Raw genomic sequence first — 68,782 nt, 5'->3', positions numbered from 1 at the left:
TTGCTTTTCTCCCAAGAAGCAGGCGTCTTCTAATTTCGTGACTGCTGTCACCATCTGCAGTGATCATGGAACCCAAGAAAGTGAAATCCCTCACTGCCTCCATTTCTTCCCCTTCTATTTGCCAGGAGGTGATGGGACCAGTGGCCATGATCTTACTTTTTATGTTATTATATACCCATAATTACCATTAAAACAATTCCACATTATAAGTCTTTACATCCCTGCCAAATATTTTAACTGTTTACAGTGGTCTTTTAAATAAGTTACAAATTTACTCCAGTCTTTAGAAAATACTTGATCTTCCTGGTTTCGGATCTTCCCCATAAGTTTCGCCATTTCCGCATATTTCATCAATTTCATCTGCCATTCTTCTTTTGTTGGTATTTCTCCTTCCTTCCATCTCTGGGCTAGTAGCATTCTCGCTGCTGTTGTTGCATACATAAGAAGGCTTTTATCTTCTCTTGGAAACTCTTCATCTATAATACCTAGTAAAAAGGCTTCTGGTTTGTTAACAAATGTATTTTTAAACATTTTCTTTAGCTCATTATATATCATTTCCCAGAAAGCCTTTACCAATGTACATGTCCACAACATAGGATAAAAAGTTCCCCCTTTCTCTTTACATTTCCAACACAGTTTAGAACTTGTTTTGTACATTTTAGCAATTTTATTCTGTGTTACATACCAACGATACATCATTTTCAGTAATGGCTCTTACTCTCAGTAAGTTCTTACTAATGTTTAGTTTACTAATGTTTAGTCCTGTCCATTATGGATCTTATCCAGGAGACCAAACTTCCATACATTTGAAAACTGTCCTTCCTTCCTTCCAGATTTCACAAATACACCAAATACACCTTGTGTGCCAGGAATTCCTGTGGCTAGCTTGCAAGGGATGTTAGCAGAGAGCGTCTTGCACAGCAGCAGTTGTTGAACCTTACCTCCTTCCTCCTCAGAGGCTGCCCTCTGAAGCAGCCCCCTGTTTATGCCCATTTTACAGACAGATCAACTGAGGCGGAAAGAGAGAAAGAGGGTCGGACTGGTGAACGCTACCCACCAGAGAGTTTGCATGGCCAGCGCTGGGAATCATTGGCTCTTGTGCCTTTTGGATAAAACTAAATGTGGCAGCTGCCTTCCAGAAGGCACAGAATCATAGAATTGTAGAATTGGAAGGGTTCCAAAGGGTCATCTAGCCCAACCCCCTGCAATGTCACACAGCTGCTAAGGAAGGGCAGGTGGGTGCGGGGCTATGTCAAAACTAATACTAAGCCACTCAGTAGAGTAGGAGACTCTTAATCTCAGGGTTGTCGGTTCGAGCCCCATGTTAGGCAGAAATATTCCTACATTGCAGGGGGTTGGACTAGATGACCCTCGCGGTCCCTTCCAGCTCTAGAATTCTATGATCCTGGTCCCCTCCATGTGCTTCCCCACATCCGTGGTACTGCCCCCTAGCAGGGGGGATTTAGCTCTGTGCTAAAAGGCAGAAGGACAATAGAGGTGTCAACGACATCAGAATTTGGAAAGCTGCTATCACTGGATCAAGCCCACCAATTTTGTTGAATTAATTAAACTAAATAGTTTTAATTAGATTTTGAATAAAGGTGCACTTAATTATTAATGTTTCGAATTCTATTGTGTTTTATTCCTTAGTGGCTTGTGGAAACCACTGTTCTGGATGTTGCCTTTTTACATTGTTGGGTTTATGGAACCAAGGGGGTGTTGGCCCGAAAAACTTTGGGAGCCACTGATCTAGACTACAACGCTCCTTAGCCCCAACCGGCCACGGCAACCCAAAACATCTGGAGGGCACCCGGTTGGGGAAGGCACCCACCAGAGCAAGCCCAGGGGTGTGGCCGATTGCGTTGGGTGATGACTCTTTGGGAAAGTATTTGAGAAATGCTGCTCCAGCAACACCCTCGCCACCACCAAGCTGTGGCTGATTGGCTGGGAAAGACCCACACCACTAGGCACCGCTGCCCACGCAGGCCTGCCCTCAACCTCATGGGATTGGCAGAAAAGTAGGCTAGCCTAAAGGGCACATCCGAGGGGGTTGTTGGGATTCCAGGGGGGTAGAGGGAAAAGGCTGAAGTAACCTCTGCCAACCTGAGAAGGTGGAACAGAGCTTTATGTGCTTGGAACTACAACTCCCATTCATCCCTGACCATTGGCCATGCTGGGAACTGGATCCACAGAACACATGAAGCTGCCTCCTTCTTAGCCTAAGCTGCTTTTCTGCATTCTGCTGCTGATCTGGGTTGGTGTGGTTGTTTTTTTTTTTAACAATATAAAGCAAGAACACAACTCAAAATACATCACTGGACTAACAACAACAACACGTCGGGCTGGTACAATAAAAATAGAAATCTGAGTATACTTTTAAACCTAGAATAAAACCCATTGCTGTCATGGGTGGGATGAATCTTAAAGAGGAATAATGTCATATATTATTGAATCAACCAAATCCATTGATAAGCAGAGGGTGGTGACAGGCCACGTTCTTCCTTACTGACAGAGGCAATAAAATCAAAAGCAAACCTCTGCAAATCTAGCCTTTTTACAACGTCTCTTGTAAACACGTAGGTGACTTGGAAACTACAACTAATCCAGAATGAGGCAGGGAGACTGGTGACTGGGAGCAGCCGCTGGGACTATATAACACCAGTCCCGAAAGATCCTACACGGGCTCCCAGTACGTTTCTGAGCACAATTCAAAGTTCCCTCAATGCGAGAATTGAAGTTACAGGGAACCGGGCAGAGGGCCTTCTTGGCAGTGGCACCCACCCTCTCCCATCAGATGTCAAGGAGATAAATAAATATACAACAGTAGAGTTAGAAGACATCTGAAAGCATCGGGAAGTTTTTAATGTTCGATGTTTTGTTTTGTTTTTTATGTGTGTTGAGAGCTGCCCGGAGTGGCTGGGGAAACCCAGCCAGATGAGTGGGGTATAAATATTATTCTTTATTTTAAGAAAACTGCATCCCATGCCTCCATCATTTTGCAGAGAGGCAAAAAGGCAGAAAGAGGAAGAAAATGGCGTTTAAAAAGGGGACATCTCTGGTTGTGGTGCAGTTAGGAGAAGTTTGGACTCTGGTCTTTTTAATGACTTGGCTTGTTTCAAAAGCCAAGTGGTGAGCCAGCCCCTGTTGCACTGTGGGGAGGGGGGGCACCTCCTTGCCATTCTTCTGAGTGGGGCCACCCACCCTCCAACATTCCTCAGAAAACAGGGGCATTTTACTGATGTGGGATAGAATGTCCCAATTTTCTGAGGAATGCCAGACATCTGCCCCAAAGTCCCCAGCTGAACAGCGCCACCAGCAGTGTGTGCTAAGTAGTGGCAGCTGGAGAAAGCAGATGCAGTGGGGTGGGGGTGGGGGGCTGGAGAAATGTTATGGTTCCCCTTTGGACAGCCAGAGCAGAGCTAAGCTCCGCATTGCTGCTACACTGGAGCAGGCAGGCAGGGGCAGGAATCTGCTAAGAGGCTCCTGAATGCGAGAGGGATCACATTGCTGTAGCAACACAGTGCCCCGATCTACTCCAGATGTGGCTCCACTGGTGAAATCATGCGAGGCCGGAAATGCCTCACCCCCTGGCTTTTCAGCAGCTCATGTCCGGCAAGGGCTTCCCTCTCCTTTCCAGTGTGCGCAGCTTGGAGGGAGTGGGGGGGGGGAGAGAGAAGGTGTGGCGGGTGGGTGAGCCATAGCTAGCCAGAAGTTCAGCGACAAATGGATTGTCCCCATTTTGCCCCCTGCCCTCAAACGCAGCAGCAGTACAGCAACCAAGTGGTGGATGACAGAGAAGGTTCCGAGGGTCTTTGGGTCATATTAGGAAATCCACAAGCAGAGGAAAACTGGAAGCAAACAGGCAAACAGTCTGCTTAGGGAAGTCTGGACTCTGGGCTTCATGGTCTCAGCGGGGAGGGGCCTCCCCAGTTCTGCCAGCTGCTTCTGCCGGATGCTGACCTAGGGACATAGGAGGCTGCTTTAGACAAAGCCAGACCACCAGTCCACCTAGCCCAGTATTGTCTACACTGACTGGCAGCGAGTCCCCAGGGTTTCAGGCCGGGAGTCTTTTTCCCTGGACCTGCCCTGAATATGCTGCTGGTGATTGAAGCAGGGACCTTCTGCATGCAGCACAGTTGCCCTACCGCTGATTCTCTGGGCCATTGTTCTGGTGCGGCAGCAGGTTTTTCGCTGGCCTACCTTACAGGGACGTTGTAAGGATTAATGAGCTAATATATATGAGGCACTCTAAGCACTTTAAAGCACTTTTACAGAGGCTCTATATTATCAATTATTGTCAACAGAGTTTGGGGGTGTTAGAGGAGGGGTAGTGCCTCTGGTGAGGGACACATCATGTTCCTTCTGGGGCAGTTTGGTCCCCACTCTGCACTCATCTCTCACCTGTGGCTCCTAGAAGCTGTCCTCATGCAACTGAGGCCACACCTTGGGAATGGCTTAGACTGGCCGGCTAAGCCAGGTGGGTCTCAAACCCTCAGTGAGTTAGGGACTTCCCCTGCATGCAATCCAGTGGATTACAGCAGACGAGACCCAACAGTGGGTCCAGCAGTGAAGCAGGTGGTTTCTGCATGTGCTGAAGTAGAGGGAAGTGAGGTGAGGGGCAGGTGGGACTCATCAACTTGGGAAGGTGACCCATCTAGGAGAAGGAAAACTCTGACCCTAAACCTCTGCTGCCATGCAGGCAGGGCCAGATTTAAGTTTCATGAGGCCCTAAGCTACTGAAGGTAATGGGGCCCTTTATACAGGTATGTCCAGCTGTCCTTTGTCAACAACACATTGTTGCCGTTTTTTTGTGTTGAATATATGCTATATGGTAATTTATGGACCTAATAAGTATCTAAAGCTTCCAGAACGGAATACGTTTGAGAACCAAGGTACCACTGTATATAGAAATGAGCAAACCAGTGATATTTTAGGGAGCAGGCTAGCAGGCGGGGCCCATTACAGTGGTACCTCAGGTTACAAACACTTTGGGTTACAGACTCCGCTAACCCGGAAGTAGTAACTTGGGTTAAGAACTTTACCTCATGATGAGAACAGAAATTGCGTGGCGGCAGCGGGAGGCCCCATTAGCAAAAGTGGTACCTCAGGTTAAGAACAGTTTGAGGTTAAGAACGGACCTCCGGAACGAATTAAGTTCGTAACCAGAGGTACTACTGTATATACATTAAAGTGACTGACAAAGGAGAAAAAGTACAGCTCCCAGCAAGCATGGCCAATGGGCAGGGATGATGGGAGTTGTAGTTCAGCCACTTCTGGAGACCCCCAGGGGTTCCCATCCACACACCTGGTCTAGGCACCGCTTAGAGGAACTCTGTGAAAGTGAGGGGGTCCACGGGCTGTTAAGAAAGGGAAACATTCACAGCATCGTTTTACCTGGGGATGACGCCATAGACTGAACTGTTTCGGCTGAAGTGTTGCTTCCAGTTCTCATAGACTGTACTTACATTATAGGAGCCTACACAACACAAAACACTGTGTATTTAAACTGTATTTAATTTTTTTATCTTATATTTTGGAAATGCACATCCAGTTTTCCTTTAATTTTTGGGGGGGGCCCCAAAGAGAGTGGGGCCCTAAGATATAGCTTGTTTAGCTTATACGTAAATCCGGCACTGCATGCAGGATATCTTCGGGAGAAGAAAAGGCTAAAAAAAGTAAACCCTACACAAATTCGGATTGCAGTCTCTTGAGACAGGTGGATGGTGCTTTGAACGCCTTCTTGCGGCAACTCCTGCAGCCAAGCTGGTACCAAAAGCATTGCTCTGCTTTCCTTTGGACCACATCTGCGAGGCCGGCGGTGTGTGTGTGTGTGTGTGTGCAGCCCAGGACCTCCATCCACACTGCCCCGGCTTGTGCCCCAGGGAGGTCACTTTGGTGCTGCTAAGCCTAAGGCAATGGTTTGAATTCACCCAACTCCATTGGCTCATGAGGCAAACAGATGCCAACAATTAATTAATAGAGTGGGATCTCATTACTTTACTATCAGGCTTATATCAGGGGTTCTTGGCATAGCTGTCAACTTTTCCTTTTTTTAAAAGGGAAATTCCCTTATTTTATTTTATTTTTTAACACAAGATTGGTTTATTTTTTGTTTATTTGGAGAATTTGTACCCTGCTCCTCAGCCAAAAACAAAAGCTCCCAACCTGGCTTACATACAGTCCATTAAAACAAGACAGTCCTTGCCTGCAGGTTTACAATCTCAAAGTACATGACACACAAGGAAAAATAGACATGGGTGAACAAGGAAAGCATCAAACTCAGAGACGAATTCTTACGCTAGCACTGCTTAGGGGTAGGAGATGCCTGATGGAGTTGATCTTTTGGTAAAGCTGATGGAAATCGGCACCCTCTTTAATCCTTTTTGTGGGGAAATGCATTTTCTTTCTAACCAAGAAAATCTTTAATTCCCTTATTCTGAATAGGATTCCTCGCAAGAAAAGGGAAAAGTTGACAGCTATGGGAACTTCTTGGCAGGGGGCCCATGGATGGATTTAAGAGGGAGGGGGGTCTGCAGTTTTCATCAAACAGCCCGTGCCCCCCCCCAAAGGCAAAGAACCACAGGGCTTTATTCGTCAAAGGCTGAGTCCTGTAGATGTCGGTCCCCAGTGACTGTTTCACGCGTGGTCTGTTGCCCCAGCAACCAAAGCGTAACATTTTGGAGGAAGCCCGAAAGGGGAAGCCATGAGTAAGACCCGTTTGCTTTTCAGAACATGGCAACCCCAGCAGGCGCACGGGGTGGGGGGGTATTTGCAGAGCTGGCTTCCGCAACATCCTTCCTAGCGAGTTCCGTTGCCGTGGCAACGGAAGACAAAGAATCCAGATATAATAGCAATGATGTGCCCAGGCAGGCGGTGCGGCCTCCGTGACTCACTGTTGTTCCGGATGCGAGCCCTGCAGAGTCACCAGCTTCATCAGCCGTTCCCCGTTGCGGCAGCAAAAGCTCTGAGCCATACATCCTAAGGCACAGGCTCAGGAATTCCCACCGTAACGTTGCCTAATATTTTTTTCGTTTCTGGAGAGAGAGAGAGAGAGAGATGCGTCAGGCTTCAGACTCGTACGGAATGCATGCCCTCTGCTCTCAGACATATGGGAACTGCCTGGGGTGACTCAGAGAGGAGCACATGCTCAGAGGCACTGTTTTTTTCTAAGTGCATCAAGGCGAGGAAGAGACGACACAACTGAAGTTGATAAAACCATGCACGGCTCTCTCATGGACATTCCACGATGCTGAATGTTGGAAGAACCAGGACAGATTTTTAAAATGTCCTTCTTCATGCAGAGCAGAGTTAAACTATGGAACTCACTGCCACAGGAGGCAGTGATGGCCAGGAGCTTGGACGGCTTTAAAAGAAGATGAGATAAATTCATGCAAGAGATGGGTGGTCAATGGCTACTAGCCAGGATTGGCTCTGCCCTGCCTCCACAGTCACAGGCAGAAATGTTCCCAAGTACCAGTTACCGGAAGCCACAGGACGGGATAGGGCTCTTGTGCTTGGATCCTGCTTGCCAGTTTCCCATTGGGGCATCTGGCTGGCCACTGTGAGAACAGGATGCCGGACTAGATGGGCCACGGGCCTGATCCCGCAGGGCTCTTCTTATGTTCTTGCTAAAATTCCAGCCTGCCCATGTCTCAAGTGCCTTGCATGTGCTACATGTCAATGAATCATAGAATTGTAGAGCTGTATGGGACCCACAGGGTCATCTAGTCCAGCCCCCTGCCATGCAAGAATCACGGGAATCAGGGGAGGAACTTTGTGATCTTTTCAGTGCCAGGACAAAATGTTTCTTCTCTTTGGGCAGTCAAGTCATGCGTTCTGCCCTTGTGTGTTTCACAACTTCAATTAAAAGTTGTTTTGACTGCATTTCCTTGTTTTTAATCATTGCATTGCTATTTCGCTTGTATCTTGTGCATCATCGCCATGTTATCTAACAAACAGTTTTAACATATTTGTAATCTGAAGAAGTGTGCGTGCACACGAAAGCTCATACCAAGAACGAACTTAGTTGGTCTCTATGGCAGACCAACACGGCTACCTACCTGTAACTGTAATAAATAGTACATTTCCTATGAGCCCAGTTTTTCAATGCTGTGGAAGCAGGGGCATAAATTAGACAGATCTCCCCCTGAGGGTGATGCAAAATAAGTTACCATATTATAAAAGAGTGCCTCTGAGCATAGAGCGTATCTTTGCGCCATTTTGGAGAGAGCAGCCGGGTGCAGTTTCCCTTTTCCAACGTGTGAGGCTGCAACTTCAGGCTGCGGGAATCTCTCAAAGATTTTGCCAGGCGGAACCCAGAGGCTCGAAAGGGCCACCTGAAAAGATGAAAAGATCCTTCATGCATTAAACCACTTCCTGACCCAAAAATATCACAAGTGTCAGGCCAGGCACTGAGCTATCTTGCTTTTTCAGCCTCTAAACAAGTTCTTAAAAAAAAAAGAGAGCGTCACTTCTTGGTATGTGAAACACTGAACTGTGGCAGATGCAAGGCTCGCCTGGTTGCATGTTTTGTGGGCTCTGTAAATTCTATTCCACCTGCAAGTAACATCTTGCACAGCTTACTTCATCACAAGGAAACCTGCAGAGCGGCTCTTGCCAGGAGCACCGGTTGCCCAAAGGGATCCAGATCTCGCCCAATGAACACCCTGCTTCAGCTTCCAGAGCTTGCCTGCCTGCAAAGAACAGCCTTCCTCTTGCAAAGCTCTTCTGCATAGCCCAATTGCCCCCACCTGCAATCTGCAAAGCTGCTTGTAACATTAGGAGCGGGGACGGGGGGGGGGGGGGGGGCAAACCACTAAATGCGGCAGAAAGGGTCCCAAAGTGGTAGGGAGGCCCTTTATCCCTTGTTAGAGGCAAGACCACCAACCAAAGCGGCTAAGTTGCCAAACCCTTGCTCCTCTCAAGGGCTGACGGATGCCCAGCCCACTTCCCTAACTGGAAGATCTTCTCCTTCCATAAAAACAATCCTGTGGCAGGGAGTGACTCACCCGCAGCGTGTCCAACGGTTTTATTTAGACACCGCAATAACTAGTTCTGCTTTTTGGAGTGGGGGGGGGGAGAGAGTTTTGTGGGTAGTGGCAGCAGGGACGTCTTGTGGGTGGTGTTCAAGGCGGAATCGTTTCTGCAAGAAAATCAGGCCCGTTTGAACATTTGTCCAAGCCTGAGCTACGAAGTCCTCCTGGGGCGGCTGTTCCATCCAGAGGGTCGCTTTGACTTCCTTTCCTTTGCCCTTTTCAGATCTAGATTAGGAACTCCAAGCAGGTGGCAATCGCTGTTTGCAGCCAGACCCTATTGAACTGCTAGCCTGCAACAAGTCTCCCAAGTTCCAGAGCGACATTTGGGGACTTGGGACGTCTTTGTCAAAATCACAGGTGCTATCAGAACACTCAATTTGCAGGGGACGCTTTGGGAAGCGAGTGTCCCAAATTCTTCTCTTGGCCTACCAACACTTGCCTCCGCACGGGACATAATGCCAAGAGATCCATTTTCTTTAATTTATTGATTCTTAATTAAAATGCAAAATCAAGAATAGAACAAAATCACAGAAAACAGGTATGAGGCAAAAGAGGGAGAGGGTCCAGAAGGGGTTATTGGGTTGGTGTTTTTATTTTGATTACGTATTTTGTGATTTTATATTTTGATTTCATTCTGTGAACCACCTTGACACCTCTGGGTATAGGGCGGTATATAAATTCTAATAATAATAATAATAATAATAATAATAATAATAATAATAATAATTCTGTTACATCATGCCACCCCAATTTCTGAGCGGCGAGACACTCCAGGAGTTCCAGGGCTCGGTTTCCTTGGAATGAGGGTCAGCGGAGATTGTGGTGTCTTTAGGATATATGGCTTTATTTACACATCGCTACAGCCTGAGCATAGGACAGAGGGGCTCACAGCGTCAACACCCCAACAGATCTTGCTTCTCCTTCAGTCGCAGCTTTGGATCCAGCACAGAGCAAACAGGTCTCTGTGTCTCCAGCTTCCAGCCTGCTTTTCCAGCTCGGCTCACATTCACCGCACCGACTTTTGTTCTCCTCCCTAGCAGCTAGATGGGTTGGGTGGGTGGAGGAGACCCACAGACAGGCTTGGAGGGCACCATTACAAAGCTGCATCTCTGCTCATTCTTATGGGATGCTGATGAGGACACTTAAGTGGCCAGCTAATGTCACCGTCTTCCTAAGAAACTTGTCTGACTTGGTTCAGCATATCTCCTCTATCAGATTCGAACCCTCCCTGTGCACAGGACCCTGGGATTTGGAAGGCACTCAGGGCATCATCCAAACTGACTCCACAAATGCACAACAATACATTTCAGCCTTTGGGTGCAGTAGAGAATATAATTCTATAAAACTGAAAACACCATTAACATGGATAAGCCCTTATTATCGAAGGGGGGTGTGTGTGAGCTGCATTTCCAGCAAACCTTAATTTGTGAAGCTCTGCATGTGTCCCTATTTTATTGTATTATCCACAACCATTTATGGGTTGCGGGGAGACTGATTATGTTCTGCATTATTAACGTAAACAATAAAACCACACCAAGACAGAAGGAAATTTGTCCTTATTTTTTTGAGCTCCAGAGGTTCTAAGTTTATACGGTCATTTTTTTTCCTAGCAGGGCTGATTTTCAGGCCTTCATGTGTCAGTAAGAAATACCTTCTCCGGTGAGAACCATTTTCCAGTGGATAAATGCTGCCAGGCTAAAATTAGCAGCTGGGGGAGTTTCCTACACCCCCCTCCTGCACCTGGCCACCTGCTCCGCTGTCTCTTCCCAGCTCCACCTACCTCTCAGAGCTTTTACAGGTGAGCCAAGTCAGGTGTGCAGCTCGCTTGGCTGAGCAGCCCAGTCCTGCAGGATGAGGTAGCCTTCACTGGGGGCGGTGAGGCCAATGAGATCCCAACAGGAGAGTGGCGTGGGTGGAGAAAGATATACCAACCCTGTCATTAGGCAGAGAGGATGGCCACATGGGGAGAGAGAGAGAGAGAGAGAGAGAGAGAGAGAGAGAGAGAGAGAGATAGCGCGACAAAAACAGCCTCTGGGTCTTCACCCACGGAAGAGATCGCCATGAGAGATTTGGAGTTGGTGGAGCTCCAGGTGTCTCATTTTCCACCTCCTGGTTGCCAGCTCTCTCTCTTTCCTTTACTCATTCTGCTCCTGCGCTTTTAGCAGCCTGTAGCAGCAGGGTTAAGCGGGTGAATTCCCTGTGCTTGCAAAAGCTGCACCGATTCCTTTCCCGTCTGCCAGGCTGCTGGTAAACAATTTGGCGTCTTCATGAAAGGACACATGAATTCGATGGTCACAAGAGCTGAGAGGGGATGGTCCCCGCTCTCATTGCCCAGATGGGAAGAGATATTAAGCAGTTAAGAGGAGGGGGCTGGAAAGGAAGGCATTTTGGGGGGGGGAGCAGGCTGAAACAGGCAGAAACCAACAGGTGCAGTTCCCCTCACTACCATTACAGGCAGATCTCCACAGAAAGAAGCTACATTTCTACATTAGAAAGCACAGGAGCTTTGTCAAGGGGACAAATTGGCAACCGCAGTTCTGAGCTGTTGCAGGGAGGGATTAGGGTGATGCCTGGGTGCATAGATCAGATCAGGTTTAATATGCTCATTCCAGTGTAAATCCAGGAGTAGTCAAAGTGTTGCTCTCCAGAAATTCTTGCCCTACAACTTCCTTCATTCCTGACGGCAGGTTCCCACTTCTGGTATATAAAGTCACTAAAGGAGGCCATGAAAATGACACTCTTTCCCTGTTCCCAGCATCTATTATTGAGGGGTAGACTGCCTTTGAAGATGGAGGTTCTGTTTAGTTAACAAGAATGCAAACACTTGTTTCCAACTGTTTTTACTTTATTGTTGATTAAAAAAAAAGTTTTAGATAGTTATTGTTAACTGGTTTTTTTTATTATCTTTTCTCTTCGTAACTTCACGTTGAGATGTCGTGTCTTTGTTTTTACAATCGAGCAACGTATAAATTTCTTGAACTAAACGAACTTCCCTATGAAGAGTCCAAATGCAGCTCACCCCTGTTGCTTATCCTCAGAATGTGCTGCTTGAGAACCGTAGTGACAAATTCAGGGTCCCTTCATGACAGTCGCTGCCATGCCCCCTCACAGACACACCCCCTCCTAAGATTACACAACCTCCTAAGATTACACAACCATCTTATTATACAATAATAATATAATTGGGGATGCATTGCAACAACGTTACGTGTTGCCGATCTGCTAGATCTGCTGTTTTTCTGTGCATGCGGATGGGGAAATGATTTGGAGTGCTCCGAGATCTTCTTCCGGAGTGACTTAAGTTGTGTCCTGCTTCAAGCTCCATTGTCCGCAACAGAACTAATGCACACCCTTTCGTTGAAAATGAAGTGTCTTGTGTTTGCAATGTTCCTAAATGCTTAGCTTTGGAGCAGACAGAACAGGGTTCTTCCCAGGCACCTTCTCCAGAGTCTATCCTCTAGGAGTCTATCCTCTGTGGACAACTCACCTCGGTGATGGGCTCCTCTCAGCACGAAGGGAGAGGAGACAGACGTCTCAGGGGCTGAAAAGCTCCTCTTCATTCCTGCAATGGGTCTTTGACTTCCTGTGACCCTGGACAGCCACACCGCTCCTCAAGAGGAACATGGATGCGCAACCTCTTAGCTGTTATGGCCAATGCCCCTCTCTCCTTCACCTTCAACTCCTTGAAGCATTTGGACAAGGCCATATTTAAGAAGCTGCAGCAGCTATCGCAGAAGTCAATTTGCTGGAGGATCTGGGAGACAGAGCATAGTTAAACTATGGAACTACCTGCCACTGGAGGCAGTGCTGGCCATTAACTGGGGTGGCTTTAAAAGAGGATCAGACATATTCATGGAGGGAGGATAAGGCTAAAGTCAGTAGAGCATGAGACTTTTAATCTCAGGGTCATGGATTCGAGCCCCACGTTGGGCAAAAGATTCCTGCATTGCAGGGGGTTGGACTAGAGGACCCTCATGGTCCCTTCCAACTCTACAACTCTATGATTCTGTGGTTCTATGGCTCTGCTCTGTCTCCACGGTTGGAGGCAGCAATGCTTCTGAATACCAGTTTCTGGAAACCTCAGGTTCTGTTTGCAGGTTTCCCATGATGGAGGAATCTGGCCGGCCACTGTGAGGAGAACAGGACGCTGGACTAGATGGGCCACTGGCCGGATCCAGCAGACCCTTCTTACAACCTTATCTTCTTCTGTTCGCAGGCAGAGAAAAGGGAGAACCAGCATGGGCCAGACGGGCACCGCTCCATCCAGCTTGCGACAGGCGCAAGGGGAGGGGAAAGCAAACATGCAGCTTTCCTATTGCACATGCCACACAGGGCACAACAGCAGGAAGCAGAGTGTGGCAACTGCAAATGAAATTCGCTTTTCAGATGGGCAGAGATGAGCCACAGAGCCCTGACTACTGCCTTCTGGGGGCCGGCCCCTTCCTCACTGCCACTGCTAAGCTGGCTGGCTTGAACTGGGTGCTTCTCATCAAGCGGGGAAATAAAGGCAGCCTTCTAAGCAGGCATGACCTGCCAATGGTGCCAAGACTGGGGGCGGGCAGAGAGGGGGGAAAGAGAGAAGTTTGCAAGGGAGGAGGCACCATGGGAGATGGAAGCAGCAGCTTGTAACTGCCTAGCAAAGATGCCCATTAAAACACGGGCATTGCTGTTAAACAAAAGGCTTGGGCGAGGCTGGGAGGTGCCCTGGGGAGGTGCCATAAGCTGCCTCTTTCCCAGAGGTCAGGGAGCTTTTGTCCCTCTCTCGTAACACACTCTTATAACTCAGGCGCATCCAATAAAATGGAAGGTTGGAACGTTCAGGGAAGTCCTTCTCCAGGCAGCGCATAATTAAGCTTGTGGAACTCCCTCCCACAAGATGCATGAAGAAAGGTTGTGCATTTGGGACCGGTTTGTTTAGAGGAAAGCGGAGGAAGAGCAGGCATGATAGAAGTTTATAAAATTATGCCTGGCCTGGAGACAGTGGGCAGATAAAAGGTTTTCTCCTCTTGTATTCTTTCCCACCACACAGTGCACAGTTAAACTATGGAACTCACACCCTCAGGAGGCAGAGGTGGCCACCAGCTTGGATGGCTTTAAAAGGTTAGGCAAATTCATGGAGGAGCGGGCTATCAAAGCCTATTAGTCACTGTGGCTCTGCTCTTCCTCCACAGTTAGAAGCTTCTGAATACCACAGGTATCTGGTTGGCCACTGAGGACAGGATGCTGGACTTGAGGGGCCACTGGCCTGATCCCTCAGAGTTCTTCTGATGTTGTTAAGAACTTCCTTTTGTCTTTCCTGAGGCTTCTGCCCAATCAATGTGCTCGGATGACCCCTGATTTACAAGAGAGGGAAACATCTCTCCAGCCCAGGGATGGGGAACCTTTCCTTTCTGAGCAGCGGAGAGCCTTCCAGGGGCCACCACCGAGGAGGCTACGTTCCAGCAAAGAACAGGGGAGTTAGACACATAGCAACTTCTAAGTGGAATAAGGGTCCTGTACAAACTGGCACTTCAGCTGCGAAGTGACATTTCACCCGTCCCCTTCTCCATTCACCTTCTGCCTTGCCAACTTTCCAGTTTAGGCAAGATTTTAAGCTGTCAAAGTGACATCTTTTCTGCCGCTATTTTCAATCTGATGTTCTTGTTTTTCATCTGCACTTGTTCTTAGTTGTTTGCTGTTGTTTATAATCATGATTTTTTTAAATTAAAAAAAAAAGGTTTTGCAATGCTGTCGTTTATACGATTGTGCTGTTAGCAGCCTTGGGCCTCCAGAGCATGGAGAAGAGTAAAGGTAAAAAAAATCTGACTTCGCGAAGAAATTAAAGCATTGCAGGGGGTCCTTTGCAAAGGGTGGGTCTTATTTTCACCCACAGTCTTTGCTGTCCTTTGAGCTATTTTGGTTCCCATTTCACAGGAGGATAACTGAGGCTGAGAAAAAGACGCTCAAGGCCTTCATACAGAATCACAGGATTGCAGAGGTGGAAGGGGTCCCCAAGGGCCATGTAGTCCAACCCCCTGCAATGCAGGAATCACAGCTAAGGAAGCCCTGGCAGGTGACACCCCCAAACCTCTGCTGGAAAACCTCCAAGAAAGGAGAGCCAATGCACCTGTGACCGCCACCAAACCACAACAGTTTTCAGTTTAGGGACTTGCATGGTTTCTCACCATGAGAATTCTCTGAGCTGGAGAGGGTTGGGTCAAGCAGAAGGGGCCCCGAGTGCCTAGGAGCAGATTCAAAGCTGCGCTTTCTCTTCCTCTCCTCTGGCTGCCCTTTGTCCAAGCTCTCTGGCCGGAGCCTTCGCCACTTCCCAAGGAAAACACACACACTCAGCAGGGCTTGTATTCCAGGCCTGCATTCCTCCCCTGCTGCTCAAAGCCAGATGCCTGTAGGAATCTATGCCAGACCCCAGCCTTCGCTCCCCATAAACTGAACTCAGCCTCCCTCCTCCCGGGTGCTGCCTTCCACCCCCCCTTCCAATAGGGAAGGAGATGTAAATAATAATCTTATTTAAAAGCCCTGGCAGAGCTAAAAAATCTTCCCCTGCTCCGGGGTTGAGAGAGCAAGTTGCTAGCGGAGGTTTGGATTACTGTGAGGGAAAGAGAAGGATGGAATCTGGTAGTGGGTGAAGCTTTTCCAGGCACGATGGGGAAGCCTCTCCCCTGGCTTAACATTAGTTAAAAAGGCAGAGGGGTCTGAGCCAGAAAGAGAGGTGGCAACCCTGGATTGTGACAGGACACAGGACGTACTACTTTATGGGATGTGCCATTTAACTTATTTATTTATAAAATGATTTGTATACCACTATATATATATATATATATATATATATATATATATATATATATATATATATATATATATATATATATATATATATATATATTAAAAAAACCCAAAGTGGTTAATTGGAATAAAAACCTTGGGAACTCACCGCCACAAGATGTGGCTTAGGATTGATTGGGCAGATTCAAGGAGGGGAGAGTCTTCCAAAGCATATTAGCCGACGGGAGCCTCCACTTCCAGGTGCAGTATACCTTTGAGTCTTACACTGCTGGCAGCAAACAGGAGGGGAGGGGCGGTCACTTCCGTTCTCTGCTTCGTAAGCTCTTTGGTTGAACACGCAGTGAAACTTGATGGACCCTAGACGTTGGGAGGGAGCAGGGCAATTTGCTCCATGATGCTGGGAACTCTGCACATGCTCAGAACTCCTTCAAATACCGGAGGGCCTGAAGCCTCCACACAGCTCTGGGCAGCTGGGAGCTGCAAATTGGCTGGATCCGACCCGAGGAAGAGCAGACTTTGAGAATTGCAGAGTTACAGCCACCCAGCATCCAGGCCCTTGCGAGGAAGCAAGCGGGGTGGAGCTGGGGGGGGGGGCGGAGAGAGAGAGAGCAGCTCACATGCTCTGCCCTTCTCCAAAAATCTTGTGCCTGGATGAGTCACTGCCGAGAGAGAGCCTGATCTCTCACACACAAGAACGGCGCTTGGGTGGGGCTGCGGTTCAGCAGAGGAAAAATGGATGCCAGATGTCCTGGCCGGAGGCCAAGGCTCCCTCCCCTTCCCCACAGCTGGGGTCCATCTTGAAGCGCCCCGCTGGCTGTCCGATCAGCGCAAAGAAATGGAAGGGAGGAGAGGGCTTGGGCTCTAACTCCACCATCCCTGGATTTTAGGGGTTGTTGGGTTTTTTTTTTTTTTACACACACTCTTTTTTTTACACACATTGAACTTCCCTCAACAGCCCTATCAAAGAACTCTGGACCCAGGCCCAGATTCCAGAAGCAGCCACAGAATTTATTGCAGCAAGTTGTTAAAAAACGAGAGAAGGGAATTGTTGATCCAGCCATGCCCCGGCCCTCCCCCACCCCCAAAATATTTGCTGCTGCTGCTGCTCTCTCTCTCTCTCTCCCCCCCCCCCCGCACTCCACCACCCCATAATTTTCCATTCCCTCCCCCACCAGAGGATAATTTCGCAGTTAAGCCAACAAACAAAACTTGGAACATAAAATTACGCAGTTTCGCTTGCTCTTAGCCCCAAGTCCACATTTCTTATTTTTGTTGTTAAAATATGTGTGGTTCATACAGAAAGATGTTTATATATATATAAAAAAAGAACCCAAGAGGAAATGTGTTTAAAAAACAAACAAACCCAAAATTTGTTTCTATGGCAGCCGAAAAGCAACAAGATTAAATGAGGTGGCAGGGACATCCGGTTCAGATCTCATCTCTGATATGAGCTGACGTGGGTGGTTTTTCGGAGCCCATTCTCTCCCTGCACCTCAGTCATTCCATCTGCAAAATGGGCGTGACATTGCAGAGGATTGGGAGGGCTCTGATTGGCGGGACAAGGGTCAAGTGCTGTGTTGTCAGTGGCGCTGTCAGGATAGGGTTTGGGAGCAGACGCCCAGGGCCCCACTAAGCGGAACGAGGAGAAACCCCACCCCTCAAAAATGTACCAAGGCCGACATGCCACATTTTGACTTCCGAAAAGTAAGTCATCTTAAGGGGGAGGGGCTCTCATTAAATCACTACGCCCAGTCTTTTAATTACCTAACTGTGCCACTACTGTGTGTCGTATAATTAAATAGCCCAAATCTACCCTCAAATCTGGAACTGTAGAAATAAAAACTCTCAGGTCTGCAGGGAAAATTAAACCCAGAGCAATTTTAAACTTTATTGATTACCTTTCTACCCAGCGGTTCCTTCCTCCCCAGGGAATGGAAACCGGTACAGCATGTTTTCTTTGGCGGGGTGGGCTAAGGTGCGGGGATTGGGAGACTCATCTGACGCAGGACAAACAGTTCACGATGGGCGGCGGCGGCAGCAGCCTTCAAACTTTGGGGAAAGAGGCACTCTTTATATGCTCATGAGCTCTTGCCCCGTCCTTCCTTAGTTAGGCAAGCATGTTGAAAGCCAGGCAGTGGCCTGAAGCACAGCAAGAAAGGCAGTGTGGCGCAGTGGTTAGCCATCTCACCCACCTTCCCAATTAATGCGTTTTAACTCTGTGCTCACACCCACAACCTTGCGAGGTAGACCCTTCTGCACTAGCAGATGATGGAATGAGTTCCACAATGCCTCAACAGCCCCCAGCTGCATGCTAAGGAGCCAAGAAGCGGGACCATTGGGGGTGGACAGCAGGCACCACTGCCCTCCTTGAAGAGAGGTCCCAATCTGGCCACTGAGCTCCATTGCAGGGCCCTTCTGGCTCCCTCCTTCCTCCCACTGTTGCATTTGGCCCCGAACGATAAATACCGAGCCGCCAGCGGCCAGGCCCCACCCGCCTAGCAGGATACGTGCATGATTCACTCTTCCTGAGGGCCCCCAAGAAGCCAGATGGAGGCGATTAACTTAAGCCCTTTCCCTACCCAAAACAAGCCAGAAAAGCAAATGGCCAAGCACATTCAGGAGGGACCAAGTTGCGGAAGAGGTAGCCAGGGGGACAGAGGACGCCAGGTGGGGAGGGGGCAGAGGGCAGGAGGTTGCCAGAGGTGGCTTTGTGGCCCAAGGCTCAGAAGAGATGTCTCTGCCTAGGATGGATATGGACCCAGAGGACTGCCCTCCTGGAGCAGAAGCGAATTCATGCCCGCCATTTCTTTTATTTGTTTACTGTGTTTCTATTCCAGCTTTTTCTCAAGGTGGCCTGCACAGTTCTCCTCCTCCCCAGTCTATCCTTCACAGCAACCCTGTGAGGTAGGTTCAGCCGAGACTGAGCTCAAGGTCACACAGTGAGCTATGTGATGGCCAAGAGGGGATTTGAACCCTGCTCTCTCCCAGTCCCAGGGTTCCCCAAACTTGGGTTGCCAACAGTTTTTGGACTACAGATCCCATCATCCCTGACTGCTGGTCCTGCTAGGTAGGGATGATGGGAGGAGTCAAAAAACTGCTGGAAACCCAAGTTTGGGGAACCCTGTATCTAACCCAACAACTGCCCGGGCAGATGGTTGCCCCGGGGAGGCTCTTAAGTCCAACTGTGGCAGTTTTGAGGGCTCTGCTGTCCCTGAATGTTGTGGCCTCAACCAGCCTTTGTGGCCAACAGTGGAGTTTTAAAGCCACAAACCGGGAGGGCGGACGAGATTTGATGCTACAGAACGGCAGAATTCCAAGGGGAACTCCTCTGGGCCAAGGCACGAACCCGACTTTGCACCCATCGAGTTCCAGGAGAATAAAAGCCAAGCCCTGAGAGGCATGGGGGCCAAATCGAATTCAAAACACTGAAAACGCCAAGAGAGCCCCTTGCCTGCATAGAATCGGAGAATTGGGCCATCTAGCCCACCCCTGCAATGCAGGAATCGCAGTTAAAGAATCCCTGACACATGACCATCCAATCTCCGCTTTAAAATCCCCAGTGAAGTCCAGCACCTTCAAGAACACACTTGATAGTTTTGTGCCAGCCTAAATGGCTGCAAAGTCCCTGGTGCACAAAGCCATGAGGAACAGCAGCTTGTTTTCTGATTAGCTCAACCCCTGGCTTTGCATGTAGAAGGTCCCAGGGTCAACTCCCACTGATGTCTCCTCACCAGAGATCCTGGCGAGTTGCTGACAGTGAGTGTAGGCAGGCTGAGCTAGGCAGGTCAAGGGTTTGAGAGCATCCTCTGTTCCCGCGCCCAGCCCTCGGCCGTCCCTTCTCTGCTTCCTCCGCTTGTCCCAGCTGGGCCTCAGAAATGGAAGGACATCAGTTGCCGGTTGCCAACACTGCCATGCACTGACTCTGCTTCCTTTGTAAAACGGTGGCATGTTAAATCTGTTTTCTGCCCTTTGTGGGACTCGGGGAGTGGCCTTCATTCAGACTGTTACCTGCTCAGCCTTCCTCTTGGGTCAAGAACTGTCAGAAGGGCATGGTGGAATACCTGGAACACTCAATTCCTTGCTGCTTGCTTGGGCATGGGGTGTCAGCCACACTCAGCTTACAAGCCCATCTTATTTGTTTTAGGCAAGGCCTGAATCAATACCGCAGGTGTGGTTCTGTTTGTGTTCTACCTTGGCCCTTACACCTAGCCTTGATAAGAAAATGGGTGGCGGTGGCAGGGGGGAAATCACACCCAGAGTCCATAGCTGCTCCTGCGTTGCTCTTTGCAAAGCATCCGCACTGTCCTCCCTTGGTTTAGCTGGAAAGGGTTTGGAAACCTGTCTAGCAACTTCATAAAGGTGCCACTTCCACCCGACCCTCCCCATTTCAAGGTCTTAAGAGCCTTGATGGATCGGGCCAGTGGCCTATCTAGTCCAGCATCCTGTTCTCACAATGGCTGGCCAGATTCTTCCATCATAGGAAACCTGCAAGCAGGACCCAAGCACTCTCCTGTCCTGCGGTTTCCAGCAACTGGCACACAGAAGCGTTGCTGCCTCCAACCGTGGAGGCGGAGCAGAGCCACTGCGGCAAGTTGTCATCGATAGCCTTCTCTTCCTCCATGAATTTGTCTGATCCTCTTTTAAAGCCACCCACGTTGGTGGCCATTAATGCCTCCTGTGGCAGGGAGTTCCACAGTTTAAATACACGCTGCGTGAAGGCGGCCTTCCTTTTATCCATCCCTAATCTTCCAACATTCAGCTGCACTGGATGTCCCCAAGATCTAGTTCTGTTCCAAAAACGGATCTGTGTTGTTCCTTGCCTTCGGAAGGCCCTCCCTACGAAGACCCCGCATCTCTTTATCCTTTAGGCCCAAGGCAAACACATCCGTTTCCCCAGGGGTTAAAGAACTGCTCTTGAGTTTTGCAAAACGACTCAAAGGAGCAACAGGGCCTGCTCCCAACTTGTGCTAATGAAGAGCAAAGCGAGAAGCTTTCACTGGTTTCTGACCTTTCTCACACCCCAGGACAAATCAGGGGCCCCTCTATCCGGCAGGCATTCTAGGGGAGCTGGAAGCAGCCAGGGGCAAGGGCCATGCTGTGGGGTGTAGAAAGAGGCGGCCTTGTAAGCCAACCTACTATTTGTAACCTCCTCAAGGAGCACAAAGGGAAATGCTGTCCCCCTCCTCTTGGCACTGAGGCCTTCCACAGCACCCCCCCCCCCCCCAAGCACAGACCGGACACTGAAGCTACTAGCACACTCGGGTTTTTAATTCACGTCTTTGAATGTCACGACGTCTCTCCCTGCTGAGTTGTTTCTAACGGTGGCAGGAGCTCTCACCGCTCCTTCGGAGACTATGACGCCCTTCCTTAGGTCCATGGTTTTGGGAACAGTCCCGCCCCCCTCGCCAGCTCTCTGGCCGTACGCTTCACTTGAAGATCTTTCCCTGGTTGAAGGCTTTGCCGACGTGCTTGAACTCGCCCTCCCACAGGAAATACTCCTTCACCATCGTCTTGCACTCCTCGCTCTCCGGGTCCAGCTTCCGCCAAGTGTAGGATTCGTAATCCACCTGCCAGTCGGGGCTCAGCTGAAGGAGACACGGAGGGAGAAGAGTCAGGATGGGCAGGGGGCGAGAGAGAAATCAAGGGGCTGCCTCCCTCCCCGCTTCACCCGTTAACTGCAAGGGCAGCTCAGCCCCTGCTGCTGAAGCCCAAAGTGGAAATCACCTTTAAATATTTAAACACTGGCACTGAATCTTGTTAAGGCTGCTTCCCCTCCAACCTGGTGCCCTCCAAGTTGTTTCTGGACTACAACTCCCATCAGCCCCAGCACGTATGACCCATATATCAGGGTTGATGCGAGTTGTAGTCCAAACTAGCAGGGCGGCACCGGGTTGGCAAAAGATATTCTCTATTAGATCTGACTGTTGTGAACAGAAGCCACTTTGCAACGGTATTCTGTTTTTCTTATGTACAATAAAAATGCTGCAGGGTCGTCACACTGCAGTTTGCAGTTCCACTAGCTTGTGGCCAGGCAAACTACAATGTGGCAAGAGGTGGTGGATGAGAGGCCCATGTCAGCTGTGGAGGGACAACCAGAGTTGGCTGTTGCTAAGGTGTGCATAGCCTCACACGTTTTCTTCCTTCCAGGACTACAACTCCCATCAGCCCCCAGCGAGCACAGGTTGGCAAAGGCTGCTGTAAAGTGCTCCTGGCATGGTTGCCCACTTGATCGATCTATCGTGGCTCCTTGCTTGTGGGAAAGCAACATAAATCTAGCCTAGGTGGGCCTGATTGAAGATCCAATGAGGAGCCACCTGTTTGAGCTGCAGTGAGAATAGCTAATGGCAATGCTGTGTTTCCCTGACCCTCCTGCGAGAGAAATAGCTGGGGAAGCTGTCAAGCTCAGCTCTCCCAAGAGGTCCGGTTCCTCACAGGTCTCCCTGAGGCGCAAACTCACCGGAAAGGCTAGCTCCTGCCCACGGAAGACCCAGATGCCAGAGATGCAGCTAGCGTTGTTGGTGCCAAAGAGGATGACGGAAGCAAAGGCGTTCTTGCGCAGCTTGTCTAGGCGCTGGAACATGCCTGACAGGAAAGAAAAGGGGGAGCAAAGAGGTCACTTGACCGTCCAGCCCAGCTCAGAGGCCGCCAGCCCAGAAAGCAATGGAGGTGGCGGTGACTGGGGTCACGGCAGGCTTACCTGTGATGAGGTTGCAGCTCATGAAGGTCTGAGCAAGCTCCTCGGGGAAGCGATAGTCTGCATACCAGATGGACCAACCCTCCTTGTCGAAATGCTCCCAGAAGTGGGGTATTGCCACTGTCAGGGTGTCCTCGTTGGAGTACTTCCTCTTGAACTCATCCATGACGAAGGTGCTGAAGATAAGAGGATGGGAAAGGGTCGTAGGGAGCTGCCTTAAGTCGGGTCGTAACAGGGGCGCATCTGGCTCAGTATTGCCTGCACTGAGTGGCAGCAGCGTACCAGGGCTTCAGACAAGGACCTCCCCCCAGCAATACCTGGAGATGCCAGCGGGGACTGACCCTGGGGGGTCCCTTCTGCATGCAGAACACATGCTCTGGCACTGAGCCACAGCCCTTTCCCGAAGACGGAACCTACTCTTGCTTAATTACAGCAATGCTTTTAAGGCTTACTTTGATACAAGAGAAGGGGCCAAATGGAGTTTTAGGGGAGGGAATTCTATGTGTGTGTGTTGGCAGGGGACACCCAACTGAAAAAGCCCCGTCTTTGGTCCTCTGACAACTTGACTTGCTGAACGACAAGCAGCAGCAGGGTCTCTTGAGGCAGACCTCCGGGTCCAGACCTCCAAATAAACCCCACCCCAAAGCATTCAGCGCTTCTTAAACATTAGCAGCAGCACTCTGAAATGAGCCTGGAGATAAAGGAGCTAACTGATGCAAAATGCAGTTGAGATCCCAATAAGCAGCCTGGCAGGGGAATTAAAAGCACCAGTCTCTAAAGGCAACTGTGCATAGAGAGAACAGTAGTCAATCCATCATTCTGCACAAGAAGAATAGAGGGAGGGGCACAGGTGAGCAGCTGCTGTAGGAAAGGCAATTGTCCTAAAATGGGAGGCCAGAAGGCATGGCTGCTACCCTTGCTCAACAGACATTGCCACGGCTTTTTCCAGAAAGTCGCCCACTTTTGTGTGTTCATCATGGGTTCGGGTCTCTTAGCTAAACAGGCAGAAATTCTGTAGAAGCCCACTGGGTGGCTGGGTCCCAAAGATGCTGATCCCAAACCACAGCCCACCCACATCCAAGTTCACACTCACTGCAGAAGGGAAAAGCCAGCTGAAAATCTAGAAAAACCTGTTTTCGGGGAGAAGGGAGGGATCGTGTGGATGAAGAAAAAACCCCACCAAAACTCAAGTGGTATTATGACCCATCTGCCTTCAGAATGACAAACGCTATTAATTACGCCTGATACAGAGCACATGGGGGAGGGGAGGGGGGTTTCCAAAAACAAGTCAGCTACTGTTTCAGAGTATATTGGCTCAGAGGATGGTTTGTGTTGGTAACAGCTGCAGTGTTGCAACAAGGCCAATATTAGCGGTGTGATTCCTCTTGTAGAAACACACTATGCTCTGAATACAGCTCGGCAGGGGAACATGTTTTACATGGGGGTGGGGGTGGGTGGGGAGAGTTGGCTGTCCCACCCATCCCCAAGACTGGGCAGGCCTCCTCTGCCGGATGCTTGAGGGTGAACAACATACATTTGAACATAGGAGGCAGCCTTACACGGTCAAGACCACCTAGCTCAGTAGCGTCTACACTGACTGGCAGCAGCTCCTGGATTTCAGCCAGGAAGCCTCTCCCAATCCTATCTGGAGGTGCTAGGGATTGAGGCTGGGACCTTCTGCACTCAAGGCAGGTGTTCTGCTAATGAGCTACGGCCCTTCCCATCTTCCGGGGCCAAGCCAAACCCAGCTTTCTAACCCCAACTTGTTTTGCTCTTTCACGCATTCAAGTTTTGACACTTTCTCTTTACACTCTGCTGCCAGAGCTATTTGGCCTCCCAGCCATTCCAAGATCTGTGGCCGACAGGGGTGCTGCAGCCCCAAACATCTGGAGGGCACCAGGTTGGCGAACCACCCAAGAAGCAAGGCTCCTTGCCGCTGCCCAGATTTTCTTCCTCCCAAGCAGGGAATGTGGGCTCGGCCTGGCTGGGGCAAAGCACAAAAGCAGCCCTAGCACGTGGCAGGGCATGGGATGTGGGACAGCCAAAGCACAGCTATGGGCTGCCCCCTAGTGGGTAAACCAGTGGAGGGCGCCCATGTGATTTTAAGCAAGTGTGCAAGTTAAGCTTGTAATTTTAGGGGGCAGGCTATTTTCTTACAGCCGCTGTTAAGCCACTGGGAATCAGAAACACTTGCTGTAGGGCGATTTACTTTCTGCCCATGTCTGGACTCCTAAGTGTCTAACATGGGCAGCTAGGGAAACAAGGGGAACTTGGGGGAGTGGGGAGGCCAGGAGAGGATTCTGCCCCGAGCTGATCCTGTGCAAAGTTCTGAGCATATGCTTGCCCTCCAGTTCTACTGGTTTTGCACCCGAAATGCAGCAGGCATATATATAGTGCAGCGGTAAGCCCATTTCAGTAATTTTTCTCCCTGAATGAGCAGATCTCCTAAATTGTATACAGTATCTGGAAAGGAGAGGAAGAAATAAACTGCCTGTCCCACTAGCTCTACCAGTTGCATTTACTGCTTTCAGACAGAACGTGAGCTGCTGCGCTTGGCCAAGCCCCACATGCAAAGGAGAGAAGCAAGTCCGTTTGCCAAGCCCTACAGTACCTTGCCCTTCTTCACAGGGTCCACTGTGTAGACCACCTGAAAATATTGCTGGCCAGGATCCTCCCCCAAGGCCAACAACTGTCCTGTGGAAAGGATCCTGACTGTTTGGTGCTGACCCATGACATGGCCTTTGCAATGGTGGCTCCCCAGTTGTGAAATGCCCTTCCCTAGTCAGGTGTGCCTGTCTCCATCATTATTAACTTTCAGGAGGAATTGTTTTGGCTTTGTTTTTAAATGGTTTATCTGTTTGCAGCTCTGGGCTTTTGGGGAAGCGAGGGTGGGATATAAATTCAATAACTAACAGTAACTTTTAGCATGCTGTTTTAAAAGAGTAATTTAAAATGTTACTTGTAAGCTGCCTTGAAAGACAGAACATAAAGTGATTGCTAAAAGGTACTGTACTTTTCAGTGTATAAGACGCCCCCCCCCCCATTTTTTGCCCAGAGTTGTTGAGCTTTTTGCGGGAAGGATTGCCTGTAGTTATTGAGCTTTTGGGGGGTGGCAGCACAAAGTTGTTGAGTTTTTTTCAGAGATTGACAAAGGTTGCTCACCTGTCTGCCCAATGCTGACACTCGCATGTGTCATGAAAGCCGCAAATCGCCCGCCTCATTGCCACAGCGGCAGCCAATCAGCCCCAGCCCTTGTCGTAGCCACCAATTACATGTCCAATACCCACTGATGATCTCCAGCTCACGGCAGCAACCAATCCCAGGTCCCACCCTATGCACTATCCGTATATAACATGACCCCAATTTTAGGACGTAACTTCTTAAGAAAAAAAACTTGTCTTATACACAGAAAAGTATGGTAATCTGTGCTCCAACTGAGGACACTGAATTCTCTGCACTTAAATGCCCCCAAACAAGGCCACAAATCGTGGTGATTCCCAGCAGCTTCAGGAGGGACTAGAAGGGGTAGGCAACGTGGTGCCCTGATGTTTTCAGCGACAATTCCCATGAGCCTCAGCCAAAATGACCAATGATCAAGGATGGTGAGAGTTGTAGTCCAAAGCATCTAAAGGGCATCATGATGGCCACCCCTTGGATTAGAATTTAGATGATTCATGGAGATGGAGGAGGAGGAGGAGAGTTAATTGATGGATTGTAGCCATGGTGTGTCCATTTTTAGAGGCAGATACACCTCTGGCCATCAGCAGGGAAGGAAGGGGCCTGCTTGTGTATGTGGCTGACAGCCAATGGGGGAAAGAGATGCTTAAATCGAAAAGCCTTCTGCATTGATCCAGCAGAGATCCTCTGTGTTCTGTTGTAAGCTGCCCAGAGTGGCTGAATACAAGTAATAAACTATGACGACAACGACGACAACAACAACAACAGTTTAGTCCAGAGTACAAGCCAGACCAATCTGAATACTTTCAAGAATCTTGCCACGTGGATTGGCTTTTAAAAAACCTGAGCAGGTTTTAGTAGGTAAGGAAAAGCTGAGCCCCCCCCCCAATGTGCTCTTTAGGAAAGGATTTGCCCTCCTGCAAACAGGCAGCTTTAAGGATCCCAGGATCAGAGGGCAGACATTATAAGGTACGTGGTTCACACCCACAGCCTTCGAAACAGAAGGGAAGCACACAGCAAGCTACACACTCCCTTTTGGCTTGGAACGCCATTCCTGCAGAGCTGCACACTGCTCTCCCCCTGCCAGGGTTCTGGGGAATGGCTTGCATGCGTAGAACCTGGCCCTCACCACCTGGGAGGCAGCAGGAGGTCATTCAGGAAAGGGCACCTCAACCTTCCCCAACAGAGAACCTTCCCTATCCAATCTCACTCCAAGCAAGCTGCGCACAGGAAGCCTGTAAGGGCTGCACACCCTGGGATGCTGGCCGACACTCCCTGCAAGTAAGCGAAGGAGAGGTGGATTCTGAATAGAAGGCCTGTGCCAATGGCAGCCAGCCCTGAATGTCTTCTGACACCATCCATAAAACAAGGGTCAGTCACCAGACTTAGGAACAGTCCAGGAACAAAAGCTTGACTAGAACACAGAAGCATATATTTTTTTAAAAAAAAGAAAACTTCTAGACCTTATTTCAGAGGCCGAACAACTTGGAACAATGCAGGAGAAAATTTGAGGAGCCTCCAAAATGGCAGAATAAAACATCAGGTGGTTGGGAAAAGGGAGACGTGGTGCCTTGCACAACTCTGGGACTTCCCCATTATACAAATTGGGATTTTCTGGTGTTTTTTTTTTAAGGTGGAAGGGACTCGAAACTGATCTGCTAAGCTGCCTACAAGCTTGTACAAGGGCCCCCCCGCCAATTCTCTGGCACTAGGGCTGGGCGATATATCGAGATAGCATGCAAAAATGGTTTGAAGTACTCATCATGAGAATTGTTTCATAATATTTCAGCTGGCAAAATATCACGAATCACAATGTGTGTAAGGGCTAGGGCGATACCTGGTTTTCAACATCACGATAAACCAGCTAAACGTTGCAATGTTATCACCAGCTAAACCTCTCAATATCACCTGCTAAACATTGCAATAGGAGTCTAAAACAGATAAATGACAATATTATCAATCATTACAGAGTTTCATCAGCAGGCAAGCCACAATGCATCCCAACAGGACTTTTGGTTTTGCTGGCAGTCTGGCAACTCCAAATTATTTGTATTCACTATGACTCATCACCATCCTTTGGACTGCCCGGAATACCAGCATTTGGTAGTCAAGCCCCAAACCAAAAGTCTCATATGGATGCATTTTGGCTTGCCTGCTGCTGAAAGTGACCATGAGATGATTGTTAATACCACCATTTTATCAGTTTTAGACCCTTAAGTAGTAGCAGTTGCCAGGACACTGTCCTGTTCGCCTCTGCATAGTTTGTTCCTTATTTCAGATATTGTGATATCTCAATATATCACAATGTTCAGCTGGTGATATATTGCAATATTGAAAACCTGGACTTTTTCCAGCTATCCAGAAACTGAGGATTGTCCCAAGGCTTTCCCAATCCATCACCACCACCCCGAGCAGGGCCTCACCTTTTGGGGAGGTGAGCAAATGGGTCTTTGGATTTTGGCTCGGAGGCCAAGGCTTCGTCGCACTCGTCCATCTCCTCCTCGGGCTCGGGCTTCTTTTCCTCTTTCTTCTCAGGCTTCTTGTCCTCCTTGGGCTGCTTCTCCTTCTTGGGCACCTCCTTCTTGGGCTGGTTCTCAGCAAACTTCTTGGCTGCACAGAGAGGGAATGAGGAGGAAAATGGTGTGTGGGGTGGGGGCACTGTCAGAGGATGACCCCAGCCAATCCTCTGGGATTATGGGAAATGCAGTCCCAACATTTGGAGAGCCACAGGTTGGCCACACCCACGCCAAGCTACTTACTTCAAGGGGCTACTGCATTGCGCTCAGTGTGGGGTTTCTTGTACACTTGATATGGAAAAGCTGCAGCTGGAATGCATGACTGCTGACAGGGGTGAGACCATGTCTGCATGCACCTGGGCTCAAGAGAAATGCACTCATTGCCAATATGCTACTGGGCCAAGTTCAAGGTGTCACAATTAGTATATGAAGCCCTGAACAACTTGGGACCGGTTTACCTGTAAGAGCGCCTTACCCCATATATGCCCACTCAGCCACCTGTATCTGCAAAACTGACACTGTTACAGGAGACACATAATGCCCATTTTGCACCCACAATTTGGAACTCCCTGCCTATTAACACCAGTCAGGCTTCTTTGCTGCACTTTTTTCGGAAAACAGCTAAATGCAGTCGTACCTTGGAAGTCTTGGCTCCCGGACAAATTGGCTCCTGAACGATCAAAACCCAGAAGTGAGTGTTCTGTTTTTTTAATGTTCTTTAAACCCTTCCCCTGTCCGATGGGGCTTCCGCAGCTTCCGATTGGCTGCAGGTCTGGTTTCCGAACGTTTTGGAAGTCGGACTTCCTGAACGGATTCCGTTCGACTTCCAAGGTACGACTGTACATTTTTGCTTAGGCAAACCTGCCCAGATACTTAGGTATCTGGTTTTTCACACTTACTGTTTATTTTAATTTCCAAATGCTTTAAATAGCTGTTTCTAACTGTTTTTATTGATAAATTTATTGCTTTATTAATTTGACGAACTGCTTTTTTTGGGGGGGGGGCGTTCCTTAGCCATCAAGTGTTATAAACTCTGTTGTTAATTCCAAGCAATTTCTTTGGGTATTTGTGGCTGCCAAGCCAAACAGCACCAAGTTTTTCAAAAGCACCTTCTAGTTTTCTACTCTGCTGAAGACTTATTAATTTATTATTTCAGTAAGCAGATTTCATTAATTCCTAAGGCCACAGAGGTGCCAAGTCAGCAGATCTGAAAAAGCATAAGGATGGAAGGTGGATTAATGGTTTAAGAAGCCAAACTGGGTTGATTCATCTAAGATCAGGTAGCTGAATCTGCAGATAACACCGGTGAGCTTTTTAAGAACAGAGTCATATGCTGCTGCCAGCAGAGGAACACAGTAAGCCAGACCATGCTCTTGGGAGCAGAGTTTCTGAACCACCCCACTTTCCAGAAGGAGGGCAGATGGCGTAGGGGAGAGAGATGCCATCTTTCTGCACCCTCGTCTCATTTCTATAGCACAAGGAACAGAACCAGAGAGGGTGAAGACTGCCCAATACAGGGACCAGTTCTCACAGAGTACATTTCTTTATATTTATAAATCACCACTTTTTAGCAAGGACAATTCACAAACTATTTAAAGGCATTAAAAAAAATATGAATCTAAGTAGAGGCCTCTAGTTCCCTTACCATCAAACTGTGCCATCTTCTCACACAGCTTCACCTCGCCCAAGACAGCCTTGAACTGAGGCTGGTTTATGCAGGTCACAAACCAGCGGTTGACGTTTTCGTACGGCTGGCGGAAGGACGGCTCCAAAACCTGAAGACAGCAAGGGGAATCAGATTGAGTGGCACATGCTCATCCCCCCAGTTTGGTCTGGGATAAGCAGGTTGCATAAGACAGTGACTTCAATGAGGGATGCAACTACAACATCCCTTACATGTGAGCTCAGCCTTGGCTTAAACACCTCCAATGGAGAGTCCCCCTGAGGCAGACTCTGTCCCACTGCTGCAGCGTTTCCCAACCTGCAGGTGACATCTGCTTCCCTGCCGTTTCCACCAACCTGTTCCAGTTCTGCCCTCTGGAGCAACAGGGAGAAAGCCTGCTCCATCTCACTCCAGTGTGAGACAGTTCAGCTAACTGGAGACGGCTACCATGTCTCCCCTTCATTTCCATCAGTTTAAAGAAGGTTAGAAGCTTTCACGTTTAAACCAGGGTGGATAAAAATCAATGTTTTGAATAAATAAAAAAATCAGATTTTTAAAATATAAATTGGATTTTTAAAATAAAATGCTTTTGGAGGAAAAATCTTTCTAAAGATAGTTTTCTATTTAAGTTACATTATAGTCCAAAGGCTATTCATCAGGAAATAAGGATTTGTTTTAAGTTTTTCATGTGTGCTAAAACTCAGTCTAAGTTTTTTTTAATTAACCACATCAGTTAACATGGATACATATACTATAATGTTGTTGTTTTAGTTAAATAAATTATTTAAATTGTTATTAAGGAAATGATTGTTTTTCTCCAAATAAAGTACAGCAGAAAAGTTGTTGAAATATAAACAGTTAACTTATTAAACCACACAATAATTTCATAATTATATGCCTATGTATTTCTAATAGTATAATCAAATCTATAATTTTTGATATAACTGTAAAACTACTCTGAAAATTTATTATTCCAAAAAGGATCATGGGAGTTTTAGTCCCAAAACATCTGGAGGGCCTAGGTTGTTTATGTCTGCTCTTTTCTATCCAAACTGCTCTTAACAGCCTCGTTCAAAGCATGCAACCTGCCAAACAGTGAGGATAGGACACCTCTCTCTCTCACACACACACACACACACCCCACAACCAGATTTCGACCCGCCTCAGCTCTGCATTGCTGCTTCTGTGGTTACCCCTGGGTTCAGAAGAGGTGTTGGTTCCACCCCTGCTGCCAGAGGACTCCTTGCCCTGGGCAGGTTTTGCCCCAGAGGGCAGAACTGCTAATCAGGCCTTCATAAGCTTCAATTACTCTTCAGTTGCAACTGGCCAGAGAAGTGGAATCTTGTTGCCCCTGCCCAATAACTACTAGGAGCAAATAGCACGTAGGTCTATCGTACCAAGAAATATGCTTGCCACCATGCCCAGAGGCTTCTGTCCCGTGCTCCTCAGCCAGCTCTCAGGAACTCACCTGCTTATAAAGCCAGAGAAGTGTGCAGACAATCGTGATGTCAGCCAGTGTAATGCATTCCCCCACCAGGAACGTCCTGGTCTTCAAATGGGCATCGAGGAGGGCCAGAATCCGCTTCACTTCCTCCTTGGCATACTCTGTAGCCTGGAGAGAGAGGGGGATGCACAATTTAGAAAGAAATCCTGAAGGGACAGCAGAATCTGCTGCAGCCAAAACAACCCTGAATAAAAGATTGAGTTAGGGCACTCAGAAGACAGCAAAAAGGATAAAGACCCCAGGAAAATAGACAGCCACCCCGCTATACAAAAATCCCCTGCAAAGTGCTTTTAACATGAATCAATTAAATATGCAACTTTGAAAGAAGATGGGGAGTGCATCTTCTATTTTTAAGTGCCTGTCCTGCCCCTCCAGCTCTACATGAACAAGGAACACCCACCTAGTGTTCAAGGACATGCGTAGCACATGTAAGACCCCTGAGTTCAATCCACAGCATCTCCAGTTTAAAAGACCTCTCAAGCAGAAGAGTCTAACTTGCTATTACACACAACAGCTAAATGGGGCCTCTGGATTCAGGGGCAGTTTACCACCAATGAGCACCAGTTGTCAAGGGGAGGAGAAATAGCAGCAGGCTACTTGTGGGATTCAAAGAAGCCATCTGGCCTGCAGAACATGTTGTGGCTCCATCAGGCCTAGCTAGAGAAATGGATATGTCAACAGGGCCTGTTGAGACAAGGCCAACCTTCTGTGGCCCATGTTGATGGGTAGGTGGGGCATCCTGCCTGCCAATCACATGACAGTGCAAGCTGGGGTTGCAAAGAAAGAATCAAGGGTGCAGTCTAAGTGGGCTGCTAGTTCTCTCTGCAGTCAGAATTCAGCATTTTTTCTCCCCAATGTAGTACTTTTTCTTGTCTGACATCTGACACTTCCTTTGCAGCTGTGGCTTGAACTTTTTTGTTGTCTGACATAATATTACACCTGCCACAGGAAAGGTAGGTGTGGTCCAGGAGAACTACCCTTATAGCTGGGAAATAATTGGCCAGAAACCTCACAGAACTAGAGCAAGGGAACCTGCTGGGGCCCTTGAGATGCTGTTGGGATGCCAGCTTCCAGCAGCCCCAGCAGCCAGGGATGATGGGAGTTGGTAGTCCAGCAAAACCTGCAGGGCCAGAGCCTCCCCAATCCTGCACCAGGTGAACCAACAGCCTGACTCTGTGCATAGGCAGCTTCACCTACGTCTGGCACTCACCTGTTTGTTGTAATGCATGATGCCCAGTGTGGGGAAGACCCATGTGCTGGCAGGAGGGACAATGTCGCTGTCCGCAAAGCTCACCCACTGGATGACCTGGGAAGCTGCCTCCTTGGTGGGTCCTCGCAGCTCCTCGTTACTGACTGGAGGAGAAAAGCAACTGTTACTGCAAGGGCAAAGACCCATCTCCCTACCCCACGGCTGCCTTTATCTTATCCATCAGACTCTTGTTCTGCCTTTCTGTGCATTTCCCCCAAGGCAAAGACTAAAACCTCCAATTGTGATTAAAAAAAATGAAACTATAATAGCCAGGATAAAGTAAATCAGAAACAAAACAACCAGAGGAGTTTTAAACTCGGCTTCTGAAAGTCAAACAAAAGATGTTGACCTGTCTGCAAAAGGATGGCCTGGGGGAAGGAGGGGGGGGCGACAGCCTCTAGGCTGCTGTATTCAGAATCTCATCTGTAGTTCTTAAGAAAGCAGGTGAGGCATTTGGAAGAGTGAGCAAGTGCAAAACTCAGGACAGCGAGGGAAGGTGGCATAGCAAGAACTGGCAGTTGCCCCAGGCCACCCACAGTTCCCTTGCACCTGCCACTAGCAGTCAACCAACCTCAAACCTTCTGCCCTGCACAAGAGCACCCAACCAAGGAATTCTTTGTTCAATGCCCACAAACCCTGCTCCCACATTTTGTTAAGTTATCAGAAGCAGACAGAGGTGACTGGGGTTACCGTAATGTGCAATGGCATTGCTCTCAAACACGCAGAATCCATCATCCCCTTCAAAGGCTGGAACCTATGGAAGAAAAACAGCCTCTCTCAAGCCACTGGCTGGTATAATGCAAAGGTCCCATTTGAAGCACCCACAATGCTAGGAAGCCAGCTAGTGCCCCCCTGCCAAGATCAATTCAACCCCACTCATGGATGATTGCAAAATACGCATAAAAATAATAGCTTGAAATTTGACATCACTACTGCATGTAGAAATCAATGCACAGCACTCCAAAAGTGGTACAATGGCAATACCAAATCCAGATTGTACAAATGGCCGTTTGTAACCAGAAGTCAAGGGGTGGGGCTACCTTGCTGCAGGTGCGAGGCTGAATACTTCCCTATTACAAAAACACAACTCCTTGCATGTAAGAAAACAAGCATGTTTGGAAGAGTTCAGCCCAACCTTTTCAACATGCAGTTTCTCCCAGTCCCACGAGACTTTCAGGCTTGTGACTCCTCATCCAGAACAGAGTGGCAGCTCTTGAGGACTGTGCCAAACATACATTTGGGTGTAACAACATGCTCTACATGACTATATAAACACTGTAGAAAATGTATTTACCAAATTGGCCCGAATATAAGCCGCACCCGAATATAAGCCACACCTTTAAAATTCGGCGGCTTTGGGGAAGCTTGGGAGCTGCGGATGGGCGCTGTTGCCCCGCATCCCAACGGCCATCATGGGCAGCTGTTTCAGCAGCGGCATCACATGGTCACATATATAAGCTGCACTTTAACTTTTCAGTCAGAATTTGGGGGGGAAAGTGTTGCTTATATTCAGGCCAATACAGTATATAAATGCTACACTTGCCGAGTTGTCATACATGAGGAATTCCCTGCAAACCAAGTGAGGAGGGATGGAGAGAGAATTGTCCTTCCTACCTGTCCACAGGACACAGTGTGTTTTTCAGGCTCACAGTAATTTGTAGTAACTTTTGCCAACTTCTTCACAGAATATGCATGTTAAGAACACAACGAAGAGCCTGCTGGGTCCATCTGGTCCAGCATCCTGTTCTTATAATGGCCAACCAGATGCCTCTTATGAGAAGCCCACAAGCAGTTCCTGAGCACAAGAGCCCTCTCCCCTCCTGTGGTTTCCTGCAACTGGCATTCAGAAGCATTGCTGTCTCTTGAATGTGGAGGCAGTTCTGATGTAGGGATGCTGATATTTTTACCAGGCACATCTAGAAAACCTTTGCCACTATGCACAGTCACCACCTGGCAAACTGGGAACAGACAAGGTGACCCCAGCAGGCTCACAGGCAGCTCCCCTTTCACAGACTCCCAGCAGGGAGAGGCAGCCAGTCACTCACCTTCCCAGCTGGGAATTTCTTCAGGAACTCCGGGGTCTTGTTGGTCTGCCCAAAGTGGAACTGTGGTGGAGTGGAGAGGACCTTGATCTTGGCGCCACTGTACTGGGCAGCTATGAGGGCTTTGAATGCCCGCCAGTTCTCGGGGTAGGTGTAAAGAGTCTGCAAGAGAAAGGATCAGTGTAAGACACAATGCAGAACAGAGCTTTGATATGCAAGAGAAGATTCCTAGCATAGTACACCAGCTCCTGCTCTCTGGGAAAATCCTCCCCAAAATATGTATTTTCAAGTTGTGCTGTTTTAGAACCAGAGATTGAATGGCTTACAGTTGACTGTATGAGATCTTACGGTTGTAGTATCCTACACTGCCATCATACCTCATCATTTCCTGCCTTGAGTCACTGCAACTCTGACACTGCAGTACTGTAGGATATCTTGAGCTTACCACACCCGCAGCATAATGCTATCTCATCACTATGAACTAGAAACCTCAGCAGCCTTCTATTCTTGTATGCACCCTCCTCACTGCCCATATAAACTACTTCCTAGACACTTACTCCACCTCAGAGCCACACCCACCAATGAACAGCCTCCAGGGTCTCCAAAAGGTTGCACTGCAGCCTGCTTCTCCATCAGCCTAGTCTCCCCCTCTCAAAAACCCACAACTATACAGGAAGCAGCCTTATATAGTCAAGTTACTGCTCTATCTAACTCTGCTACACTGACTGGCAGCTAATCCCCAGGATCTTATCCAGGGGTCTTTCCCAGCCATACCTGATGGTGCTGAGGATTGAACCTGCAACCTTTTGTATGCAAAGATGCTCTACCCCTGAACTACGCCCCTTAACTCAGCGTCAAGCAGGCTACCCACCTTCTCCTGTATCCCGCTCTGCACTCAAGACTTCCGACCCACAAGCCCCCACTCCCATTTCACAAGCCATTTCCCACCTCCCCCCAGGAGTGCAACAAGGCACCAGGCCCACCTCTCCTCTGACACACATATTCAAGGCCTCAGACCAGATCTAGATTTAATCCAGGTTTCTTTACCCACCAGCAGACAGCCAGATCCAACAGTCTCCCTTCTTCAGCATAGACTGCTGGAGGTTTCACTGCCCCACCATGGCTAAGAATCACTGAGCTACCCCTCTTTAGGTTCAAGAATCCCCCTATAGTTTACATTTTCCAGCAGCAGCCAGGGATGATCCCAGGAAACGCCAGAAAATCAACAGTCCCCATCCTAATTGTTCACTCTCCAAATCGCCCTCTATCCTGCAGTAGACTGCCCCTACACACAGAGGATCAACGGCACAAAGAACACGCCCCCCCACCATGATTCCAGCACACAAGATGTCCCTTTCATACTCCCCCATCCCATAAATAAATAACAGCATGTAAACATTACCAATGCCTCTACAAACACACCAGGGGCATCAATTTACGGGGAAGGGCCGCAGCTTATTGTAAGAGAATCTGCCATGCATGCAGATCCATCTCCAGTGAGGGCTGGGAAAGACTTCAGTCTTAAACGCTGGAGAGCCACTGCTGCCAGTCAGTGTAAGCAATACTGAGCTAGATAGATCAATGGCCTGACTCGGTGTAAGGCAGCTACCTATGTCCTTCCCACGGCAAGGTTCATAAATCCCCCATGTGGCCCCCTGTCACTGTCTAGCCACCCCAATGAGGCAGCCTGAACCAAATGACATTAGAATTGGGGAGGAGAGGAAAGAAAGTATACCAGACACTCCCACCCCGGCCCTTCCTGCCCCTCTCCTCCTACCCCAACCGCCTCTCCCCAGCAATATCCCCCCCAAAACAACTGGCTAGGGTCATTTTTTCGATGTGCCCCATTCCTGGGGCCCAAATGCTGCCCCCAAAGTCTGATGCAAACGGATTGCGAGGGGGCCCCAGCTGTAAACGCGAGCTCACCCCGGCCGCCGCCATCTTAGCGAGGAAAGGAAAAGGAGGAGCGTCGCGCGAGGCGGCCGTAAAGCGAGGCGGAGCGCGGCCTATCCAGCAAACGCGACGACAAGGCCACGCTCGCCACGCCCCCTCTCTCTTATAGTGCGTCACTGGAGGGGGCGGGGCCTCCTGGTGACAATACTGGAGGGTGCGGACGGCGCCACGTGGGAGGGGGCGGCGACAGCTGCTAGAGCACAGAGATAAGAAAACAGAAGATATTTCACTGGTTGGATAGGTTATTTTCTGGTTCCTATTCTTGAAAGTGAGAGTTGCCTTATCGAAATTCATGTGGCGAAATCCAATACTTTGACGTGGTTGTGATTTAGTAATTAAGCATATCTACACTCCAACGGACGGTATAATAATACAGTGCTTTTTTCTGGGGGGAACGCAGGGGTACGCATACCCAAAACATTTTGTGAATCTAAGTTTGGCCTCATTGAGGGACAGTATTTCAATATGAATAGGAAAGTGAGAGTACCCCTAAATATTGTTTTAGAAAAAAGTACTGATAATAATAATGATAATATATTTATTATATAATATATAATATATTGTTATATAGGCATGGTGGCAACAAAGGAAGGTGTTTCTGCAGTTTGAAAGCACGACAAAGTGCAAGTAGATAAATAGGTACCGCTCCGGCGGGAAGGTAAACGAAGTGGCTTAGTCATGCTGGCCACATGACCCGGAAAAACTGTCTGCAGACAAACGTCGGCTCCCTCGGCCAGTAAAGCGAGATGAGCGCCGCAACCCCAGAGTCGTTCATGACTGGATTTAACTGTCAGGGGTCCTTTACCTTTTTTTAGAAATAATTTTATTTTGGATTCAATGTTACTTTGTGTTAAGTTCAATAAAGTGTTAAAAAAAAATACTGCCAGGCAGCCAGGCAGTGTCAGCCATGTCAGCCAACTGGGCTCCCCACTGATATGGTTAGGATATATGGTTTTCTTTGCGCATATAAACAAGCTGAGTCTAGGATGGGGGCGCTCACAGCATCAGCACCCCAACAGATCTTGCTTTCCCATTCTCCTTCACAGGAAGAATTGGCATCCAGCCAGGTGAGGTGGGAAAAGCCCACCCATTTGTCTCTGTGGCAGCCTCTTAAGACAGGTATGTCTCAGTACTTAATAGAATGGAAGATGGTAGGATCCCCAAGGACGTGCTCTACGGGGAGCTGGCTTCAGGCACCCGGCCAGTTGACAGACCATCGCTGTGTTACAAAGATGTCTGCAAATATGACATGAAGGCTGGCAACATCAACCCCACCATGTGGGAATCCCTTGCAGACGACCGCAGTTCCTGGAGACGGACATTCAAGTTGTGCATCCATAGCAGTGACCACAGGAGGAATGACCGCTGGGAGGAGCGCAGAAGAGAAGAAACACCCTGGTGCAGCTGCACAACTGGACACCTTCATCTGCCCCAGCTGCAATGAAACATGTCTCTCCTTTATCAGTCTCTACAGCCACAGCAGGTGCTGCAGCCTTCCAATGGTTTGACTCCACCCACAAAGACACACTCCTCCATCCTCTCACAAGACAGAATGGATGCCAACAACAAGGGTTGGTTATTGTTTCTAAATTTGCATCTATGCCTTTTGCAAATATTTTGTACATCTTTGACCTTCCTCTCCCCTTTTTAGTGATGCTGGAATGGCCACCCTAACAGATAAGGGGAGCTGAACTCACACACCACCTTGTGAAGAAAGGAGGAATCTGCATCCAATATTCCTCTAAGTCAAGCTGTTATGTCTCTTCTACCCCATCTCTTCAAATGCAAAAAAAAAAAAGGTTACTTAAGATGCTTACTTGCAGGACCTGAGCAACTGGCTCTGGATCTTATTGGTCAGAAAGATCCAGGGGGTCACTCTTCCAAGGAGAGGAGAGAGAGAGAAATTTAAAAGCTTTAAAACACTGAACTGCCCTACGCTACAGCTGACAATCTTTGCTGCTTACTTGTGGGCAAACCGGAACAACTATAGTGTCTAGGCTAGGATTAGTCCAGTTTTAGAGACACAAAGCTCTGCTGAACTTTGAATTCTGTTTTTACCCACCTGCTTTTTCCTCTACCTCTTACTTTAAAAAAAAAAATAAAGTTTATTAATTTGGCATGTGCGTGATTGCCAACCTCAGGGTTTTAGAATCCTCGTGTGCTTAGAGGCTTGGAGTTCATGCTTCTGGAAGTTAGGATCAGGATTGTTAGAGACCAGCAAGGTCTCTCGAGGCGTGGATGAGAATCGGGGAGTGCACTCTGAGTAAATAACTGGGGAACGCAGGAAGTGTTGGGTCTCAGAGCTCCTGGGTTTTAGGAAGTTTAGCCAGGGAACAATTCTTTATAACACAGCTGTTCAAAGGGCGCTCTGGCTTGGAGACAATACCCTATCACCCCATCATCAAACAGGGATAAAGACCTAGCAGAGCACTGGCCAAAGTGTCAAGAAAGGGTGGAGCCTGGCTCTGTCCTTGAGGCTGCACAGCCGCCAGTTTCATTCCTCCACTGGTGCTGGGGAGGCATGGCTGGGTGTGGAGGGCGCTGGCAGTACATTCTTGGGGCTGTGCTCTCCGGAGCCCTGCTGCTTACTGTTGGGATCTTGTTAGGGCACTATGCGATATACAAAGAACCCCAAACCCCGGAGTGGCTTCACAGCCTCTCTAGAGACCTGGACCCAGCTCTGCTCGAAGACTTCATGAACCAGGTGGAAGCCGCACACATTGGACAGAACCTCAGGTAAGGCTGGCGGAGGAAGACGCAATGTCCTAAAAAGTTCTCTTTTTGCTCTGGGGGAAATGGGATTCCCTCCCAGGTCAAAGAGTCTAATGGAATGCCTGTACCCATTCATTCTCTCTAAAGATAGGGAGGTAGGTAGGTGTATTATGGCTTTTGTGGATTAGAGTCCACTTCACCAGGGTGCCAGTCTTAAATGGGGCATTCTGGGATCCAAACAGAAAGATGTCCCACTTAAAACAGGACAGTTGTGGGGTATGGAAAGGGAGCTAAAACAAATTAAGCTGAGGTGTGTACATGCTCACACAGCACAGGTTTATAATCAGCTACTGAACAGGAGTTCAGAGGGGTTGCAAACCTAGGGGAACCTGTCAGGTAATGCACATCAGGTGAAGGCATCCCCACATATGTCTGGATTTTCCCAGACATTACCGGGATTTCAAAGGCAAAAATGACGTCCAGGGGTAGTTTCTGAAATGTTGCGCTTTGCCCTGGATGTTAGGCAAGTCAATTGAAAAATCACGGGTTGGTTTGGGGTTTTTTGGGGGGCGTTTTTGTGAAAAGAAGCTCAACAGTTTTGGGGGTTTCCTAAATAAAGCTCAACAATTTTGCTGGTTTCCATTAAAAAAGCTCAAAAAATTGGGGGTCCTCCTAAAAAAAACTTTCAGGGTGTCCTGGTTTTTACTTTTTGAAATATGGCAACCCTAGCTATGGTGTGCACAGCAAGGGCAACTTGAAATGTAGTGGGGGAAATGACCTTACTGCTAATGTGTACCTGCCCTGCCCTCATTGGCTCGCTGGAGGAGTCTTAGACCCCTTGGCAAACTACAGTTCCCAGGATTCTTTGGGGGGAAATGAAATGCTTTCAAGGTGCTTCACTGATCTGCTGGCCACCTGGTGTTTACTTTTGGGACTGTTGGCCTTCTACTGTGAATGTCTGAGATTGTTACCACAGCAACTGGAGTGACCTTGAGATTACAGTTGCAGAGCCCACAGGGAATGGAAACTAGATCTAAAGGAACTGGCTCTGAGAAAAGAAAAGGCTCTGTTTCCCTAACTCTACAGGAACAAATGGAGAAATTGTTTGCTAGTGTGGCAGAAATTGCAACAGGACTGAAAAGTGTTACGGATGGGCTGAAGCAAACACAAGATCAAGTTTCATCAGGAAATACAGCAGTAAATTCAGCGATAGAAAAACTTCAAGCGGATATAAAAGCTGATATTAAAAATTCTACGCAGACCCTAGAAAAATCAATTGGGCAAATTGAGGAGAATGTAAGGAAGAACAGAGAAGAGATCAATAGGATTGGGCAAGAGGTGACCACCTTGAAAAAGGACTCAGAGGAAATTAAAGTGGTCAAGGAAAAAATAAAAAAGGTGGAGGAAAAATTGGATAATTTAGATTTGGAACAGATAGAGAATATTGGAACACGACAGAGGTCTGTGGAAGAGTCTCTTGCGTTTCTGCAACTACATCAAAGAGAGGGCAACATCCGCCTAAGAAATCTTCCAGAAGTGGAAGGGGAAGATCTAAAAGACTACATAGTGAAGTTATTTTCAGGATTTTGGGAGATAGAAGAAATCAACGTCTCAGCGCGCATAGTGAAGGCCTTCAGATTTGGTCCAAGAGGTTCCAGAGGAAAGAAAAGCAACAAAACAGTTAGTGATTGTCTGATTGTGTGTCACGATCGACACGATAGGGATTTCTTTCTGGACTGCCATTATAGAAACAACCTGGTGGTAGAGCAGAATAAAGTAATTTTTTATAAGGACATCCCCAGATTTTTCCTTGACAAAAGAATTCCTTACAACGATTTGGCAACTGAGCTTAGAAAAAGGAAAATCCCCTTCAGTTGGGAATTTCCAGAAGGCCTGGCATTTACGTTTGAAGGAAAAAAGATAAGAATAAGGTCCCTGGCGGAGAAGCAGAAGTTTTTGGACAAGCATCTGGAACAATTTAAAGGCACACCACTCGACCCAGCACAACTTTACAGGTTCCCAGAGGTATTCCCACCACCGCCGGGACCACCACCAAGTCTACCAAGTCCAGGCAAGGATCCAGAGGAAGGCAAGAAAGGAGAAGCAACTGGAGGAGAAGACTAGAGAAAGGAAAATGGCGCTCAAGTTAATGACGTGGAATGTTCGGGGATTGAACCAGAGACCAAAGAGACGCAGAGTGTTTTATAGCATAGAAAAGAAGAATTTGGATATAATATGCTTACAGGAAACCCACATAGCCCGACGTCACAGAAGATTACTACAAAATAAAAAATTAGGCCAAGAGTTTATATCATCGGATAAGGTCAAGAAGAGAGGAGTAGTGATATACGCAAAGGAGAAATACAGCCCAAGACAGCTTTTTAAAGATGATGAAGGGAGATATATCGCAATTGAAATTAACATACAAGGCGAAAAATTTTTGATTCTGGGACTTTATGCACCAAACGATGGAAAGTCAATCTTTTATAAGAAAATACATGACTTGCTGTTGGACTATTTGGATTATAAATTAGTTTGCCTTGGAGATTTTAACGGTGCAGTTTCCACATTAATGGACAGATCCCAAAGAACTAAATTAACGAATGATGGGAAACTCCCAAAGACTTTTTTCGAAATGGTGGACAATTTGAATTTGGTGGACTCTTGGAGATTAAAAAACCCCACAGATACAGAGGCAACATACTTTAGTGAACCTCAGCAGTCATGGTCGAGGATAGATTATATTTGGATTTCGAATGAATTGGCTCCAAAAATACAAAAGGCAGAAATTGGCCCCAAAACTCTTTCAGACCACAATCCTGTACAGTTAAATTTAAAAATGATTTCCAAGGATTCTTTTAGATGGAGAATGGATGACGCTTTGATGAGAAACACCAAGCTAGTGGAAAGAGCGGCGAAAAAGATGAAAGAATATTTTCAGATAAATTGGAGCACCGAAGTGGAGAAAAGAATTGCTTGGGATGCAAGTAAAGCTGTAATGAGAGGATTTCTCATCAGTGAAAAAGCAAAAAAGAAGAGGCAACAAAATGCAGAGATGGAGAGATTGTTGAGATTAATCAAAGATAAGGAAAAAGAACTGAGAGGACATCCCAGATGTGTTAAAATTCAAAAAGAAATTAAATACTTGCAATCCCAATATGCCAATATAATGAATCAGGATATTGAATGGAAAGTGAAAATGATGAAGCAAAGAACATTTGAATCGGCTAATAAATGTGGAAAATTACTAGCTTGGCAATTGAAGAAAAGACAAAAGGCAAATGTCATCAATACCTTGGTAGTAAACGGAAAAAACGTGGAGAAACCAGAGGAAATCAGATGGTGTTTTCAAAGATTTTATAAACAACTGTACAAGGAGGAGAAGATAGATGAAGCAGAAATAGACCGATTTCTGGAAAAAAACGGATTGCAAAAGGTCCCAGAGGAAAAATTAGTTACTCTCAACCACCCAATAACGACGCAGGAAATAGAAGATGCAATAAATAACATGCAATTGGGGAAGGCTCCAGGCCCGGATGGATTAACAGCAAAATATTATAAGACATTGAAAGACTGGCTATCGCAGCCATTAAGAGAAGTTTGCAACAAGATACTAGAAGGGGATAGGGCACCAGAGACGTGGAAGGAAGCCTTTATCACACTGATTCCAAAACCAGATATGGATGTGACTCAAATGAAAAATTATCGTCCAATATCCCTTTTGAATGTGGATTATAAGATTTTTGCAAATATATTGGCTACAAGGTTGAAAAGAGTGTTGAAAGACTATATACATAGAGACCAAGCAGGTTTCTTGCCAGGAAGACAAATTAGCAATAACACGAGAATTATTGTGGACATTTTAGAAAAACTGGAGAGAAACATAAATACAGAAGCGGCACTATTGTTTGTCGATGCAGAGAAAGCATTTGATAAAGTTTCTTGGACATTTATGAAAAAGAATTTGGAAAGGATGGGAGTTGGCGAAAAGTTTATGAATGGAATTAATGCCATCTATACAGAACAAAGAGCTAAAGTAATTGTAAACAGTGTGATATCGGAGGAGTTCGAAGTTGAGAAGGGAACAAGACAAGGGTGCCCTATCTCCCCTTTACTTTTTATTACGGTCCTGGAAGTCCTCCTGAACATGATACGAAAGGATAAACAGATAAAAGGAATTCGTGTGGGAGAGAAGGAATACAAATTACGCGCCTTCGCAGACGACTTGATGTTATCCCTGCAGGAACCGGAAAGCAGTGTCCCCAGAGCCCTGGAAATAATCGAACAATTTGGACTTGTAGCTGGTTTCAAATTAAACAAGCAGAAAACCAAAGTTCTAGGAAAAAATATGAGTGCAGAACAAATCCAAAGAATACAGGAAGGCACTGGCCTCAATTTTGTCAAAACAGTAAAATATCTAGGTATCAATCTCACAACCAAGAATCTGAACCTGTACAAGGACAACTACGAAAGACTGTGGATGGAAATAAAGAAAGACATGGAGATATGGACTAGATTGAAATTGTCGTTAATGGGAAGAATTGCCGTGATAAAAATGAATGTCCTACCAAGGATGCTGTTTTTATTCCAAGCCATACCAATTCTGGATAAATTGGATTGTTTTAAGAAATGGCAAAAGGACCTATCAAGGTTTATATGGCAGGGCAAAAAGCCAAGAATCAAGTTTAAGATTCTAACAGACTCCAAAGATAGAGGAGGCTTTGCCCTGCCGGATTTAAGACTTTACTTTGAAGCAGCGGCCTTTTGCTGGCTAAAGGATTGGTTTAAACTAGAGAACGTTGATGTATTGGACTTGGAAGGACACGATAACATGTTTGGCTGGCATGCATACCTTTGGTATGACAAGGTTAAGATCCACAGAACTTTTAAGTCTCACATAGTTAGAAAATCCTTGTATCAGGTCTGGATTAGATATAAAGACTTGTTAGAGAGAAAGACCCCTAGATGGATTTCTCCAGTGGAGGCCAAAGCCTATAAGAGACCGAACATGTCTGCAAATTGGTTAAGATATATGGACATACTGCAGCAGGAAGGGGACTCTTTTAAGTTAAAAAGCTACGATCAAGTGAAAAGCCAGGTCCCCGACTGGCTGCATTATCATCAGGTATATGAAACATTTAAAATGGACAAGAAAGTTGGTTTTCAAGTAGAAAAATCAAAACTGGAAACAGAACTGATAGAATCGAACTTTAAAAACCTTTCCAAAATGTACAACCTTTTGCTAGAGTGGCATACGAAAGATGAACTGGTTAAATCGTCAATGATAGATTGGGCGAAAGATGTAGGACATAATATTATGATGGATGACTGGGAGAGATTGTGGCAAAAAGGTATTAAATTCACGGCTTGTCATAGTTTAAGAGAAAATATAATGAAAATGGTTTACAGATGGTACTTGACACCAGTTAAGATAGCTAGGATGAATACCAAAATGTCAGATGTATGTTGGAAATGTAAACATGCGAAAGGTACCTTTTTTCATATGTGGTGGTTGTGCCCAGCGGTAAATGCTTTCTGGGATAAGATTTATAATGAACTCAAGAAGGTAATGAAGGTTACCTTTTGTAAGAAACCAGAGGCATTTCTTCTGAGCATAACTAATGAAGAGATACCCAGTCAGGATAGAGTGTTTTTTATGTATGCCACAACAGCAGCTAGAATTTTATTGGCAAGAACATGGAAAGGCGAAGAGATACCAACGGTGGAAGAATGGCAGATGAAGATGATGGAGTATATGGAACTCGCAGAACTGACCGCCAGAATCCGAGACCAGAGGGAGGAGAAGGTGTCACGGGACTGGAAGAAATTAAAAGATTATCTAGTCAAATCAGTAAAATTGAATATTTGAGCAGAATCAAATAGAATAGCGGCTTTAGTAGGTTTATGTTAGATAAAATTGTTAGTAAGATATTTTTGTGTGAAAGATTTATTTGTTAGAAAATATGTCAAGATTTGGTGTTTAAGTTAAGATATGATTAAGTAAAGTAAAGCACACTAAAAATAGAGCAAATGTGAATAGAATAAGATACAAAGCTACCTAGAAGGTATATAGGATTTTGAAGACAGTGGAGGGAATGGGGGAAGTCCCCAAAATAGAGAAGATAGAAACAAGAAAAATAAGAGGATAAGTGTTAGTTTAAAGGTTTGTATATGTCTCTTTTTATTGTAATTGTTTGATTGTGTTTTGTGTTGTGTATATGCATTGCATTTTTTGTATTGTTAATGTTGTTGTTTATGTTATGTTTTTATTTGTCTTAATAGAAAATAATAAAATCTTATAAAAAAAAAAGAAATGCTTTCAAGGTGCTTCAAATGCACCTTGTGTAGATGGAGCTGGCAACTGTATTGTGTGACGTGAGTGAACATAGAATCAAAAAAATTGAGGAGCTGGAAGGGACCTCAAGAGTCATCTAGTCCAACCCCCTTAAATGCAGGAATCACAGCTGAAGATTCCCTGACACATGGCCAATGATGCACAACCAGGAATTAAATAAGGAAAAACTTCTTGTTTCAAAAGCTGGGGGGAAAGGAAGCTGTGGTTTTGGGAAGGACAAATTATATGCCAGATTCCAAAATTTGCCCAAACCCGAAAGACCTACCCCACCGCCAAGTCTGTCCCCAATTGCTCCCTCTTGCATTAGGGATCTGTCTTCCAAGCCCCACATGGCTACCACAAAGGGGGACGAAGAACTGGTGCAGCTGGTTCTGAAAGCCTGGCGAGACCCCCAAACTGGCCTGGACAGCGCCACGGAGGGCCAGTACGAAGTGTTCCTCTCCTTCCCTGACCCAGAGAAACCCAACTCTGTGGCTGTGGGTGAGTGCTAGGTAACGGGGTGTCACGCGAAATTTATGTTAGGCCCATTATCAGCAAGGCCCGTGCCACGTATGCAAGAATGCAACCTGACCACCAAACTGGTAAGAACTAGTCAAGGAGGAACCGAACGGCTCACTGTCAAAGTGAACAGCAACTCCAGATAAGGTACAAGGAGGGTTCTAATTCGTACAGTGAAAAGTAATACAGTAATGGGTTGAGCAAGTGTTTTCAAGGGTTGTGGTTGGATGAGAGATGGTGGGATGCTGGGGTGGCAGGAGGTAGTTGGGAAGAGAACAGCTAAGATGGATGTGTATTTCCTGTATAGTGTGCGCCCTAATGGGAATGCTCTCTTGAATGCTCTCAGGGTGTCAGGCTTCAGGAAATTGGCTTCCTCCCCCGTGGCAGTAAATAAGCAGATCAAATGAAAGGAAATTCTTACAAGTTAGTTTCTTTAATAAACACGGTGAAAGACAACAGAAAGCGTCTCCCTAGAATGGTGGTGCTCCCAATTAAGGTTTCCCCCCTCCTCCGTCCCTATTAATCTGCATCACTCCTATGTCTTGTAATCTGAGTTTGTACCCTCTGCACTTTCTGTTCTAACACTCTCTCAGCTCCCCATGTCTTTGGGGATGGGGTGTGTGTGGATGCTGTCCACAGACTGTGAATCTGTTAACCCTCTCTCTTCTAGTATTTCTTCTGCTAGCTGTTCCCCATCCAGTATTTCCTAACTTCTACCTTCTGAACTATGTCCCTCTGCAAACCACTGTTCCAAATCTATACTGTCCTCCTGCTCCTGGGAAGATTCAGGGTCAGGGGGAGGGGGTGGCTGCCACCATCCCTCCTCAGTGCAGTCCTCCTCAGCACGGTCCCTGACACAGGGTAAGAACTCGAGCCAGCCAATGAGTTTTCAGAGCATATGTTTGGAATTGGGGAACGAAGACAAAATTGTGGACCAAAACTTGGACACCAGGAAAAGGTGTGGGAATGAGTGAAGGTTGAGAGACGAAACCACTGAAGGGAGAGGGTGGGGACACCTGCTACGGATGCTCTGATTACACCCTCTTGTTCTTCATACCAGTGATGGAAAATGGCAGCCAAGCCTTTATCTCCCAGGAGACAGAGAAGAATCTGACTGCGGACCAGGCTGACAGAGACGTTGTGAAGCCTTATGCTGCTTACGCACCTCCAGGGAACCCCAAGGTGCAAAGCAAGGGCATGGCCTTTTATCCTCCCTTATCTCTTATATCTTTTATCTTATCTTCTGCTTGGAGTTTGCCCTCTTGATGGGCCAATCAAAGACACCACGTGATCCTTGGGGGGCCTTGCCCTCCTAGGTGCAGTTGTGTCTCCAACAGAAAGAGGCTTCACACAGACTATACCTTCAGAGCACATTCAAAGTACATTTTCCACCTCAAAGAATTCTGGGCCTTGTAGTTCGCGCAGGGTAGTTGGGAATTATGATCCTGCGAGGGGCAAACTACAGCGTCCAGAATCCTTTGAGGGAAAGGACGTGCCTGGAATGTGCTTTATGGGGCCAGAGGGAGATCCCAAATCTTCAGCCATCCTTTAAATGTCTATCTCTTTGTGTAGCAGCATCAAAGGATGATTTCAAGGTGTGAACCCTTCATATCTCAAATCCTCTCCTTTCCAGAGAGGGAAAGTGTGGGAAAGTTGGTAGCTAAGACATTCACCTTTTTCAGTGTGTGAAATGTGAGTGACACACTGCCCAGACAATCTGGAGAAGCAGACATTGGAAGTCTGATTTAGGTCCCTCTAGGGATGGGTGGTTTGAGAGGGTGTGGGGCATTCCCTTGTCTGAGCAAGCAGGGATTTGAAGAAGAATTACAAAATGAGACCATTGTGGTATGCACCTCAAGTGTCAAAGAGGCACATATTCAGCATTTTCCAGAACCTGCCAGGCACACCTCTGTGGGGAGGGGGTTCATCAGTTTAGGGGCCACTACACAGAAGTCCCTCTCTGTCCCTTTGTGTAATCTATCTTGTTATGATGCCTGCAAAAGTATATTCAGCTTTCTGTCTTTGTTCTGTGATTCTGTATTGTTTTTCTTGTTTGTGTGGCATTGTTTTTGAAAACTCAGTAAGCATTTAAAAACAACCACAACCCTCTCTTTAAAAAAATATCATTCCAGGGGAAACTGGTCTATGCCAATCAAGGAAAAATGAGCGACTACGAATACCTGGTCCAACAGGGCATTGATCTCAATGGCACCATAGCCATAACTCGCTACGGGGGCGCTGGCCGCGCAGACAAGGTAAACTGGGAGCTGTTCCTGTTCCCAACCTTCAGCTTTTGTGGGACATTTTGAAAGAACAACGCTAAAATCCGAAGTAGGCCAACCAAGATGCTGCAGAATAATGAGGAAGTTTTTGAGCTCTCTCTTCATCAGGCAAGATGTTCTGCAAAGCTGGGGATGGGGAGGGAAAATGCTGGAGGATGTTGTTATTTATTCTTTTTTAAAAACAACAACAACAGCCCTGCCCCTCACCATCAGGTCTCCGGACATGTTGCAGCACTTTAAAATTCAGTATCTAAAACAGTTGAAAGCAATTACAGGTAGGTAGCCATGTTGGTCTGCCATAGTCAAAACAAACAAACAAACAAACAAAATTCCTTCCAGTAGCACCTTAGAGACCAACTAAGTTAGTTCTTGGTATGAGCTTTCGTGTTCATGCACACTTCTTCAGATACACTGAAACAGAAGTCACCAGACCCTTAAATATAGTGAGGGAGTGGGGAGGGGTATTACTCAGAAGGGTGGTGGGAATGGGGGATCAGCTGATAGGTGTGGAAAACATGTAGACGACTGTTAACGACTGCAATTATTACAGGGTCTTACAGGGAAAGGCAAGGGGTGAGATGGCTAAAGATAGCTTTGTCATGTATAATGAGATAAGAATCCAATGTCTTTGTTCAGACCAGGTTTCTCCATGGTTTTAAGTTTGGTGATTAGTTGCAATTCAGCCACTTCTCTTTCCTGTCTATTTCTGAAATTCCTTTGTATTAAGACTATAGAATGTCCTGGGAGATTGAAGTGTTCTCCTACTGGTTTCTCTGTCTTGTGATTCCTGATATCAGATTTATGTCCATTTATCCTTTGGCGTAGGGTTTGGCCTGTTTATCCAATATAGAGAGCTGAAGGGCAAATTACAGTTACCATCCAATTCCTGGAATGTAGGAATCCCAGCTAAATAATCCCAGCAAACCTCTCTTTAAAAGCTTCCAGTGAAGGAGAACCTTCCAAGGGAGCCTCTTGAACAGCTTTTACCACCAGAAAGTTATTCCAAATGCTTAGCTGGAATTTCCTTTCTTATCGTTTGACTCCATGGGTTGGGTTGGGTTTTTCTGCTGACACCTGGGCCTCTCTGGTCCCTGATGCACAAACACATCTGTCTGGATCTTGCCTTGACAGGCCATCAATGGTGCCAAATTTGGCGTGGTTGGGGTTGTGGTCTACACCGATCCTGGGGACATCAATGACGGCAAGGCTTCAGCAACAGAGACGTACCCCTATTCGTGGTACCTGCCCCCCTCGGGCGTGGAGAGGGGTTCCTACAGCAACCACTTTGGAGACCTGCTGACTCCTTATTACCCAGCCAAAGGTGAGGTGGATCAGCAAACATGATTTTTATGTATACTTAAGAATCCATGTTTGGGGTGGGGTGGGGGAGAGAGAACCAAGAGCCCACATGCCAAGCAGACCTTATCTAGTTACAGGTGGGTAGCCGTGTTGGTCTGCCATAGTCAAAACAAAATCAAAAATTCTTTCCAGTAGCACCTTAGAGACCAACTGAGTTTGTTCTTGGTATGAGCTTTCGTGTGCATGCACACGAAAGCTCATACCAAGAACAAACTCAGTTGGTCTCTAAGGTGCTACTGGAAAGAATTTTTGATTTTGTTCAGACCTTATCTGGCAAGCAAGGAAGAGAGAGTGTCAAAGTTCTTTTCATGCCAGGTAATCCAACAAGAGCCAGCAAGGAAACAGCTTTTAAGCTCTCCACCTTGCTTGGTGGGGCAAGGTCTGGTCATCAAACAGGCTCTGTGAAGCTAGAGATGCTCGCACGAGAGTTTGCAGGAACTTATGTTGTAAGAATAGTAAGGTCTTATATATAATTGTTCATAAGTGTACCAAGCAAACATGTACACGAATGCATGGGCCACATGTCTGAAGCAGCACCATTTTGACTCCCAGCTGACCAAGTATTTCTCTGCAAGGAGAGAAGACAATAGGAAAAATTTCCCAATTCTGTTTGGGACTTACACCTCCCTGTAAATACAGTCTGGCAAGTATCTGTTAAGCTGAGCACACTATCAATACACAAGTAAGAGATTCAGGAACTAAGTATTTACCATCTTAAAGGAATGGCAGGGCTACCCAGGAAAGACAATCAGATAAAGGCATTATATAAACCGGTAGGTAGGGGAAAACAAACTTCTCAGATTTCTCTTGAAATTTGTTGGAGACCGCCTTTCTTGTGATGTAGGTATGATGTATCTGGGGTTGGTGGTCTTGGGTTACACCCCTTCTGTGATGTATGTGTGATGTTTCTGGGGGTGGTCTTGAATGGCAGCAGGGGGGGAATTTCAAATTTCTTTATAAGGGCAGGCACTCCTTTGTTCTGGGTCTTTTCCTTGCTCTCTGGTATGTGGGGAAAACACCCTGTTGCAACAGCTTTAATAAAGATCAAGCTTACTAGCTGCTTTGCTTCTCAATATTCTCTGGTTGGCCTCTGTTATTCTCTCCTGCCAATGGAGAATCTGCAAAGGGCTCTACAAGGGCTTTTCTGTACCCCATAAGGGAATAAGAGCAGATTTTGTTTACAACACTTAGCCCCGCAAGATATTGTGAGAACATCCCAGAGCCAACACACAGAGCAGGCTTTGCCCCACAAGCAAGCTTAAAAGTTATTTATGTGCACTGGGTAACCCCAAGTAGACCCATTGCAAAAAAGAGCTTTTAAGCTCTCCTCCTTCCTTGGATCTAACTTGTGCAAGTGGAAATAATGGACGAGTCCTAAGATGCGACCGAGATCGTCCTAAGATGCGACCGAGATCGTCCTGCCTGATGTCAACAGCCCCAGTGTGGAGTGTGGGAGGGTCCTAACATCATTTGAAACAATCCCATCTTTCTTACCTTCTCCTCCTCTCCGCTTGCAGGTTTCACTTACAGGATTCCAGAGGACCAGATCACAGGGATCCCTCCCATCCCCACCCAGCCCATAGGCTTTGAGGATGCCAAGACGCTTATCTGGTGGGTGGTAACTGTGGAGGAGGCGTTTAGGGTGCATAAAGGAGGGCGGTGATGGGAAAGGAAGGCTGGGGTGTGCAAGGGGAGCGGTGTGTGGGGAAGCTTAGAGGGAAGAACGTAAAATGAAATCCCACACTGATCAGAAGATGCTTTAAAATCTAGGTTTTGAGATTTTAAAATCCATACTTCAGAATTCAGTTTGAGGGACAGTTTGGGAGGGAGGGGGGGGACTAGGAATCTCGAATCTTGTTTGTTGGTATTTAGCGGGGGAAAGGTTAAGTTCCAGTACAGTAGTACCTCGGGTTAAGAACTTAATTCGTTCTGGAGGTCCATTCTTAACCTGAAACTGTTCTTAACCTGAGGTACCACATTAGCTAATGGGGCCTCCCGCTACCGCCACCGCGCGATTTCTGTTCTCATCCTGAAGCAAAGTTATTAACCCGAGGGTTAGCGAAGTCTGTAACCTGAAGCGTCTGTAACCCAAGGTACCGCTGTATATCATTCCCCCCCTCCAACACCCCCTCATATTCAAGGAAACTGCCATCTGCACATGTGCAATGGATGCCTTGAATGTATACACCTCAACTTAACTGCGAAGTGAATGCAGCTTATGTTTTCAAATCGGATAGAAGCTGGTTTCGGGGGAATGCATCCGACAGGAGCATTTCTCAATAAATTGTGACTAACATAATTTGTGCCTTGTATACACCCATTTGACCGCTTTGATCTGTGGAAATGGCGCTGTTCAACATGCCACATAATACCCATTCTGCATTTGTAAGAAATCAATCTTTACGTGTGGCACCACTTTCACTTTGGAACTCCCTGCCTATTGATATCAGGCAGCTGCCTTCACTGTATTCTTTCGGGTGCCTACTAAGAACATTTTTGTTTACACAAGCCTGCCCAGACGTTTAGAAAGCGGATGCAAGTTTTAATCTGTTTTCAGTCTATTGCTGTTTTAACTTTTCGAAAGCCTTGAATTATTGTTGTTAATTTTTCTCATTGATAATTTTATTGTTTTAGATTTTTGTAAACCACCTTGAGGTTTCTAAAGCAATGCAGCAAGTAAGTAAACAAACACCAGCAGAGGGAGCACATTAGAACCACAATTAGTGGAAATGCATACCCAACCAAGAAAACAGAACAAATGTGAGCTGAGGGCTAGGTCTTCTGGGATGGCAACAGAGAAAGGGCAGCATTCATCCTTCCCTCTTCCCTCTTGCATTTACAGTAACCTGGCTGGCAGCCCTGTGGCAGAGGCAGCTTGGCAGGGAGCGCTGGGCTGTGTCTACCATCTTGGACCAGGATTCAGACAAGACGGGCTGTTCTCCAATGCCAGGTGAGGGATGTACAAACCGGCCACTCTCGGTTTCTCACACCCACCCACACACCCCAGTATTCAGTTCAGCTTCTCCTACTACATGCAATTCTGAATTCAGTTTCACTCGACATAAGTAATTTTCACTAATATATGGATTTGATTGCACACGTTATGCTAGTGTACACATTCCCCCTCCCTGCACATTTTGGGATAGTCAGAAAACTTCAGCACAACATTCAGAGAAGGGCAAACTTCGAACGAAAGCTAGGCTTTGGTTTCTGCATTGTTCTGAGACTGTGAATGAGGATAGGTTCCTATTAAAATGCAAACTGAACCAAGTTATCCCCCGTGCTTCCATGAAGTATACATGGAGGGTTGTAGACAATGCAAGGGAGGTTCATCATTCTATATCTTTATGTGGCAGACGGAAATGTTCCTCTTCAACCAGTGTTTTATAGTGGTTAAGAGCAGTAGACTCGTAATCTGGTGAACCGGATTCGATTCCCCGCTCTTCCACATGCAGCTGCTGGGTGACCTTGGGCTAGTCATACTTCTCTGAAGTCTCTCAGCCCCACTCACCTCACAGAGTGTTTGTTGTGGGGGAGGAAGGGAAAGGAGATTGTTAGTTGCTTTGAGACTCCTTAGGGTAGTGATAAAGCGGGGTATCAAATCCAAATTCTTCTTCTTCCTCTTCAACCAGGCCGATTAATATTCTTCAGACTTTTAAATTTGTTTGTGGGATGAACGGGTTATTTGTTTTGTTTTTCTTTTAACCATTTATTTGTGCTTTTACCTTATATTTTTATCTTGTCACTGCCCTGAGATCATAGAAACTTAGAATTGTAGAGTTGGAAAGGACACCAAGGGTCATATATTCCAACCCGCTACAGGTAAAAAGGTAAAAGGTAAAGGACCCCTGGACAGTTAAGTCCAGTCAAAGGCGACTATGGGGTTGTGGCGCTCATCTCACTTTCAGTCCGAGGGAGCCGGTGTTTGTCCACAGACAGCTTTCCGGGTTATGTGGCCAGCATGACTAAACCGCTTCTGGTGCAACGGAAACACCGTGACGGAAACCAGAGCGCACAGAAACACCGTTTACCTTCCGACCACAACGGTACCTATTTATCTACTTGCACTGGCATGCTTTCAAACTGCTAGGTTGACAAGAGCTGGGACACAACCCCCTGAGGGAGACTGCTCCACTGTCAAACAGCTCGTACTTAAGTTCTTATGATGAAGGGTGGTACAGAAGTCTAATAAAACAAACAAACCAACAAACATGAAGAAGAAGAAGAGTTTGGATTTGATATCCTGCTTTATCACTACCCTAAGGAGTCTCAAAGCAGGTAACATTCTCCTTTCCCTTCCTCCCCCACAACAAACACTCTGTGAGGTGAGTGGGGCTGAGAGACTTCAGAGAAGTGTGACTAGCCCAAGGTCACCCAGCAGCTGCATGTGGAGGAGCGGAGACGTGAACCCGGTTCACCAGATTACTAGTCTACCGCTCTTAACCACTACACCAAAGTGGATGGTGTTAAAAGGCATTACTAACTTAGGTCCATTAATTTCAATGGGTCTACTCGGAGTCACACTTGGTTGGAGACAACCCAGGGGGCCTCTCCTCTCTACCCTGCTGCTGCGAAGCAGGAAACTCCAGTGATGTGAGAATCCCACAGCCAAATTGCCCATATAAATGATTTCATTGCTATCATTATGATCATCTTAAAACCTTTTATTGGCATCACATACAAACATCCATAACATATCAATACAGAGTTACCGCTTCGCCCATGGTACAGAACATTTACCAAAAAAAGGAGAGGCAAAGCAGACTATTGTCACATCACTAGGTCTCCAGGGAGATCAGACGTCTGCAATGTGTTTCGATGACAGAATACCAGATAAAGATATTTGGCCACTAGATTTGATTGTGTAATTGGGCGATTGAACCTGGCTCTCTTTTGTTTCCTAGTGAGGTCCAGGTCAACGTCCATAACTACAGAAGGATCAACACGTCTTCCAATGTGATGGGGCTGATAAGAGGAAGTGTGGAGCCTGGTGAGTTGCCCTGGGCAAACAGATGCCTTGGGGGGGGGCACGGGGGCACAGAGGGAGGCAGGAGCATCCTTCTGGTGGTGATGGTGCACTCCTAGGGCAACCAAAAAGGGAAGGAGCGACTCACCTATGAGGAAACGAGGCATTTGGGTCTTTCCAGTGAAGAGAAAGAGGCAACATGATAGAAGTTTATAAAAACTACACAAGCCATGGAGAAAGTGGCAAAATAAAAATAAAAATAGGTCTCCCTCTCAGAGCTCTAGCACTCGCAGGCATCTAGTGAAGCTGGAAGACTCAGGGACAGATAAACGAAAGCCTTTCTCCACACAACACATGGTTAAATGTCGTGCTTTTCTTCTGGGGGTACTTACAGGCCCAAGTGTGTGGCACTGATAAAGATATACTCTGATCTAATATTCTTAGCTCCCACCTAGTTAGTCCTCCTGTACCCTAGGGGGCGCTCCTGCCCACTTTCGGAGCTGCAGATCCATCCCTTTTCAGGCTCCCGTCCAACATGTGCCCTTCCATTTTTGCTGAGTTCCTCCTCCTTCCTCCGCTAGACCGATACGTCCTCTATGGTAACCACCGGGACAGCTGGGTGCATGGCGCTATTGACCCCAGCAGCGGAACGGCTGTCATGCTGGAGATCAGCCGAGTGCTGGGGAAGATGGTGAAGGAAGGTGAGCTTAGGGCAGGGGGGGATATTTTCTTTGGTGTGGTGTGAAACATGGCAACTCTGGGGGAAGGTCTGGTAGGTCCAGGCAGAGATGAAGATGCAATCCACAGCAGCCAGATGCAAAAGTGAGTGGAGATTCCTACGTTTGCAAACTAGGTGGCATCCCAGCTAGTCCTTTTTATGTATATCCCACTTTTTTCTCCAAGGAGCTCCATGTGTCGCACATGATTCCCCACTCCTCATTTAATCCCCACAACAACCCTGTGAGGTAGGTTAGGCTGCGAGGTGTGGGATGGGTTTTAATAGGTAGGAGAGGATATATTAACTGCTCTCTATCCCTCCAGGCACCCACGTGTGTGGGTTGAACAGAGTTTCAAAATCCCACCTTTGGCAGCAAAATTTAAAGCATAGGAGTTAGGCTGTAAAACCTTGTTTTGAGGAAATTCAGCTATGAAGTAAGCTGGCTCTCCTTTTCTTACCCCACTTAACAAAGATTCAGGCAACAACAACTTGGGAAGTAAGTTTTAAAAATATAATTTACATATAATCTTGCATTAGTTCACAGCAAAGGCAGCAGTAAAAACTATGCAGGCAAGATACTTATATTTACAGGGCCTAAACCTTGAGCAAATGGAGGGATGTCTGCATCCAATGCTGGTGAAAGGAAGAGAGAAAGAGCAAAACAGGAAATACCAATGTACTCCTTCCTCTCAAGGAGAGGAGGGGAAATGACATCACACAGAGCCCTCTCTGTCAATTCTATTTCTATGATCTACTCTTGGGTATCTGCCTATCAGCAGTACAGCTCTGTGGTATTCACCTCTTCTCATGCTGATTAGCAAGAATATGCATCTGTTAGGTTGGGCTGCGATCTCCCACAGAAGACAGAAATTGGTCCAATGGCACTCAGAGTTTCATGGCCAAGTGAGGATTTGAACCCTGGTCTGTCCCAGATCCTAGCCTGAACTCTAGCCATGACACCACACAGGCTCTCAGAAGGAGAAGCAGGCTATGCAAAACCAGCCAAGGAGAGCAAACTGGCAGCGTGTGTGTGTGTGTGTGTGTGTGTATCTTGGAGAGTCTCTCAACTAAGAGCTAAAAAGTAAAAAGAGAGACCTGTAGGGCTGCATTCAGCCTGTGGGTCTGAGGTGCCTCACCCCTGTTCTAGAGGTGCTCCACCTGTCTCATTCAAGTGTCTAAGAATAATATGTCCGTTTCTTCTCAGGGAAGTGGCGCCCACGAAGGTCCATTATTTTTGGCAGCTGGGGTGCTGAGGAGTTTGGTCTCATTGGTTCTACAGAGTATACAGAGGTAAGAGGAAAAGAGGTTGGTTGGATGGATGGATAGAGCAGGTGAGAGACTGAGGAACAGGTGATTTCTGCATTTAAGAATAAGAATAATAATTTTATTATTTGTAGCCACATTCAAAACACAATCCTACCAATTTAAGCAGTCATGGCTTCCCCCAGAGAATCCTGGGAAATGTAGCTTGTTTATCATGCTGAGATTTGTTAGGAGACCATTGTTCCTTTACAGAGCTACAGTTGCTAGAGTCAACCCCTCCTCCTAAGTAACTCGGGAAATTGTAGCTCTGCAAGGGAAATACTGTACAGGTCTCCTTTCAGCAACCTTAACAAACTACACTTCCCAGGAGTCCTTGGGGGAAGCGGCATCTGCTTAAAGTGGCGTGATTCTGCTTTAAATATATAGTGCAGATGGGGCTAAGTAGGAAAGGGATCATAGCTTGGTTGGGCATTTTGTTGTTTATACAGTGGTACCTTGGTTTACGAACTTAATTCATTCCGTAAGTCTGTTCTTAAACCAGAGCATTCTTAAACCAAGGCGTGCTTTCCCATAGCAGCGGGGGACTCAATTTACAAATGGAACACACTCAACAGGAAGCGAAACATGTTCTTATTCCAAGGCAAAGTTCACAAACCAAAACACCTACTTCCGGGTTTGCAGCGTTCTTAAACCAAGTTGCTCATAAACAAAGCTGTTCTTAAACCAAGGTACCACTGTATTTGGGTTCAGGGAGCTTATGTGCTTCGGTTCTCTAAAAGTCTGACCTCAGAGTCAGGAATTGGGCTGATGCAAAGCAACTGCCTTTTATTCTTATTATGGCCCAGAATAGGAATTGGGGAAAGGCAGACTGGAATCTGACGGGTGACTTGTAGTTGATTGCCAAAGGTTTGACTCCCAATAGTTTAATGCCAATATAGCAAAAAAACAAAAAACAAAAAACACCCACACATTTCCCGCAACTGCCCCTTCCCTCTGGCAAATTAGACTGCTGAAAGGAAGCTTGGGGTTGAAACCAGGAGTGGATTTGGAGGCGAAAGGATCTGGTCCTGAAAACAAATCTCCGATAGTAGAGAGCCTCTCTTTTTCGTAACTCCAAGCGCTTGTGACGACTTTGGGGATCCATGGGGATTGTCAGGGGGTGGGCTGGAGATCCCACACTTCCGCAGAAGTTTCTTTGCTTATCACATCTCTCTCCGCCACACAGGAATTTTATAGCAAGCTGCAACAGCGCAGCGTGGCCTACATCAATGTGGACATTGCAGTCTTTGGTAAGCTCATCTCATCTTTCCACACTTTCAAACTGCACTGCGCTGACTGACTTATAAATTTGTTGTAGTTATAATGCCTAGGAGAGTGTAGTCTGAGAGGAGGGTCCTTGATGCATCCCCCTGGCTGAAGAGAAGCAGGTTTGGGTCTGGTCAGAGCCTGGATGGGGGACCCTGCATGTGAAAATCCCACCTCATTTAATTTTTGAGGGAGTTGGGTATGTTTAGCCTGGAGAACAGAAGACTGAGAGGTGATATCAGAGCCATCTTCGAATACCTGAAGGGCTGTCACATGGAAGATGAATCAAGCTTGTTTTCTGTTGCTCTGGAGGGGAGGGCCCAGACTGATGGATTCAAACAAGAAAGGAGATTTCAGCTGAACATTAGGAAGTGCTTTCTGAGGGTTGGAGCTGTTCAACAGAGGCATGGACTCCCTTGAAAGGTGGTGGACTCCCCTTCACTGGAGGTTTCCTCATTTTTTTCTCTCATTCTCATTCCAGATTGTTAATTTGGGGTTCTCATCAGCTGTACGCCATAATCATCACAATTATAACAAATAAAGGCTTGACATCTCTCGCTTTGGATGTCATGAGTCTATCTCAGATATTAGTTTCACCTTTTAAGTTGAATTACTGAAAGAAATGAACCTTTCCATGATATTCTAATTTTTCGAGTTTCACCTGTACTTGCCGCCGTCATAGAGTTTTAAGGCCACAAAAGCTCTGGTACAACTATACCCAACAGAAAGGCCTGTGGTATCAGATTTTTAATGTCTGATAGTCGTTTACACCTCCATCCTTCCCTGCCTGCCCGTGCCTCTTGGACCCCTCCCAGGTATTCCCCCCCCAAGGACATCCTACCCACTTTGGGAACCAATGGTCTACACACTGAATGTACCCCTATCACACAAGGCACAGGAGCCTTACCAGACAACAAAGAGGGAACCCTACTTGTGCCCTCTGGTTGGGAGAGCTCCCCCTAATGCTTCTCTTTCTCTTTGACAGCCAATGCCACCTTGAGGGCCCAAGGAACGCCACCTGCGCAGAGTGTCATCTTTGCAGCTGCCCAGCAGGTAACTTGAAGAGAATGGAAAGTCAACTCCAAAATAACAGTCTCTGTGTAGGAGACACGTTCTCGGTTTATTTTTCAGGGAAACAAAGGCTATGGGGGGTGTCACTGGCCTTACATTTGCAAAACTGGAGGAACGATCATGAGCGCCACACTCATTTTATTAGAGGGAAGGGGGCAGCAGCAGCAGTCTGTAACGACACCTGCAGCAGTTTGCAAATCATAATAATGAAGTCAATCCAGCTTTGCAGCCTGAAAGGGGTCTTGGGCTTCAGAGCATCCTTGCAGAAGTGAGACCCCTAAAGGCCAGCCTCCTCCCTAAGATGGGTTGTCATGAAATCTGCTCCGTTTCTGATGTTGGGTGGGTGGGGGGGGCTCGTTTCCCTCGTAGGTGAAAACCGCAGCTGCAGATTCTTCCCCGTCAGTTTATGAGAACTGGAAGCAACACTTCAACCGAAGCAGTTCTGTCTATGGCGTCATCCCCAGGTAAAACGATGCTGCGAGTGTTTCCCTTTCTTAACAGCCCGTGGACCCCCTCACTTTCACAGAGTTCCTCTAACCGGTGCCTAGACCAGGTGTGTGGATGGGAACCCCTGGGGGTCTCCAGAAGTGGCTGAACTACAACGCCCATCATCCCTGCCCATTGGCCATGCTTGCTGGGAGCTGTACTTTTTCTCCTTTGTCAATCACTTTAATGTATATACAGTGGTACCTCTGGTTAAGAACTTAATTCGTTCCGGAGGTCCGTTCTTAACCTGAAACTGTTCTTAACCTGAGATACCACTTTAGCTAATGGGGCCTCCTGCTGCTGCCGCGCGATTTCTGTTCTCATCCTGAAGCAAAGTTCTTAACCCGAGGTGCTATTTTTGGGTTAGCGGAGTCTGTAACCTGAAGCGTCTGTAACCTGAAGCGTCTATAACCCGAGGTACCACTGTATACTAATATTTATTTACAAAGGTGGTCCATTTTAGTGTATCATTTTTACAAAAAAAATACATGGGTTGTACCCAGCTAAGTTCTACTCAGCTTACCGATATAATAGACTTAAATTTGTCAAGCCCATTGATTTTGAGTAGGACTTTGCTGGGGACAACTCCCGGTTAGGGGGTGTATGTGATATATTCTCTAATATTTATTTATTTATAAAGGAGGCATTAAAAAATTGAATGAATATATATAGGCATTGCTGTTTATAACTGACCAACCTACAGTGGGGGGGGGGGATTTGTGGATTTGTTTCTGAGGGTTCTGTGTTCGAGTCTCTGCTTCAAAAGATGCTCCCCCAACTTACTGTTTTCCTCCTCCATTCAGCTTAGGTTCTCTGGGTGCTGGAAGCGATTATGCCTCTTTCATTCATTACCTAGGCATCACATCCATGGATATTGCTTACACCTACGACCGGGTAAATTGTAGCCCTGCGCTAGTTGGAATGGCCAGTGGTCAAGGGGCAAAGGGAGCTGGGAGATCCGGCAACAGCCCTAGGGGCACAGATTTCCCGACTCCCTGAGCAGTTTTTAAAACTTATTGATTCAAAGTATTTTTTCTCCTGCTGTTCAAGAGGATCTCCTTGTAAAGCAGCGACTGTAATTAATCAACTTAATCAACAAACAGTAATATTGCAATGCAAAAATAAATCAATCACAGTGGAACACTTTGCATTTTAAAACACCCCAACACTTAAAAAAAAAATCCGTTCCTAATTAACAGCACTCAACTGGTACAATCTATAAACCAGAGTAGACACTGTCTAATATATCCCTCTCATCTACCAGATTTGCCCAGTGAGGCTGCAGCAATGGACCCATTCATTTAATCAAGACATCAAACCCCAAACCTATTATATATTGTGGAAATTGTTTGCTTGTCTGTTCGCTATGAATTTAGGCACCTCTTAAGATATAACAACCAAATTTTGTGTGATTATTTCCGACATCAAGGAGCAGCTTTCCATCTATGTTTGGATGCCATTTTGAATCAAGATGGTGGACTGAACCTTTCAATACTGCTCTGATTGTATCCAAATTTTGCATGATGATTCCTGAGATTAAGGAGCAGGATTTCCTCTATGGTCCGAAACCATTGGACGCCATCTTGGATCAAGAAGGCTGACTAACCCTTTCAAAACTGCCCTGATTTTAACCACGGATTTGAAAACTGAGCTGATTTATTTTGGTTTCTTAGAATTCCCAAGCAATGCTGGAGGGCAAGGCTCCTGCTAACCACATGATTTGGCCTTCCCTTCTTTCCTTTGCCTAGACCAAGACTTCGGCCCGCATCTATCCAGCTTACCACACAGCCTTTGACACTTTCCACTATGCAGAGAAATTCATTGACCCAGGTGAGGGGTGAGGGCGGAGCATAGAGAGTCAGTGAGAGAGTAAATCAGGGTTTGTTAAGGGTGCTGGGAATTGTAGCTTGGGGGTGGGGGCAAACCACAGTTCCCAGGATTCCTTGAGGAAAGTCCTGCACTTTAAAGGTATGTTGTCTATGCAGCCTAGAACTTCTCAGGCTGCCTATGCTTCTCTCTTGGACTGCTGGGGTAATGGTTTGCAGCCATGAGAGCTACCTCATGTTTATATGTTGCCTTAGGTGAATTTAAAGTACCGTGGTACCTTGGTAGTCAAACTTAATCCATTCCGGCAGTCTGTTCGACTCCCGAAACTGTTCAAAAACCAAGGTGCAGCTTCTGATTGGCTGCAGGAGCTTCCTGCACTCAATCGGAAGCTGCGGAAGCTGCATTGGACATTCGGCTTCCGAAAAACGTTCACAAACCGGAACACTCAGTTTTGGGTTTGCAGTGTTCGGGAGCCGATTTGTTCCGTTTGATTACCAAGGCAGCACTGTATTAAAATTCCAGCATGCTTAGGAGCATAACGTTTGCACCTTAAAGGGTCAATAGCTGACCAGGATACTATCTGTTTCTGTGGAGAGCAGGAGCCTGTCCTGCTTTTGCAAAACAGCGTAAAAGTTGTTTGACAGTGGAACGGTCTCCCTTGGGAGGTGGTGGACTCTCCTTCCTCGGAGAGGTTTCTAAGCAGAGGTTGGGTGGCCGTCTGTCATGGATGCTTTAGCTGAGATTCCTGCATTGCGAGGGGGGTTGGACTAGAGGACCCTTGGGGTCCCTTCCAACTCCAAGGTTCTATGAGAGAGAGAAATCCCTAGGACTGTACTCACTAAGTCCACAGGTTTGCGCTGCTGCTGCTGCATCTGGGGAAATTCTCCTGCTCCTTCCCAGGGTTCACCAGCCACCAGACTGTGGCGCGGACAGCTGGCAACGTACTGATGCGCCTGGCAGATGCCTTGATCCTGCCGCTCAACGTGAGCGACTACGGCGAGACGCTGCAACAGATGTACAGTGTTGCCAAAGAGGCGTTCCTGGCAGACCTGACCCATCACAACATCTCGCTTGGTGAGACGGGTGGGAATGCGTGGGATTACGGGCTGGGTTAGTGGGCAGGTGGCCTGCAGGTAAGATTGCCAGGTGCAAAAGAGAATAAGGGGTCAGCCAGCCTTTCCTCCCCTTCATTAGGGGCTGTGTGTGTGGCAATTAAGGGTCATTAACTCGGATAAGGACTGGGGTTTATGACAAAAAACACCCATGTGGGGTAGTTACAGGTGGGTAGCCGTGTTGGTCTGCCATAGTCAAAACAAAATCGAAAATTCTTTCTAGTAGCACCTTAGAGACCAACTGAGTTTGTTCCTGGTATGAGCTTTCGTGTGCATGCACACTTCTTCAGATACACTGAAACAGAAGTCACCAGATCCTTAAGGATGCACACGAAAGCTCATACCAGGAACAAACTCAGTTGGTCTCTAAGGTGCTACTAGAAAGAATTTTCGATTTTGTTTTGACCATGTGGGGTAGTTAACAAAAGAATTGGCTGGATCCCTAGATCAGGCATAGGCAAACTCGGCTCTCCATATGTTTTGGGGACTACAGCTCGCATCATCCCTAGCCAACAGGACCAGTGGTCAGGGATGATGGGAATTGTAGTCTCAAAACATCTGGAGGGCCAAGTTTGCTTATACCTCCCCTAGATCCAATCGGAATCGACACTTAACTCCCTTCCTTCCAGGTGAGGGCTTGCAGTTCTGTGCTCTTAACCCCTTCATGCATTAACGAGCCCCAAGCTTGCTAGTTACATTTGACTGCAGTTTCCCCACAGTTTATAGGGCTGAAGTTTAGCCACTAATCTGAACACTACTGCTTAGGAATAATAGGCTGCAAATGGAACTACTGTATGGGCTTATTTACTCAGGGCAGAAGCTAAACCTGACCCTTAGCTAAACCCTTAAAGGCACTGATCTGTTTTGCTCTTTTGCCCTTCAGACCCACTCTGGGCCGCAATAGACCGTTTCCAGGCCGCTGCTGCTGGTCTTAACCAGCGCATAGCAAACCTGAGAGAGGAAGCAAACCCCAGGTGAGAGTCTCCTCTTCTGGGGAACTTTGTACTATACATGCATATAGAAGTATTTGAATATGGCAGATTTATATAGTAATCTAGAGTGTACAAGTTGTCTCATATCCACCAATCCGAATAACCCAGTGATGTTGCCCTCTGGCCAGTCAGTGAGAGATGTTATGGGGCAGGGGCTTATTGGTAGTGTCTCCGCATTTGTGAAATTGGAGCTCCAGGAAATGTGATTCACCTCTTGAGATTTTTTTTGTGTGTGTTTCAGTGTGCATTTGATTTAGTTGCTGTGATCCAATTACTCATTCTTAAAGGTAAAGGTAAAGGGACCCCTGACCGTTAGGTCCAGTCGCGGACGACTCTGGGGTTGCGGTGCTCATCTCGCTTTATTGGCCAAGGGTGCTGGAGTATAACTTCTGGGTCATGTGGCCAGCATGACAAAGCCGCTTCTGGCAAACCAGAGCAGCTCACGGAAACGCTGTTTACCTTCCCACGGCAGCAGTACCTATTTATCTGCTTGCATTTTGACGTGCTTTCGAACTGCTAGGTTGGCAGGAGCAGGGACCGAGCAACGGGAGCTCACCCCGTTGCGGGGATTTGAACCGCTGACCCTTCTGATTGGCAAGCCCTAGGCTCTGTGGTTTTACCCACAGCGCCACCCGCGCCCCTTTGTAAGTCAATACAAGGACCTTTATCCTGGCTTGGTGGTAGGTGAGCAGCCAATGCAGCTGTTTTAACAAGGATGCCATGTGCTCCCATCAGGTCAGGGGCTCCCATCAGTAGCCTGGTTGCTGCATTCTGCACCATCTGGAACTTCCAAACCAGGCCCAAGGGCAGTCCCACACAGAGCACACTGCAGTAGTCCTGCCTCAAGGTTACCTATGGATGGATTACAGTGCATCAGGCTATCCCTGTCCAGGAACAGCTGTAGCTGGCAAACCAAACAATGTTGGTAAACAGCACTCTGGAGTAGTGCTTGTTCCTGAGCAAACTTGGCTTTCACATAGCAAACCAGCTTTGTGAAATTTTGCCGTGGGGCTGACACATTATATGGTTGGCCCCAAGGCGGCTCTGAACCCAGCTCTCTTTCTCCCTCCTCTTTCTCCCCTCCCCCATTTCCTGAAAGCCCCTTGGACGTGCGGATGGTGAATGACCAGCTGATGTTGTTAGAAAGGGCCTTCCTGAACCCCAGAGCCTTTCCGGAAAAATATTATTACAGGTAAGCAAAACCAACGGACCCACTTTCTGGCTTTCGATGTGTGATTCACTTGTGGAATTCACATCCACAAGATGGCAGTGATGCATAACCATTGAGATTTTGTGTTTTAGCTTGCTTGCTTTTTGTTTTTTTAAAGGATGGGCTAACTGGGGCCTCCAGTGTCAGATAAAGTAGACTTACCAATGTCAGGCAAGGACCAAAGAGCAGGAGAGGGCTTGCTCATGGCTTCCTGGAGCAGCGGTGGGAAACTTTATCTCCCTGCATCACTTCAAAAGCCCTTTGCAAGTGATCAGTTAGTATATGTGGCAAGAGAGTCTGCTCTCACCCTTTTCATCACTTGCTGGGTGGGTAGATGGGGGGGGGGAGAGAGAAGGGGTTGGCTCCAACCAGTTTTTGCCTCGCCTCCTATTAGCTGCAGTCCCACCCACCACCGGCATGACACCCCTGATTGTTGCTCCCAAAGCAGTTTACATAAACTGTAAAGCCATGCAATAAAAACCATATTAAAAAATAAAATAAAATCAGAAACCAGCTAACTTGATATGGAAAAATGCATTCCTCGTTGCCTGCATAGACCTGGCAGGATAGAAGAGTTTTCAGCAGGTGTTTTAAAAGTTGGCACAGAAGGCGACTGCTGGATGCCTAGTGGCAGAGAGTTCCACAGGGCTGGACCGATGACTCTAAAGCCTTAGTTTCTTGTTGTTGTCAAATGAGCCTTGCCAACTCGGGAAGCGACCGACGGCGCTCCTGCGGGCGATCTCGGTGATCGAGCTGGTATAGAAGAGTTCAGGTGGTCTCTAAGGTACCCTTTCCCTAAGTTGTTCAGGGCTTTGTAAATGAATAAGAGGCCCTTGAACATGGCTGGGTAGTAGATGGGCAGTTGGTGCAGCTGTTTTAACAAGGGTGCCACAAGTTTTCAGCCAGATGCCTCCCTCAGCAGTCTGGCTGCCGGATTCTGCACCAGCTGCAACTTCCAAAACAAACCAAAGGGCAGCCCCACACAGAATATATCGCAGCAATCATAATAACAACATTTGGCAAAGCAGTTCCTTAAGTTCTGAACGAGTTAGCAATCTGCACAAGGGTGACATTACACAGCGTGCAGCTGATTTGGGCCTGTAGCTTCTGCCTCTCACCTCTGCCTCTTGCTTTTTCCTCATCCAGCCACGTCATCATGGCCTCTCGGTCATCTTCTCTGGCCACCTTCCCAGGACTTGCTGATGCCTACGATAACGCCAAGGAGGACGGCCGGTGGGGTGAGGTTCACAAGCAGCTCACCACTGTAATCCAAGCGATAGAGAATGCCGCCTCCATCCTGGAGCCTGTGGCTGAATAACAGGGATGATAAAAATACAAATAATAAAGAGAAGCAGTGTGTTCTATTCCTCACTGACTTGCTTCTTCCACCCTGTTTTTAAAGTGGTTTTGTGGGTCATGGGTTTGTCTTATCATTGTTTTGTTTCTCTTCGATGCCTGTAAGCTACTCAGGGGATGCTGGGAATGGGGCAGCTTGGAAATTGTACCAATAAATAAATAAATGCTTTGCATTTGCACAACACTTTGAACAATGTTGTAATTGAAACAAAATAAAAAATTAAAAAAAAAAATCCTTCCAGTAGCACCTTAGAGACCAACTAAGTTTGTTCTTGGTATGAGCTTTCGTGTGCATGCACACTTCTTCAGATACCTTGGTTCACTTACATAGTCTCTGCAAGCCTTATGATGGGTGGCTTTATAGCTCAAAAACAGCACTTTGAATTGGACCCGGAAACTAATTGGCAGCCAGTGCAGTTGGACCTGGATCTGTGTAATATGCTCAAACTGTCTTGCTCTGGTGAGCGATCTGGCCACTGAATTCTGAACCAGCTGAAGTTTCAGAACCGTCTTCAGAGGCAGCCCCTTGTATGTATAACATGTTGCAGTAATCTAACCAAGGCCGGATTTAGGTTTGATGAGGCCCTAAGCTACTGAAGGTAATGGGGCCCTTTATATGTCCAGCTGTCCTTTGTCAACAACAAATTGTCGCTTTTTATGTTGAATATATGCTATATAGTAATTCATGGACCTAATAGGTATCTAAAGCCATTTGCACAAGAAAATGAATTTTATCAAAGTAATTGTTGAACTGAAATACAATTAAGAAGAAGTATATTAATAGTGAAATACAATTAAGAAATATACGTACTTGATCTCATATTTTGGAAATGTACATCCAGGTTTTTTTTCCCTTTAATTTTTTTTTGGGGCCCCCAAGAGAGTGGGGCCCTAAGCTATAGCTTGTTTAACTTATATGTAAATCCGGCACTGAATCTAACCTAGAGGTTACTAAAGAATATGTTGTGTATTGATTCGAGGGTTATCATATCTGTATTACTATTGTCTGTATTCACATTAGGGGAAAGTAACTGCCTTCCTATTCCAGAAGGAACAGCTACTATTGGTTCATTCAAGTTGCTACATTTGGATCCTCAGTCTTATTAGTTCCCACCAAAAGGCAGCTTTGTGATTGCTTGAGATTGTTCCCTCCAAAATGTATGCTTTCTAGCCAGTCTTCTGTCCCTATAAATGTAGCTTCCCTCTCCTCAGTTCCCCAGTCTTGTTTGCCTGAATAAAGAGTGTTACATGAAGAAGCTGTCTCCTGCCTGCTATGTCAGAGAGCTGAAATCACTTGCTGAAATCATTATCCCCACGCTACTACAGAATAGATGACAGAAGTTAAGCTATCCTTTGTCTAGGTAGGGGCACAGCTGGGCCACCAGCTGAAGCTGATGGAAGGCACTCCATGCCACTGATGCCACCTGAGCCTCAAGTGACAGCAAAGGATCCAGAAGTACCCTCAAGTTGTGTACTGCTCCTTAAGAGGGAGTGTAACCCCATCAAAAGCAGGCAGCCTCCCATAGTTTTCATCTAGGGAACCGCCCAGAAACGAAGCAGACCTTTGTGGCAGTTTGAATCCCTGCAACGGAGGGAGCTCCCGTTGCTCTGCCCCAGCTCCTGCCAACCTAGCAGTCCAAAAGCACACCAGCGCAAGTAGATAAATAGGCACCGCTGCAGTGGGAAGATAAACGGCTTTTCCGTGTGCTCTGGTTTCCGCCACGGTGTTCCATTGCAGGTTTAGTCCTGCTGGCCACATGACCCGGAAAGCTGTCTGTGGACAAACGCCGGCTCCCTCGGCCTGAAAGCGAGATGAGCGCCGCAACCCCATAGTCGCCTTTGCCTGGACTTTACCATCCAGGGGTCCTTTACCTTTTTTGTGGTAAAGGCCCATTTATCAATCTGAGAAAGCCTGTCAGAACAAAATTGCTTTTGATTGTTTCTGGAAAGGGATGCTCTTCCACAGACCGGGGCAGCCACCCAGAAAGCCCTGCTCTGAATTACTACACTGGGGTGAACAGAGCCCTGACAGAGCTGCAAATCACCCCTCTCCTCTCATCAGATCAATCAATTGATGAACAGAGAGGAGGCGATAACCCTGCCACCCTGCTCCCCATTACTGGATCTGTGCCTATTGGCTGGAGAGGGCAAAGTGCCCTCTGTATATATATGCACACACACCTTTGACTGCACCCAACGCTGGCATGCAGCCCCTGAAGAGTTGACCAAAGGTGAGAAGGGTGGAAGATTCACTGGCTGCCTTTGCCTTACAATAAACCTGTGATGTCAGCTTGAATTATTATCCTGTTGAGGAGGGAGAAAACAACAGCCTGTCTAACTTGGAGTTTGCAGTGGATGGCTCAATCTTAGCCACTACGCATTAACTGTAGGATTTTGGGGGAAATAGAAAGCCAGAAGTGTCCAGCATCCCCAACCGGAGGGAAGCTGTGTGCACACACCCAGAGACTGGGAAATACTAGCAAAGAATGACAGAATTGTAGAGGTGAAAAAGGCCCCAAAGCATTGTCGAGTCCAACCCCCTGCAATGCAGGAATCGCAACTAGTCCCCAGAACAAAATAAAAAAATTCCTTCCAGTAGCACCTTAGAGACCAACTAAGTTTGTTCTTGGTATGAGCTTTCGTGTGCATGCACG

The 68,782-nt window shown here is 47.0% G+C and overlaps 2 protein-coding genes across 2 annotated transcripts; one reads left to right on the top strand and one right to left on the bottom strand.

Annotated features, from left to right (window-relative positions):
• Positions 1–21,065: 21,065 nt before the first annotated feature.
• Positions 21,066–36,700, bottom strand: EEF1G (eukaryotic translation elongation factor 1 gamma). The gene is made up of 10 exons (XM_033174366.1): positions 36,590–36,700; positions 34,667–34,825; positions 33,312–33,375; positions 32,583–32,725; positions 31,337–31,480; positions 29,851–29,980; positions 28,113–28,299; positions 22,516–22,688; positions 22,276–22,400; positions 21,066–21,403 (listed from the first exon to the last, which is right to left on the bottom strand). The coding sequence occupies exons 1-10, from the start codon at positions 36,602–36,604 to the stop codon at positions 21,245–21,247; spliced, it is 1,299 nt and encodes a 432-aa protein (XP_033030257.1). The 5' UTR covers positions 36,605–36,700; the 3' UTR covers positions 21,066–21,244.
• Positions 36,701–39,110: 2,410 nt separating this feature from the next.
• On the top strand, positions 39,111–66,319 carry NAALADL1 (N-acetylated alpha-linked acidic dipeptidase like 1). Its single transcript, XM_033136248.1, has 19 exons — positions 39,111–39,352; positions 45,991–46,163; positions 47,242–47,363; positions 48,314–48,436; positions 49,595–49,784; positions 51,340–51,433; positions 52,665–52,772; positions 54,727–54,812; positions 55,370–55,489; positions 56,711–56,796; positions 57,995–58,058; positions 59,060–59,127; positions 59,515–59,609; positions 60,435–60,525; positions 61,380–61,461; positions 62,359–62,532; positions 63,454–63,544; positions 64,662–64,754; positions 65,919–66,319. Exons 1-19 carry the CDS (start codon positions 39,138–39,140, stop codon positions 66,088–66,090), a joined length of 2,247 nt encoding a protein of 748 aa, XP_032992139.1. The 5' UTR covers positions 39,111–39,137; the 3' UTR covers positions 66,091–66,319.
• The last annotated feature ends 2,463 nt before the right edge of the window (positions 66,320–68,782 follow it).

Source organism: Lacerta agilis, chromosome 17 (assembly GCF_009819535.1).
Source record: "Lacerta agilis isolate rLacAgi1 chromosome 17, rLacAgi1.pri, whole genome shotgun sequence".
NCBI classification, from domain to species: Eukaryota; Metazoa; Chordata; class Lepidosauria; order Squamata; family Lacertidae; genus Lacerta; species Lacerta agilis.
The sequence above is the reverse complement of the archived record's forward strand: the minus strand, read 5'-3'. Positions and strand labels throughout refer to the sequence as shown.

Bases quoted from the DNA above. Each gene is read 5' to 3' on its own strand.
- EEF1G (XM_033174366.1), bottom strand. The intron at 32,726-33,311 runs GTAACCCCAGTC...TTTCTCCTCCAG, and splicing joins CAATGCCATTGCACATTACG to TCAGTAACGAGGAGCTGCGA. The intron at 29,981-31,336 runs GTGAGTTCCTGA...TGCTGTCTTCAG, and splicing joins TTCTCTGGCTTTATAAGCAG to GTTTTGGAGCCGTCCTTCCG.
- NAALADL1 (XM_033136248.1), top strand. From the start codon at position 39,138: ATGGCTGGGTGTGGAGGGCGCTGGCAGTACATTCTTGGGGCTGTGCTC. The intron at 54,813-55,369 runs GTGAGTTGCCCT...TTCCTCCGCTAG, and splicing joins AAGAGGAAGTGTGGAGCCTG to ACCGATACGTCCTCTATGGT. The intron at 55,490-56,710 runs GTGAGCTTAGGG...GTTTCTTCTCAG, and splicing joins GGGGAAGATGGTGAAGGAAG to GGAAGTGGCGCCCACGAAGG.